The sequence below is a fragment of the Zeus faber genome, assembly GCF_960531495.2.
Source record: "Zeus faber genome assembly, chromosome: 5".
NCBI lineage: Eukaryota > Metazoa > Chordata > Actinopteri > Zeiformes > Zeidae > Zeus > Zeus faber.
Window position 1 is genome coordinate 17,823,125 of NC_137192.1, and position 61,440 is coordinate 17,884,564.

The following is a 61,440-nucleotide window of genomic DNA, read 5'->3' on the forward strand; positions in this document are numbered from 1 at the left end:
AGTTATAAGTGGAACATTCCATTTACAGCAGCCGACACCATTTGCCCTGAGATTACGCAACGTTATCGTACTCCACAACATTTCAGGAACCAAAATAAATGAAATTCACAAAATTCTCTATTTAGCTGTAAAAGATGCATTTGCAACTGATTGACTACGGTGGTTTTAATAAACTTACTCAAAACACACAAGAATAAACGTTTTTTGCGACATGCTTATTTCAAGGCATTTTTGAGTGTTTTTTTTTTTTTTTTTTCTATGTACACTTGGTAATCAGGTCGTCTTTAATTATTTTTGTTGAATCTTATGGATTGGGAACATTTCTAAGTGATTGTACAAGCATTTAAAAATAAACGTTTCCGTATACAACTGTCCTATTTAGGCGGGTGCTGAATGACGCCGCCACCGACAAAGTACTCGCCCCCGCGAAAGTAATTTTAAGGAAAACCCAGGCACTTTTTAACTTAATGGCATGTTTTGAGTCAAATGTCTGTCATCTGAGGCACTGGCTTGCCTTCACCCCATTATTACCCAACTAAAGCGCAGCTCTGATTGGTCAATTGGCTGACCTACAGTGCAATGCGTTGCCTGACCCTATTATCAAAATATACAAGAATACTTGCTCCATTCAATGACGGGTGTGCTACTAACCATGCCGGCTTTTATCTGCCCTCCTGCTCAAACTTTATAGGTTGGACCAGAGAAAAAAGAAAGCAGCCATTCATGTGTACACTGTGAACTGTAAGCTACTGTCTGTGTGTATGTGTGTGTGTGTGTGTGTGTGTGTGTGTGTGTGTGTGAGGGTGTTAATTTTAATACATGTGTGTGTGTGTGTGTGTGTGTGTGTGTGTGTGTGTGTGTGTGAGACTACACATGTGTACAGTGTATGCTTCTTGCAACCTGACACCAATTAATCTGAATGGCAGCCTTATAATCATTACCAAATGGGAGTGTGGTCGGTCTCAGCGCGGGCGGCTGCGATCGGATGAATGACGTTCTGTTTGAAGGCGGCGACGTCTCACCTTGTCATCACCGTGATTTGAGGCTTTGCTGAGATCCAGCGGAGTCTGAGGTTTCGAGTCAGAGTCGATGCCAACGTGACGCTAAGATCAAATCCACACGTTGTAAAACAAATTGGAAAGAGGAAGACAGAGAGATGGATAGACGGACAGAGATGGATAGATGGACAGAGAGATGGATGGATGGAATCAAAGATAATGGGCTTATTACTTTATCTATCTATCTATCTATCTATTCCCCTTCCTATCTCCAGTGCGCTGCCTCTGTTTCGACTTGAACCCTAGCAGCTCCAGCCACTGACCCTGTGCAGAGTTTATCACCACAGTGTGTCAGACGTGCCGAGGTCCATGGTCTGTTCCGAGGTCAGGACCCTGCCCAGCTGCTGGGCAGGGTCCTGGGTGCAAGGTGCACGGCCTCTTCGCTGGATCCTGAGGAGGAGGAACAAAAAGGAACTTGAAGTACAAGACAAGACGGCAGCTGCTGTTCTCCATCTCCACCTGAGCGTTAAACTGAACTAAAACAGGGGAATGGGGCGGGGTCCATTCCCCTGTTCCCCTGACCATATTAAATATGATGATAGTTTTTGACCAATACATCAATCTCGATATTTTGATGATATTTTGTGGGATGACTATTCGTGACTCTTTCACACTATATTTACATACAATTAATATTTGGGAAACTTTATTTGGACCAACTAGGTATAAGATCAGCTAGAACAGCTATGAAGTTTGGACAATTGCATTACTTTATGGTAATGTGGCCTAAAAGACAATCTTTAACTATATCATGATAGTATGATATAAACCAAAATCCCAGACGATATCAAGTCTCATGTCATGATATCAATATTATTTTGATACATCGTCAAGCCCTTTGTCAATATCTATTTTACTACAGCCTAAAGAACCAATAGTCTGCATCATAAAAACGTATTCTGATCCGATTGAAGTGACTGTGACTGTTCACGATGAGATAAAAAAAAAAAAATCATATTTAGTTCTTGTCATAGTTCATTCAAACTGTGCAGCTGTGTTTAGTCCACAGCGGACCATGTGAGTGACTGTATCACGTACGACTGTGCGCTCCCCGGCCGACAGTACCTTCTTTCTCTCACTCGTGTCTCCATCTCCAGAACGTTTGCCTCCATGAAGAGCTCCATTCATGGCCGTTCACCGGGCTGATTTACACCAGGAAACGTGCTCGGTCCACCTACAAGGCCCCGAGACACCACAATACGGTACCACCCCAGAAAATTGGACAAGCACAGCGTTTCAGTGTTTCTTGACAGGCTGTCGTGGGTATCGAACTCTAATTGATTTGATGCCAACAGTTAAAAAAACAAAAAAAAAATGCATTTAATGTAATTTAATATATAGAATGAACTCTCTTAAAGGCAATAATCAGCGTTTCAATCTTAATATCATTGAATGCGATTGGTTTTTATGCTTCATTTGTTCATGCAGCACATAATTATGTTTGACTTTTAAAAAATAATCATGAAAATGATTACAGCCTTAATATTGAGTGGCGCTGATCAAGGGTTTTGTGACCGGAGCGGGGAAACGTTGTATTCGCCCGAGGAGGAAAAACACAACTGACAACAAATACCCGACCAGCGTCTCTTCAAATCAAAGCTGGGGAATCACTACCAGATGAGGATTAGGCCGACACAGATCACAATGAGCGACTTCTCCTCACTTTGTTCTGGATGTTTGTTTGGCCTTTTTTTTTTTTAAATGAGCTGCCATCAGTTAACTTTTAAAACATCAACATACAGTATATATATATATATATATATATATATATATATATATATATATATATTTATATATATACTGTATATATGTTTGTGTCTTTGCAGGTTCACACACCAGTGTTCAATGTGAGACGGTTTTCAGTGAAAACTGGAGTATTTGTTCCGTCTCGGGGACATTTCCACTGTTTCGCTGCAGTAAAAATCCACTCCATCCATTTTTCACGGTTCCTCTCAGGAAATGTTAAACTTGCAAGAATTTCCAAGTGGAGGTGCTGTAGTAGACTTGCACCAAGCTGGCTTTGGCCAATCCGATTATTGTTTATCACAATCGCCGGATGCAAGGGTGGAAAGCAATTGAATAAAGCTAAAGTACTGAATTTACACACAATGTGGAGATATTTGCACTTTTATTGAGTATTTTGATTGATATGGTTACCCCACCGTACTAAAGCAAAGATCTGATGTTGTACGTTACTACATTTAGCTGTAACACCTCCAAATACTATTTTGACAAAACAACGTTTTCCATAGGAGTGATATAATCATAATATAATCAATACAAAGGGACAAAATCGGGATGAACAAAACTTGTATCTGAACAGACAGGTTCAAGCAAGCTTAATACCTTCATACCATATGTTGTGATGATTAAGTGCTTTAATATTTGAGCATTTGATATCAAGTACTGTGGTTATTGTACTTATTTACAATGTTGAACGGAGGACATCTAACTTTTACTTCTATTTTCTCGGGGTATTTACACTTCTTTCCACCACCCCGGGATTGGACGAGAGGTGTAATCAATTATTTTTTCGAAAATCACTCCAATCACACTGTCCCTCGAATGAGGAAGCAGGGCCGATAGAGGCAGGGGCAGGTGACACTGTTTTGTATTTTTTGTTTTTGTTTTTTTTTTTCAAATGGAGGCTGCGGTCAATCTGAGGAAGGCCATGCCGTGCGGGCGTGGCAGCCAAGGATTCACTCAGACAGAGACAACCATTTCAAGAGACCCTTCGCTCTGCGGAGGTCTGCATGGATCTGCGCCTCAGATTTGACGGTTTTAATTATTTGATAGAAACAATTAAAAGCTGCGACCGGATGAGATGGAGGGACTTTTCTGGGGAATCCAGGAATCCAGGCGGCCCCCGCTGAAAAGCAAGACCCGACCAAATCCCCACAGCCAGGCGCCTTTTCAGGGGCAGGACCATTGATCACACTGATAGACAAACCAGACACGGTCACAGAGTGTGTGAGAGTGCGAGAGAGAAAGAGAGAGAGAGAGAGAGAGAGAGAGAGAGAAAGAATCGGTGCTGGGGATCGAAAAGAAACACATCAGAAGAGGGGAATAGTCACTACTGTATGAAACGATAAAGTACACTTGATATTCACATTTCTCTCATTCCAGGAATATTTCCCCTTCCGTTTCCATCCCTCACGTGTGCGATGGCATCAATTACCTATAGATCCTATATTATTTACATACTGTATATGAAAGCTGTTATTGAGAGTGCAAACGTTTTAGGTATAATATTCCTGAGTTGAAAAAAAACCCCCAAAAAAACAGGAATGTTGAAATATCTGAAGCAGTTTAATAATGTGGGGACGTCAGCATTCACAAATGCACTTGAAGTTTCCACTTCTTCCCCCACCCTGCTCTCTCTCTCTCTCTCTCTCTCTCTCTCTCCCTCTCTCCCAGTGTCTGGAAGAGTAGCGGGAACACGTGCTCGGACCACTGAAACCAAGCTCTTCCAGATATTTTGGACTTTCGACAAATTCAGGGAGAACCCCCCCCCCCACCCCCCACCCCCACCGCCGCCCCCGCCCCCCCACCCCGCCCCCTTTCTCAGAGAAAAGAGATTTCCACAGATGCTGCCACATTCTACCGCTTCCACCCATTTTTTTCCTCTCACTTTCAAACTCTCTCGCTCTCTCTCTATCTGTCGCTCTCTCTCTCTCTCTCTCTCTCTCTCTCTCTCGCTCTCTTTTTTTTTTCAAATATCAGATGGTTGCGTCATCGTATCAACGGTCAATACCTTCCCATACAATTGACTCTTTGTCTTCCTTCTCTCTGAATTAGTCTTTGTCTTTTTTTTTTTTTTTACCTCAGACGTTTCATCGTCAGCCCCCGAGTGGCTCTCGCAGTTGAGTGCCAAATTGTCCCGTTTAGGGTTTTTTGGGAGAGACGGTCATTGAGCTACGTAAACATGATGGTGCTGTGTTGCTGACCGACGTGGCCCGAGCCGGACAGGCCGACTGACCGCGCTCACGCGGGTATATGCACATACTGTACCAGATGATCCATTATGGGCTGTCAAAGGGACAAACTGTCTATCCAGGGACCAGCTATGGCGCGATGGCATTGCTTTGTACATTTTGGATACTGTCATCTTCAAACAATATTGTAGTGGTGTAGTCATCTGAGTTGCTGCGGCGATACCTTAAAAGGACGACGAGTCGTTAAAACTGAATGGGACGAGACAGTCTTGAAAACTAAATTACGATGGATGGCGGGATTTTTACAATGGAATAATTTACAAAAAAAATTACAAAATTACAAAAATTACATTTTATTAAAGGAATTTTTATTTCAAAATTCAAATATTGCTTGTCCTTTGGTTTTTCTGCTACACTATGCAATATATTATTATTATTATTATTATTACACTTATTATTACACTGAATTGTATTTTTGATTTTAAATGTCAGAAAACGATATTCCGTTCCTAGGAATAGAGTAACATTTTGGGCGTGGTAGCACCATCATTTCATTTTAATCCAGAATAGCTATATCGGTTTGAGGCACAGTGGTCCCGTCATTTCTAGATAAAAAGATGTATAATTAAAGTGCAAACTAACATCAACATCCGCATCGTGGACGCCAGGACAACAATTTGTAAAATCCTTCTGCACACAAACGTGATCAGTGTTTCTGTTTCAATGGATTAGAATGAATAAACCGGGATACGTCTGATGGAGCTAGTTTGTTTAAGCTGTAAGCTCAATTGCACCGCAGCGTTCTGGGTCCTTATTCATGCCTGAGCCCCAATTCAACAAACAAGAGACACAAGTAGGAATTCATTGACAGAAATATACAGAGCAAGGCTTGATTTATAAATACGATAGTCAGTAGTGGAATACCACACAGACAACCTACGCTTCAAATGGAATTTGGAGGTCAATAACGTGCTTTGGTTGCCTTTTTTTTATTTCATTTTTTTTCGAGGGCCGCGGGATATAAAGGTAATAAAGTGAGAGAAATGTTGTTTAGGGAAGAAGTTAGTGACGTGTGCGGTGAGTAAACATTGGGCATTCCCCATTTGCCAGGCGCTGGAAACCAGGTTATTGGAAGTAATGTAATTATGATCATGCAGCATAAAGGTAAAGCTGGGACGGGACCGGGACGGGGCCGGGACAGTGGGCCCTTTCACATCCAACCCAACTTGTGATGTCATGGCTTTTGTTATTCCACGAGCATTTTCATATGGATTCAGTTAAAGCTCTCCCTGCTGTGTGCACCCCTCTCTCTGTCTCTCTCTCTCTCTCTCTCTCTCTCTCTCAAATCTTTCCCACTCTTCATTTCCCAATTTCAACTCCTCATTTTCCCCTCCCTCCTTCTTATATTTTTACGTCTTAAATCCGTTACCCGCCCACTTTACCTCCGTCACCCCTTCATTTTCTCGGCTTCCTATTGCCCCCCCCCTCTCTCTCTCCCCCTCTCTCCCTCTCTCCCCCTCTCTCCCTCTCTCCCACTCTCTCTCTCTTTGTCTCTCTCTCCCTCTCTCGCCCCCCTCTCCCCCTCTCTCACTCTCTCTCTCTGTCTCTCTCTCCATCGCTCTCCTCCTCTCCCCATCTCTCCCCCTCTCACCCCCCTCTCTCTCACCCCCTCTCCCACTCTCTCTCTCTCCCCCCCCTCTCCCACTCTCTCTCTCCCCCCATCTCTCTTTCTCTCTCTCTCTTTCTCCCTTGCTTTTCTCCCTGACTCTTTTTATTTTTTTGGCCAGTACCTCCGAATATCTGTCCAGAAAGAATTAAGTCTGAAATAACTTTTGAATCTAATTTGCGTAACAGTTTATCACGGTTATTTGTCCCTCCGACCCGACTGATGCACAGGTTGCAGGCTACTGCTAAGCGCTGCGAGAAAGCCAAACACTAAACCAAAGAGCGCTGTTCTAGTTCTACACATCACGTACACATATCGTCGCGTGAACGGAAAAAAATGGAAATTAAAAACAGACGGTTAAAGTTGTTGAAGTGAGAAACAATGATGCTCTTATTCGCAGACAGGCAGGAGTAATTACTTAACTCTGGGACTCAGATACAGTGATGACACGCGTTTAACGCCTAAGCGGGCCTGTTTATTTTCTTATCCGCGCTGGAGCACCAGGGACTCACCCTTCACCGCCCCCTCCCCCCCGCTGCTGCTCTGAGAGATATAAAAAAAATAAGAAGAGGTCGCTAACTTGACTGCCTGCACAGCCCTGATTTGGGCTTTATGGCGCCCGCCAGCAAAGACGCATCAATGCTCATACGTATACACGCGCACACACACGTGAACGGACATAATACTCAGACATGTGCATGTACACACACACGCACGAGGGTACAACTGCTAATACAGTACGGTGCAAATACGGTGCCCAAAAGCCGTCTTGCAAGTGCATCCGCACGCGCGCGCACAACTTCACACGACGAATCCGAAACGCCCATCGTTGCTGTGGAGAGCCGGTCCCACACCGGTGCCATTTCCTACGTCGTGGGCTTTCAAAGGAATCTCCTCAGACCTTCAGGGAAGGCGGCGGCTTCGGAGGAACGCATAGTCTACATGACATCTAAGAAAAAAAAAACCCGCACAGCCCTTCTTGTTCATATCTCAAACCCAGATGAGATTGACCTAAATTGTGCGCCGCCGTCTGGAAACGCAAACTCAACCGGTTTCCAAAACTGTTGACAAACGTTCGGCCTCCAAAACGCGCCGGCTGTCGTCGCCAAACGCAGAGCTCCGCCCGCGCGAACAAAATGACAAACCAGGGTTGTTTCCAAGCCGGTAGCCTATGAATAGATAATTGCCGGGTTTCTGATCCGGGGCCTTTGATCCAAGGGTTGCGCAGGGTTTACACACAGGCTGTAAGGACACCAGAGACAGTTCTGAATATTGCTATACTTAGTCAAACATGTGGTCTCACATCCAGTGCCAAACACGCAAAAATGCTGAAGGATTTCAGGAATAGAAGTTGTTGCTTCTACGTGCACACTAAGAGAATAAATGTGAGCAAAAGCCAAACGTGAGTATTCTGTACAACAGAGGGATCGGTTGCTTTACCAAGAAACGGAAGCAAGTAAAATGCAATGACTGGGCTGATTACTCTTCTGTCTATATCCAATGTACTCAACAATATTCTAAGTGAAAGGGCAGCTGGGAAAAATAAGTTGCTGGAAACGGAAATGTCCCATTCTGACACTTGCTTATGATTACTTTCAGGTGTCGGCAGCGTGTTTGCAGGTGTTCCCAACAGGACGAATCCTTCGCCTAAAACACAGTGTTTATTTATTTATTCACATAAAATGGCCCCCGTTAAATAAAATGCATTAAATTTACGGCTGGTTGAAATGGAATCATTTCTTATCATGGTAATCCGAGGGAATTGTATCTGGAAGCAAGAATGTTTTACAATATATGCCACTGTTTTTGAAAAGCAATGCTGAAAGATGCAAATGAGCTTCATCACATTGAACTATGTGAACTCTATTTATTTCAGACAAGACTAAATGATTAGTTATTTCACTGCAGAATGATCGACGGTGACATATTTTCCTATATCGCCCAGCCCTACTTGCAGGACAAATCCTCGATCTACCAACACATCCGGACGATCTGCTCCAGTGAGGGCCGAGCGGTAGAGAATAGAACTGAAGCTGCACACTCAGGAGGCACCAGCTGCTTCCGCGTCCAATAAAGCCAGAGGGTCAGAGTTCCAAGTTCACAGGCCACAACCTGCACAGGGGTACGGGAGATGGGGATGCAACGAAACTGTCTCTCTGCCGTGTATAAATAGCCTGAGTTGTGTTTGTGGCTCATCACGCCCTGTGCCGCTGTCATGAGGGCTGCACTGCCTGGCCACATCTCACCACCAGTAGCTTCCCAGTACTCCCAGTTTGGGCCTGGTAGGAGCTCTAATGGGGGTCATTGTGAACATGGCGGCTTATCTTCTGTTGTGCCCCCGTGGTGCCATTGATCAACATTCACCCATGTTATTTACATCATTAGCTTCCATGTTCAAACTCCTTGTCTATATCACTTCAGACTTCAATCTTTTTTTTTTTGTTATTTTTTTACTTGTCAACACATCTCCAAAGAAATAGAAAAGGATGAGGTTTGTAAAGTTCAGATTACCCAAGCATGAGTTGTCTGCCAGTTTATGTCAATGCATATTGTCGTCTATCGTGTATTAGTTGGACATTGGTTCACCATTGGAAATGGTGCAACACCTGCAACCACACGGAGTGAAATGAATGTGACTAAGACTACGAATGAATGTAAATACGACTTTGGGACTGCAATTGCTTAACTGACATAAAAAAAGATATGACTAATCCATCCAATCCTCAACCTTTTTGAAGAAATAATAGAGTGGAGAAATAAGAGTTGGTAGCAAGGATTTCGAAAGTACCCCGCCCTCGAAGAGTTTCACGCCCATCCAGGTGCCAGGAAGGCTTGAACGGCCACAATTGAACAATGTCTATTGGAAAAATGGACGAAAAAGGGCTTTTTTTACTTCTTCTACTTCTGCTTTTTTTACTTCTTGCAGCCCAATATATCCCCTCCCACTCCTGCACTCTTAATACTATATTGATTTTTAATACTGTAAAATGTTTGCACATATATTTCTGGACAATTTGTCTGGCAAAATTGTTTCTCTGACGTCATTTCAAGGTAGTCAGGGCCTCATTCGTTTGTTCAGGAACAAAAACAAGCATCTTAGTTCTGTTCAAATGGAATTTGTGTGTTTTCACCAGACCTATTTAAGCTATTATTTTCTTTTCGCATCCAATGATATTCCATCAGGAAAGAAAAGTGACCAAGTAAAGGCTTTCAAGATCAAGATTAAAAAAAAATACAGAAATACAGTGAGTGAGTGAATTAATAAACTGTTTTCTGCAGTGGAAAGGAATATGAACAAAGTAAATGTGATAATTATTTCATTGTAGAGCACCATGCAGCATCTTCACAAAACATTCCCATAATCTATAAGTATGTTTTAGGAATAAAATTAAAAAGATTAAACTTGTTTAAATTAGTCATCAAAGATATGCCTTACATGCAAAGATTAGTGATTTCAAGTGAAAATCCATCAGATTAGTGTTGGGTGTACTGCACTACACTACAGTCTTGATTCTTAAAAGGACAAATACTTTCCCCAAAGTTTGCCTTCTGCTGATCTATTGTTTTTTTTCCTTGGTCACTTGGGGTGACTTGGTTTTATCAGAGGCCCGATCAGTGCATTCTTTCCAGCTAAGGTGGCCCCCGCCACCAGCAATGCAAACCTCATATACTGTATAGGAGCACATGCATGACGGGAAAAGCCGTTTCTTATCAAGTGTCCGCTAAATTAATATGGGATGAATACCAATCAAATTAAGTCTAGTCAGTTTTGGAGACACAACAATTGCCCTGCAGTTTACTCCACTACATACAAGACCGTCATATTACATTAGTTTAAAAAAAGGAAATCAGGATGTACACCTATATTTGCATATATTTATGAATGACCGACTCAAAGTATACAATTTTATTTTAAATTCTACAATACTTGATATGACAGGTAATTTTGCCTTTGTTTTTAGTACTCACAGACTTCTAACTAAGTAGAAAAGTAAAAGTGTCCCCAGAGAAATTTTGTGTCAGTGTATTTACAATTTAACTCAAGTCAATGCTCTGCACTTGATACAATAAGGTTCTTAATACAATTATTTATAGTGAAATATTTCCAGATAAATAGTTGTGGGATGGGGAGGTTGTTTCACTTGTTGGGTACCCGCTCAACAGCAGCAGCACATGGGGGGGGAGGGAGGGGGGTTGGTCTGAACCTGGGGCAGACAGAATGGGAGGGAAAACGGGGCTCGGGTTTCAGCCTGACAGGGGGTGTGAAGGGGCTGGGCTGATATTTGGGAATATACGAAGATCCATTGAAGGTAACGGGGACATAAAACTACAGCGCCCGGACAGACGCGCTCGGTGCTGAGTTTGGTGTTGGGGTCTGGGTCTGCCCCATCGCGCCGGGAGGGTTGCGTGTTGAATCGGCTCTGTAACTGGGGAAACACACACTGAACACAGAGGGAAGAATAGACTACCTCCGTCCCTTCTTTTTCTCCCCCCAGAAGCCCTGCATGTCTAATATTTAGACATGTTCAGCTTTGTGGATTCCAGGACTGTACTGCTCCTCGCAGCGACCCAAGTCCTTCTGTTGGCCGTGGTGAGATGTCAGGACGACGACCGTAAGTGGAACTTTTTATTTGGGTTTTTTTAGACAACTTTGAAGAAGTATATTTGGGGGGAAACGTAATATAACCCTATAATATTAATAGTTGTTTATTATTTCGTGCTTAAATTGGCATGGTTATCCCTTCGTATCCCTCTACAGCTTTTACGCACAGAGTGTGAGTTGTTGGTTGGATGTCCAGTCACTTAGAATAGACAGTTATTGGTCGTTCCTGGAGATTCTTGGGGAGTCTCGTCTATAATGGTTTACTGGTGCCTTGAAGGGGTCGGGGAACTTCGGTTGCTCGGAGAGAAGTGGATATTATAGATGTCTTGGGGCGCGCGTAATAGTGATGGGAATCACCGTCGGATTCGTCTCGTCCGGCAATAATCACAGCAAATCGCCACAGTAGTTTTGTCGTCGTGGGATTTGATTTCAATGACAATCGGTAAGCACTTCAATTGGCTGTAGAATGTGATCATCATAAATAAATGGTAATGCTGATCCCACAGGACAGCATAGGATCAGCACTGACTCAGCCCCCCTCCCGTGGACACCTGTGGGTGCTGTGGAGCCTGTGCAGGCATTCCTGGAGATCCTTGACAGGCCCCCCCCCCCCCCTCTTTTTTTTTTTATCTCCACATCCACCTCGTTTGGGGGAGGAGGGATGGGGCTTGGATAGAGAAAGGTGGTCAGGCTCAAGGGCCTTTGGTTGAAAAGCGTTAACATTCCTTTGCTGTCAGAGGGCATCGAGGCGAATTCAGGCTTGTCGGACCATAATAATTAAGCGGACTTAAACAGACCCAAATTAAAATATATTTTTAAAATTCATATGAGGAATGAAAAATGAATTGCCCCTGTTTGTTGTGGTTGTACGTGATCACTCCTGTTATCTGCATGTGCACATTCATATCAAGCCTGTTACACAGCAGCAAGTCGGTATATTGAATTGAAATTCAATCGTTATTCATTTAAATGTAGTATCTGGAGAATGTAGGTATGCTAGACCAACGCCAGAAATATTGCTCCATATTATTTTAGGGTTCCATCTGCTAAAAGGATTATCCAGCTGTGACTGTCTGTAGAATGAGACAGAGGGTTACAGATTAAAAGGTAAAAAAAAAAAAGCACAAGGGAAATGAATAGAAGACTATAAGGTGGTATAGTGATTCTGAAGGGTGCATTCTTGTGTACACTAGGTCAGGCGTATCAAGAATCCGAATCAAAGAGAGAAACGGGTGGTGTATAGAAGAGGGAGCGGAATGGAAAAACTCAAAGTGAAAAGCCAAAGTGAAAAAAAGAAAACTCAATTGGAAGTCTCAGGTTACCCTTTTGCAAAGTTTTAGGCCCTTGGACATAAAGCAAGCCCTTCTTTCCTGAGAGTTAACTCCAGGCAGAAATATTTCTGGGACCAAGAGGCCAGAATGTCTGGCTGTGACACCAGCTTTGCAGGCTCAAGGGGCAGGACACAGCTACTGGCGTTGACCTGCTCGCAGAAGACGGCGGCCAATTCGTAAAATCTCCATTCAGAGGCCAGTGACTCACCATAAATGGAGGCTGAGGGGCCAAATGGTTTATACTCTACAGGTCATCGCAGACTCTGGCTGTGGCAGTTTTAGCTGCAAACCAGTGTTGATCTCAGTTCTCCAGGAGCACACCTGGGTTCACTTTACAGTGTTCATCCTTCATTTTCCTCCTCCACCAAACATCACGGCTGCCAAAATAAAGGGGAAAAACGAATAAAGCTTTAGGCTCAGTAAGGGAGTATACCATATCCCAGTAGTTATTAGAGGTTATGTTTGATCAGATTAGGTGATGCAGGTGCAGCCACTTGTCAATTAACCGTAGCCTATAAAAATTTCAAAAAGGAAAGGTACATGCACGGAAGCCGAGAATTCTCCATCCAACGTGTTTGTACTGGCAACTTAGGGAGCTGTGGATTCCGGTTTGGGGCTAAAAGTGCCATGTGTTTGCACAAGGCAGCAGTTTGTGAACTGCCCACTGTCCCTTTCCAGAAAGGTTTCATTCATTGGTGCCAAAAGGTCCACCGGGTTACCTAGACCTACGCAGGCCTCGAAAGCAAACATAACCACTGTACTTACACCTTCTCTTCCTCGGATGTCACCGGCTTTCTGTGCCTTCTGCACCCTGAAGACCCCTCCACTGGCACGTCAACAACTTCTCCTACTGAACGGACCACAGGATCCAATCGGAGTGCACGGCCTTCTCTCTCCGCGTGAATAAGATGGCGCACTGGAGAGGCACATTGGCTTATGTCCCGCAGGTTGTCCAATGAAGTTCACTGAGTAGGGTCATTCAGTAGCAGCCCGGAGGTTGGTGTAGCTATGTTGACAGCAAGGGCGTAACTTTGGGTTGAACTTTAGGGTGGTTGAGGTCTCCACCCTTATAGGGGGCAAAAAATTGTCTTCTAAGTAATTTTTTTCCCCCCAAAACGGCTGTTGAATGAGGGTTTGTCCTGAGTTTTAAGGGGAAAATATACACCAAAGCACCAACACCGACCGAGTCTCAAAATGACGCGGTGCATACTTGTGTTATAACCGCTAATATTTTTTCATTCATCGTGATATCATCATTTTGGACGGTTGTATAGGGCGGTTTCGGTTATTGTTGGGGTTACAACAGCCCCCGATCCAGGCAGACTCCGTTGGTTGACGCACCTCACCAACACCATGGTCCATTACGCCCCTCATAGTGCTGTCTGATAAAGAACATGCCAAAACCTCCTTTGAGGTCATGAATGCACAGTCTGTGTTGGCTGTGCAGTAATTTAGGGCGTCTTCACAGTGTAAACTGGGGCTATATTTACCTTGAAAGTGAAATTACACGTGGTCCAATACCCATGTGAAGTCGTCAGAAGTTGGTCTTGCATGGTGCCATTGTGCTTGACTACTGTGGAGCTTCTTTCTGCGACTTGCAGTGCCGCCCTGTGGCTGAATAGGTTATTGCACGTTCTTGTGCAAGTGTGATGCTCAGGGAGAGGACACAAAAGGACTATCCAAAGACAGCATCACAGATTTAAATACTTTTTTTTATTCCATCCCAGTAGTGAAGACATTAGAGGATTTAGTAAGAATGGTCATAACAGGGGATTACATATATTTTGGATTCTAGCTCACACTATATGAACCAAGACTTAAAGTAATATGAAACCAACCTGAGATTCTCACAAGTCCCAGACCAATCTGGGCCTGATCACAAGTGTTTCTGAGCATCTTGAATCAAACGACCCTTAAGACGAGCGATTTCCTCGTGATTCTTTTATGATCTTGAAAATTGTACTGGGAATTCAAAATCCCAGCGAGAGTCCTTTGGCGTGTACTAGGCATTAGTATTGGCATGAAATGGAAAGTAAGATATCATTTTATTTATTTTGTATAGAGGTTAGGCTGAAACCTTGGAAGCTTATTTTGGCCATATGCAAAATAGCTTCTAAGTAACCTCTCCGAACTGAAATGCCCTCACCGTAGATTCTGTTAACCCATGTTTTTGTTGTTTTGACACATGATTAGGATTCTTCAAATAACAATTGTTTATAGTATTATATGTTTGAAAGCATGAAACTATTTAGGTTGTTTTCCCTTAATGACCAATCACCAAACGGAATATTGTGAAAACTGTTTAAACCTGATGCACTGATCTTTTTTTTTTCCCTCCCACCATCTACCTGCTGTTCCTGTGCATGGTTTAACATGCACAGAGGATGAATTTAGCTGTGTTCAAGATGGACAGCGATATAGCGACAAGGACGTATGGAAACCAGAGCCTTGTCGTATCTGTGTGTGTGACACGGGAACTGTCCTCTGCGATGAGATAATCTGCGAGGAACTCAAAGACTGCCCCAAACCCGAAATCCCATTTGGAGAGTGTTGCCCCATCTGCGCAGTCGACCAGCCCCCACCCATTGGTCGTAATTTATTTATTTTCTCATCTCTCATAAATAAATTACCCTGCACAGTCATGTTGTTTCCTTTGGGGGGGGGGAAATATTGTGGAGAAACATCAGCATCAATCAAAGGATTTGCTTTTTTTCTCTTTGGGTTCAATTCGCTCTTGCTTTGGCTCGTTACCACCATGCTCGGCATACGTTGTAATCCTCTGATTGAATCCCGTTTTCCTAACCGCCCCCCAAAGAAACAAATGACGAAAAAGAAAACAATAACCGTGGCCCTTCTGATGAAATTTCAGTGAAATGCTACCTCAACGCTGTTTTTCCACTGCTGGCTCACCTTGGCCCCATCTTGTTTGAATACTCTCCCCTACCCTGAGTATTGTGAAACATGTGGGAGTCATTATGGAAATACCTCGCTCTAACAGACAGGGCCCGGCACAGTCTCTCGTTGTGGAATTCTGCTAATCAGATATTGGACAACAATAGGTGTCAGGGTCTACTGAAATCAGAGGTATTTGAACGAGCCCCCCTAAAACGTACCACTCCAGTGATTCGATAATGAGTTACCAAGGCCAACGGTGTTTCAAAAACACGGTTGGCCATGTGGTTGTTTGTTTTTTTTTCGTTTGTTTGTTTTTTTTGAGGAGCATCGGTGAAATCAGAAGTGCCACTGTTAACAAAACGTACACATGCTTTTTTACAACACATCCTCTCTGAAACAGTTTATTGATTCGAGGCAAGCACTTAAGCAGTCTGCTCAGAGCATATGATGTATCTCTATACATTCTTCTCTCTTCATGCATCTTTCAACTAAAGCCATTCAAGCTTCAACTGATCATTTTGTACAATTAGTTATAATTAATAACACAATTGTACTTGGAATGGAATACATCAGTACTTGCTTATGATAACTTAATGCAGCAGAAATAGGTGCACCACTTCCTTTCCTTGTTTTATCTGCTGCTGCTTTGCCCCTCTATGCTTTAAGACGATGCCAGCGCCCCCAGTCAACACTTTGATTCCAATGGGCTCTTTGGGTGCCTGTTATAAGATTTGGTGGTGGTCTTGAGAGTAGTTTGATTTAAGGCTGAATGATAGCTAGCGAAGAGGGCCAAATGAAAAACAGGAGGAGTAATGAACTATGTGAATGTTTACTAGATGATGTTATGCGGGATACAGTGGCTAACTATTGATTTCTTCCCCCTCCTAAACCCGTCCCTACCCCATAACAGGCACACCTGGAGCCAAGGTGAGACACTGTGTGTGTGTGTGTGTGTGTGTGTGTGCGTGCGTGCGTGCGTGCGTGCGTGCGTGCGTGCGTGTGTGTCTGTGCCTGTACCCCCGTGTGAAACGCACCTACAATTAAATCTGTCTGAGTTCCAGAGCCGTATCAGTTTAACGACGCAGGCCTGTAGTTTATGGATTTAGCTGCAACTTTGATGTCAAAGAACTTTGTCAGACAAATAATAGTTATTTCCCGCCTGACATTGCCTGATGTCTTATAGGATGTCATTGAGAATAGTCATTACTTTGAATCCTTTTCTGCTGAACCCGTTACCTGTGGTGAGTTGGTCATTTTCCGCAGGAAATATTTTTCCAAAACGCTTAATTATTGGGGTCATAAAGGTCATTAATAGGGTAAGACATGTGCATTAACCCATGGATAATGCATTAGATTCTCTATTTTAACTGTTGTCCGTATGCTCTATCTCACAAATAACAGGGTCAAAAAGGTGAACCCGGAGACATAACTGATGTAAGTAAACATCTTTTTTTTTAGGAGTGCAGGTGCCTTTATTCCCCCAGCTGGAGAAGTTTTTGCCATGTTCAAAGTCATTAGTCAGAGAATGGAAGAGAGGGGGGTAGTTAAGGAGCGAGAGATCCAAAGATTCGAATGCTGTAAATTCCATTACTTGTTTATTCCAACAAGCCATGGGGGGGGGGCGGGGGAGAAGAAGTGAGAATAAAGAGAGACAGACAGAGGTTCTGCAGCGGATTGGCCAAGGGCAAGCAGGGAGGACACTGTTAGCCCACTCTCAGCACAAAAGGGCTTCCATACAATCCCTCTATGAAGATACCCATTGGAACAGGGGAGAGAGAGGGAGAGAGAGAGAGAGAGAGAGAGAGAGAGAGAGAGAGAGAGAGAGAGAGAGAGAGAGGGAGAGAGAGAGGGAGAGCGAACTCCCAGCCACTGTCACGCTGCACATGGAAATACTTTACCCCTTTCAGGGAATTCAAGCCCTCAGCAGGATATAAGAAGGCATTGTTTATTGTGCATTTGTTATGATAATGCTTCGCCCGGAGAGATTAGCGATAAGTGAAATCTGCACTAATGGGGGCAAGTTTATGACGATTTCCCTCAGTAAAACAGCAGAAAGAAATACATTGATTACAAACCTCCCGCCTCTTAAGAATTTTAAAAGGCACGAAAACTTGACAATCATTCCAAAAGCATGTGCTGTATTAATCTTAATGTTCAATTTTCCAGTACTTATTTGATCTGATATCTGCCATGAAAAAAAAAATACCTTCTCCCCCCCCCCCCCCCCCCACCCCCAGGTGGTAGGACCAAGAGGACCATCTGGCCCAATGGTATGCACTGTTTATCACGTTTTCACATTTTAATAGTGTTCTGCCTGTAATGCACTGGGTGCAGAGAGAAAGTTGCCACAGAGTTGCTGTTAAATTTAGCCTTCACTGCATTTAGATGGTATCAGCATGTCCCTTTAATAACCAGAAGGAAGAGATAAAGTGCTGGCATATCAGTGCACGTTCGGTTAAAGCTGACCCCGCGGCATCCGGGTTCCCAGAGGAAACTGTACATCACGAGATAACGCACTGATCCTCTCGCCTCCTTCCAGGGCCCGCCGGGAGAGCAGGGAGCACGCGGCTCGAGGGGAGACAAAGGCGAGAAGGTGAGGACGCCGTGTAAACGCTCCGTCCCTCCGTCATTTCCCCCTGACTTACTCCCCCCTCGAAAAATGCTGCATTTGAGCGCACGCTTAGCTCCGGAAACGAAAGTCTTTTGGGGGGCAAGCGGAGTGGTAGCCATTCATTCATTCATTCATTCATTCATTCATTCATTCATTCATTCAATCGTTCGTTCATTCGTTCATTTGTATGTTCTTTCATTCACTCATTCATTCGGCGGCTCAGTGAAAGCAATCACGGTTGTTTAACAGGTCTCCTAATGTAAACCTCTGGCTCACAGAGAGGGCTCCGTCAATCACTTTTGGGAGATCAGTGTTTGATCCTCACATTAATGTAACAAAACTTGGTGATGCGATAATGGCCCGCGGGCCACGGGGTTATGGCTGGGGAGTTTTCTTGTTTATGCATTTTTTCGGTGCAAGGTTGATGGATCTTCTCCAGGTTGGAGCTGCTTTTAAAAGGTGTGATTTTAACGATTTATTTTATTTTTTATTTTTTTATTTTTTTTTTTACCATCGATGTTTACAGGCTGTTCCGAGGGGTGAGAGGGTTTTTCTTCGGGGGGTTTGTCTGTATGACTTATTGCTTTGGTGGAACAACATTTTGGAATGTGGCGACTTGTTATGGAAATTGTCATCGATCCACGACACGCGGGAGATCAGGATTTTTGAAATTTCCACACACAGAACATATTTGATGTTTAAACTCTTGCTTTATTACCTACAGTACGTTGTCGGTGTAAACTGCAGTGACACTGCAGAAATGTCAAAATAAACATTTTATTTCTGCTGAAGTATTACCCTCGCGCAGCAGATGCATCTCCTAAGTAGACAGCTTCATGTTTTCTTTGCCATCACATATCATCGTCAAACCCTGTTGGCGAAACAGAACACCCTTTTAGGAACCCGACACGTTCTTTGTTTAGTCTCCCCTCGCAGGGTAATTTGTGGTGACATGCACTACAGTCTGTCTGTATGGTATGACAAATCATATATACTACAGTATGTGACCAATAATATCTAGAGTTCTAGAATATATCTAGAATCTGATGTGTGGCAACACGACAACATTTGAAATAGCAACCATGATGGATTGGTGGTGTAAGCTCTTTCAATACAGACTGCCCACACTGTTTGCAGAAGGTCCATTTGGGCATTCTATTCACAGGATACACCACCAGCGGTTTGAATCATTTATTAAAGAAAGCCCTAAGGGCCACCAGACAAAGTATGAAGTGAGTTGAAATTGAATTGAATCATTTCAAAATACCTAAAATGCATTGCAATTGGAAGATTGTTAATCCAGAGTTTATCCAGAGTTTAAGTGTTCATATGAAGCATAATCTTATCTATAAGGACATTTATATCGCGAGCAAACAGAATTTTCATCATGACGACGACCTGAAGCTCACATATTTTAACAGGATATGTTTTTTGTTTTTATTTGAGGGTTTTTTGTCAAAATAATAATCATAATACTGTCATCATAATAGGATTTAAGTATATAGCATTGATTCATATGTTAATATGTGTATTTGGAAGAGATTGATTGCTTAGAATATCTTTTAAAAATGTTCAACCACATAACACTTTTGATTATTATCTTTGATTAATGAATCATTATGAATAATTATTATGAATAATAATAAAATCTGATTTGATTGGATTGTTGTGTTCGAGCACATTCTCTGGACTGCCTGTGCAAAGGAAGCATCCCCAACGCACCAGATCACAATATGTTTAAAAAAAACATAATAATGAATAAACACGCAGGTTTACAAGCACCAACTGCTAGTTTCCAATTACCACAAATGCTATCAAAGTCAGTGGGAAACGGTAGATGATAAATTGCTTGTTTTTCTCAACTTTAGTAATGTTTCACTGTCACTGTGTCATTGTGTCTGTAAGTGTAAAATAACATCAAATTATCATGATTTAGCCGTTTCTAACGTCCGTCACCATTATTATTGTCGTTTTTTTAAATCAAATTTACAAAAGCACGGCTCTTGCCTCCTATGTCTTTATCATGTCTATGATTGGATGCTGACATACGTAGATGTCATTTCATGATCGAAGGTTAAAAATGCAACGTTTTATAGGATGTAAAGGTTCAAGTGACCTGAAAATAGAATTACCACACAAACAGATCGTGTAGTTGTTTTATATTTGTCGAGTTGGTTATCAATGCACTTTCATTTACCTGTCCTCCACCTTCCTTGAAGACAGGCTTGCGAATTCAAATTAATCACCCTCACCTCTGTTTTTTTCTTCTCCCAGGGAAGCCCTGGGCCCCGTGGCAGAGACGGTGAACCTGGAACCCCCGGAAACCCCGGCCCCCCTGGGCCTCCAGGACCTAATGGGCCCCCTGGCCTTGGCGGAGTAAGTATCCCATGACATGCAGCGAGTGGGTGGCTGATTCTCACTATACACATGGGGGGGTTGACAGGTCGAACTCTGATTCCCAGGAAGGATAAGAATGGATCCACTTTGACTTTGTGAAAGCACATCGGGGAGAAAAGTTTGAAGCGAGAAGTTTTCAAAAGAAAAACAAAAGACGAGGGAAGCCACTGGTTTTGGGAAGGGCCAAGGAGACAACGGTGAAGGGATACGAAGAGAATAGATAGAATACTTTTCATTCTTTGTGGGAGAAGGGGGGAGGGGAGGAGAATAGACAGGAGCGAGCATGATAGACTTGGGGGGCGGCGGCAGGCGGGGGGGGGGGGGGGGTGTTTTGGGGACAAACAAGGAGATTCTTTGTGCGGCGGAGAGAAATGAAAAGAGTTCACAGGCCCTCCATTACCCCCCTCCCTGCCCTGGACAAGCATTTAATATGCAGTTGACAAACATCTAAAAACCTGATCCTCCTCTGCGCTGCCAAAAGGCAAAAAGGACGCCCTCCAAATGTGCAGAGGGAAGACAGGGCCTCTGGCTTCTGAGTTTTGTCTGTTCTCTCCGTGAGATTTAGTCTAAAATATTGTGACAAGGATCCATTGCGAGTACGGTGAGGTATTCCAAATGTGTGCATTTCATCAAGAAAAAAAATCCCTTCGATCTCAAGTTGCCAATTCATCCTTCTATTCTACATATCTCTATTTTCTATATATATTCTAGATACATATACAAAGCTTCATTCCATATGCCATTACAAAAAACTCTAAATGCCACAATAACCAAAATGACATTCCCTGAAATATCCTTATATTCTTCTTCTTTTGCTCCCATAGAACTTTGCTGCTCAGATGGCCGGTGGATTCGATGAGAAGGCCGGCGGCGCTCAGATGGGTGTGATGCAGGGACCGATGGTGAGGGTCCAGATGAGAGCCACTGCCAAATGCAATGTTGTTAGTAGAGTGCACTGCTGGATCCCAGAACTGGATCCCCACAGTAGTTAGATACGTGCACGAGCTGTCTCAAGCACACCTCTAAGGGATGTGATCTTCACCGAAAAGAAGACATTTTTCCCCGACGGATCAGAATCCTAGACCCAATAATGGTCAGGATGGGAGGAACAGAGGATTTCTGAAGATTTATTTATTTATTTTTTATCTCATCGCAATCTTCACAATATACTGCGTGTCATTTTATCAGCAGCTTCCAAAATGACCTTTTCTGACCCTCTTATTTGTTTATGAGGACGCTCAGAGCTCCACCCCCTGGTGTTCCAGAAGAGAAGCAGCTGCCCTTCGGGCCCTGAAAGAGATCTAAACACCTCCCATGGAGTATAAGGCTTTGGGGGTTTTTTTGTAAGTGAGGAAACAGACGTCGATCGTTATTATCTTTCAAACCCACAAAAGAAAAAAAATCCACTAGCTGGCACGACAGACTGCCGTAGTTGGAATGAGGAGTACACTTGGAGCTATTTTGGTTTTTGAAAGCCACAGCGCAGCTTGACGGCGGCTCGGCACCAGCTGAAGTCTGAGACACCAGGAGGGGGATGAGGTCGAGCGGAGCCCGACGGTGTGCGGCGAGAAGCCCCTGCAGCTTCGTCCTCAGACCCCGACGGACCCCGCTGTCTGTCCATTCATATTTCAGCGCGCACGCAATGAGAAGGCGCGCGGTGCGGCCAAATCGCCCTGACTGCGATCTCAGTGTCCAAGGCACGAGTCAGAGTCATTAACCACCCGATCCCCAAGCCGTATTCCAACGGCTACACACCGCACTCTGTGTGAGGGAACCCACAAGGCCCAACCATGCACACACACATCCACACACGCACACGCACATGTGCACACACACACACACACACACACACACACACGCGCGCGCGCGCACACACACACACACATACACACACACACACACACACACACGCACACACACACACACACATACCAAATAGGTCAAAAACAAATATATAAACAGGCCTAGGGATATAGAGCCCTATTGATATGTCCCTACCCAATGCATGAAGGCCCCTCACACTCCCTGAAAGGAGGACTTTCATTCCCCTTCTAGGAACCACTGTGCTTCACTTTGCTGTGTTTTCTCTGGCGACAGTCGCAAATTTTAATAAGTAGAATCAGAATATGCTGAAAGCCGGGTATATAAAAGAAAAGGCCAGTTTATCAAGGGATACACTTTTTTTTAATCCAGGAGACGAGCTCACACATAAGACCCATCCAAACTTTATTTTATAAAAAAAAAAATTCACGGGGGAACTGAGAAATTTGGTGAAGTTTTATTGGCATCATGTCCTGTGTGTGTGTGTGTGTGAGAGAGGGAGAGAGAGAAAGGGGCAGAGAGAGAGAGAGAGAGAGAGAGAGAGAGGGGATTTGGCTCATCACCTGCATAGAATGTGATTTTCTCTTGCTGCGTAATGATCCATGGAGTACGAGAAAAAAATGTACTTTGACATGTGAGTCCAACCAGAAGCTGTCACAGAGCAGCCTGGGATTCAAGTGAGAGGATTAAAAAGGGGGCGGGGGGAAAGAAAGCAGGAAAAAAAAAACGTAGGGTTGATTGTATTCAAGTAGAGTTTGTGTAGAAACTGTTTCTGTTCTGCATACGTGATGGTGCGATGACAAAATGCACCGGAGTCATGTCGAGCTGACGTACAGCGCTACCGCTGAACATGAAACTGCAAATATGCACAGCAGGTGTGAAAGAGATGGAGAGATGGAGAGAGAGAGAGAGAGAGAGAGAGAGAGTTGGAATGCCAATGAGGAATTCTAAACAATTTATGTATCTGACAGCGAAGCAATTTTCGTTGCTTTGGGGCAAAGTCAAAACCTTTTTACTGCTTCTGAAAAAAGGTTCAAATGCAGGGAAGTAATTTGTCTTTTTTTTTTCCGACAATAACCACACTCTGGAACTTGCAAATTGTAATATAATCATCACACCTAAAAGTACCTCTTATATGTCCATATGTGTGTACCTGTGTGTGTGTATACCTGTGTGTGCGCGTATGTGTGTGTGCGCGCATATGTGTGTGTGTGTGCGTGCGTGCGTGCGTGTAAATGTGTGCACGTTACAGTTCAGGTGGTGGAGAATGTTATGATTATTACCCTGATTTTTTGTCTCTCCTATTTACCCCGCCTCCTCACCCCACCAGGGCCCAATGGGACCTCGAGGACCACCTGGCCCCAGTGGATCACCTGTAAGTACCTCCCGCACTCCCCAAAACCACTCTCAGACCGGACACGCCGTGCACACAGCAGCTCATCAGATCCTCCCCCTCCAGTGATAGACACCGCAGCGAAACATCCAGCGACTAAAGCCCACTCGCCAAAGTCGCCCTGACGCGTAGTCATACGGCGAAGTCGCCCCTGAGCGCATATTTATTTCTTCAGGAAGGTGGTACGTAAAAAAAACAAAAAACGACCTTCATTTCTGGGCTGTAGGCTCCAGGGCTTTCCCCCCCTTCCACAACAACCCGGAGGCATGACATCTGACAACTTACCTTTCATGGGAGCGGGCGGAGCTGCCCCCGTCGTTTGCATTCCCCCCCCCCGCCATCCCCCACCAGAGCGCCGGGCTCGCAGGCTCCAGCTTAAGCTCTCTGCGGCCCGTTCAGCCTGCAGAGTAAAAGCTAATAAATTTCAGGCAGTGCCAGCTGACTTGCCTCAACTTGATGGCTCAATCGCACAAGAGCCCACTTTGCAGGAGGAAGCCAGCTCTTATGTTCATCTCGGAGCGGGTTCAATTTAAAGGGTTAAGGCATGGCAGGCTGCATTCTGGCTAGAATCTGCTTTACAACATAATATACAGAATATAAAAGAGTTAGTCAGGGTATAAATATGTTGTGTGCACCGAAAGCTGACGAACAGCAATAAAATGCATTGATTACATACAGTACAATAACTACATTTCAATTCACATAATATATATTTTTTCAAGGATTGTCAAATTGATTTCAGCTAGTAATGAGAAGACTTTCACTGACTGGCAACTGTACTCGCTATTGCATAAAATGTATTGGTTCTTCACCAACACCCTTTATACCGCAAAATGTGCCGGTCATTTTTGGTTATTTAAAGTTTAAAGTTTAAAGACACATTTTGCCCATTTTCATCAACCAGTGAAACATAGTCTGATGCGTCATATGCTCCTACAAGCCAGTATCCTCAAGCATCTCTATCTTCTATTTTCTAGGGCCCGCAGGGTTTCCAAGGTAACCCTGGAGAGCCTGGAGAGCCTGGACAATCTGTAAGTATTGTGGTGAAAAGTTCCTACGTCTGTGTGTGTGTGTGTGTGTGTGTGTGTGTGTGTGTGTGTGTGTGTGTGTGTGTGTGTGTGTGTGTGTGTGCGTGTGCGTGTTTGTGTGTTCAAAAAGGGATGGCGCAACACATTGTTTTTGTTATTGGAACACTGGTCTGAACGGAGTGTCTATTATTTCCAGCCTTGTCCTCTGCAGAGACAAACTCGGGTCTTTTTTTTATTTTTTATTTTTTTTAATATAATAAAGGATCTTGAAATCAAAGGAGCTTTTCTCCAGGATGATTTCGATTCCACCACAGTGTTCACCTCCCCTGGTCCTCCCTGGGCCTCCTTCCTCTCTCCTCCCCCCGTCGTTCCACTTCTCACCGCCCTTTATCCTCACCTACCCTGTCTGAACCACTCCCGGCCTCTCCGTCAATCGGACGGAGCAGGGTCTCCCTACCACTGTGCTAATCTCGCATGGAGTTCAAATATGCAGCCCGGCCGCCTCCGAGGTGCCATCTTGGTTTCCCTCCGGCCGTGAGACCGCTGGCTCCGATGCGTCGTTAGTTGTGATTAAAATCAAGCCCCGTGAGAGGAAGGCGGCCAGGCGGGGGGCGGGGTGACGGCCACCACCAGCGCTTGAGCGTCTGCTCCCTCCGGTGACCTTAGACGAATGGAGTCTTAATAAATGCTCGGATAATCTTTCGCTGCTTTAAATCACGGAAAACGAGCGTTAGGATTAAAGACCGGGTTCCCCAATTAAATAATTCAGTGATTAGTAATCCCACTGCCAGGCCTTCCGTTGCGTCTGGTTGGTGTGTGTGAGAGGAATAAGGATCGTAATGTGGTCCCATTTCAGAGTAATTCCCAGCTTTTCTGGTGGTAAATACTTTAATTGGGCGATTTTATGTATTTTTGTCAGACACGTGTAAGGAGACTATAATCTGAATTAACGACACATGTTCACATTATTTGGCAATATGAAATGACCAAACAAATTGATTTGGGGTTGTTCCGTATCAGTATTGTAGGAAATACTTACTCCCTGCCAACACGCGTGTCAATGAGAGTTACACTGTCTTCAATAATCCAAGTGGTAATTACAGTCATCTGCAGCCATCTTTCATGTACAGATCTCAGATGGTTCCTTCTGTCAGAATGTTTTCTGCCAGAAATGCTTGTTGAGTAAAGGGGACAGATGCATGGCGACCACATGCTGTAAATTGCTCCAGATAGTACATAAAGCATTATAGGCATAACCCTTTTTTTTTTTCCCCTGTTCCTTGTTTCTAACTATAGGGCCCCTTGGGTCCCCGTGGCCCCTCCGGACCTTCTGGAAAACCTGGAGATGATGTGAGTATTTCTGTTGCAAACACATCGATAAAAAAGGGAGCAAAAACACTTCTATGGTGTTGAGCACAGGGTAAAGTACCTATGACTCTCTCTGCGGTCCACTCTGTGCTGGGATGTATTCACCGAAGGGACGGTTGATGGAGATACGCTGCCTCCCTGCAGCAGAATTACAGCACAAACTGTCACTGAAAAAGAGCCCTCCAAGTTCAGATTCCATCTGAAGCATCACAGAGCAATGGCCTTCTATCACCCCACCCATAACAAAATGTATTTTTAGCAATACTAGAAATAATAATATATAACAATAATAATACAATAAAGTATCTATTGTCTCGGGAGTTATTTACTTGTTGCATCATCGTTTAACTGAATTATTAGCATTAGTTGGAGAATTAATGTAATCTGCACACCAAGCGAATTCACTTTCAAAACAAACTATGGAAATATAAAAATAAAAGCCAGCAAGAAACAATTTCGGCTGTGCAATTTGTGGATGAAACAAATCGCATTATATCACCCTATCCAGCATCTCGCATGATAATGGACTCATCTACATTGTACCTTAAAATAACCTTTCTTGAATTGCCTCTTACCTTATTGTGTTAAATTGGAACAATGGCTTCCGCCTAATTTGAATTGTAATAAACATGGTATAGCTAATGGACATTTTTGTATGTGACTCTTTAATTTGAATTGATTTGATATTTTCTCCTCTTTGATATAAAGCAGGAACAGTTTTTAAATTCAGTTCCTAAGGTTAGCCACACGATGGCAGCAGACTTGCTGTTACTTCATATCTCCACTAGGGGCACCATAAACCTAATTGATTGAACACTAGTTGGATTGTGGCCGACCAGTCAGCTTGATTAACTAATGTTCAATACTGTATTTGTTTTGTCATCTTTTTATGATTTACATTTACCAGTTTATTTTTAAAATGAATTATTCTACATGTTCTATTTTTTTCTTGTACTTTATTGTCTCTCTCTCATTTTGTTTTAGGGTGAGGCTGGCAAACCTGGTAAATCTGGTGAACGTGGACCACCTGGCCCTCAGGTGAGTTTTCTTATCCTTTGAATATAATAATTGCTCATTTATATCATAGTTCTCACAATATGTACATGCAAATATTGTGAGAATAAAGGCATTAAAGGAATAATTAATGATGGCGGTCGAAAATAATAAAGGCTCACTACAAGGATGGATCCACCCAAGGGCACAAATGACCCTTTTTCCTTAAATGTGTTTTAAAAATGCACCTCTTTAGGCAAAAAAAAAAAAAGTTCTAAGTTCTGGAGTATGTTTGGGCTAAGGACCAGGACAAAAAAATGTAATAATTCCATACTCTTTATCTTCACCCCCTCTCTCTGTCTCCCTCTCTCTGGTCAACCTGTCGTCTTTCCTTCTAATAAAAAGGGAGCTCGCGGCTTCCCGGGAACTCCCGGTCTGCCCGGCATCAAGGGACACAGAGTGAGTATCTCCATCGTCAACAGAGGACTGTTCTAATCTTCCCATGAAAAATATTTAGGTTTTGATTTCTTAACTCCTCGTCGCCCCCCCCCCCCCCCCTGTATCTTTTCTAGGGATATTCAGGTCTGGATGGCGCAAAGGGAGAGACTGGATCTGCCGGTTCCAAGGTGTGATTTTGCCGTTCCATTCCTGTCGCAGAACACATCTGTTGCCGTCCATTTCCTTTCTGTTCGTGGACTTCTGTGTTGCCGCTGAGCGAGATAGGATCCAGCGATGGATCAAGGCATAGCACTCCACTGTCAATTCTTGTGAATGACCCTTGAGTGGTCCAAGAGGACTAAACGTGTACGACGTGCATCTTTTTGTGACAGGGCGAGTCTGGATCTCCCGGTGAGAACGGCGCCCCCGGCCCGATGGTGAGTCCATCAACCATCAACACAATCCATCATCATCACGGCCACATTTCTTTTGTCACGGGTTTCATCTGGTGTGATATATACGTATAAAGTGTCCATTTTAACTTTTCCCTGTTCCTTCTGTGAAGGGACCTCGTGGTCTGCCCGGTGAGAGAGGTCGCCCCGGGCCCAGCGGTTCTGCCGTGAGTATCTACCTTTTGTTTTTCATCGTATAAAAACCTTTCTCAAAAAAATACTCATGTCATACTTTGAGTAGGGAGAATTTTGTTAAGAGCTATTCAGAATGGTTCAATGACAATTACTGTCGTGTTTCGTCAATTACATGAGGTGGTTGAGTTGAAAATGAGGCAGCAAAATCTGTGTCTCTTTATGAAATGTTTTATTTTTAATATTATTGTACAGATGACAATATAATCAATGAACTTCATCTCCGAAAGCCGCAACGTGCTCATTTGCAATATCTCTCACATCCAGGGTGCACGTGGAAACGATGGTCTGCCTGGTCCCGCCGGTCCCCCTGTAAGTATTATTTTCCTTCTCTCGTGTTTTGTGACTTTTCGATACACACAGATACACACACACCCACAGTCGGCCACGCCCACCCTGGCGGTTTTCCGCCCGCCCACCTTTTCCTTTCTTTTGCACACCTCCGTCTTCACGTTCCCCTCTCGCGCCAACTCTAACCTACAAACCTTTTTCCGAGTCAAATCCTGTTCCCGATCTCCCCCAGCATACGACCATCTCTTCCCGTCCGTCTTCCGTCAGTTTTCCCCCGTAGCCCAGCTATAAGCTTCCCTCGGCGTTTAAACTCGTTCTCACCAAGTGAACTTTCACAGTCCACCCCGGTGGAATTGAGTCTATTTGGTCTGATACACGTAGTTCCACCTGTAGTTTGTCTGATCAGTGGTTCTGTCCTGTCCCTCCCCCCAGGGCCCCGTTGGTCCATCTGGTGCTCCAGGCTTCCCTGGATCTCCTGGCTCAAAGGTAAGCTCCTTCCACGGCCAAACTATTTGCTGCTTATCCCGTCACAAAAAAAAAAAAAAAAAAAAAGGTGATAAACCTGACAAAGCGCCGCCGTTCTGTATATCTTATCCTGTGTGTGTATGCCTCGCCTCGGGTCAAGTCAGAAGGTTTAGAGCTTTTAGAGAAAGCATTTTGTGGGGACATGTCGAAATGCATTTTGAGAAACTGGAGACGGCTTCACACTGCACTGGAAAACGCTCTAAGCCCTCCGTCTGCGTGGAAAGTTGGAACGATGAAGGGTGAGGCGGGTTTTTCTAGTCCCTCTCTTCACCTCCGTTTGTTTTTTACTCTTTCGTTTGCCTCTCTCTCTCTCTCTCTCTCTCTCTCTCTTTCTGCCTCCACGTCTTCCCTCTTCTCTTCCCCCGCCGTGAGGGAGTTATTCCTCGCGCGTTTCGGTAAAAAAAAAGGCCCAGCTCGGTGCACCCGGGGGCCCCTTCGCGGGTGGTTTGACTCTCTTCTTCTTGCCCCCCTGACGTTAATGGGAATGATTTGGTAATTCAATCTGGAAATCCGTGGTTACAAAACCAGCCCCTTCGCTGGAATGTGACTTGAAGAAATCTCCGCAAACCAGGCCCTAGATGCGAAATCGCGTATAAAAGGGTATAATAGGTACGTGTGCCTGGTACATACTTACCTGAGTAGTGGACTCGAGGTGGACCCAAAATCCGACACAGCGTCAGGGTTGAAGCTCTTTACGAGCTTTTCAGACAAACAAAGACACGACCTGGGAAGAGGGGAGCGGTTGTGCTTGAGTAGGAAAACAGACCCGGACCTAACGTTGCGTACTTAGAGCATGGACACATAAGGCGAGGCTGCCAAAGGACCGGACTGGGGGCAGGGTGTGCAAACACGGTTGACGGTTGAGACAGGCCGGGAAGTGAGGGGACACCCTGGAGGGAGGGGAAGAGAGAGAGAGACAGAGAGAGAGAGAGAGAGAGAGAGAGAGAGAGACAGAGAGAGAGAGAGAGAGAGAGAGACAGCCGCACCCGCAGGCCTTGGTTTCACTCATCACAAGGTGGTGTTGTGAGGGCAGGTGAGGTGAGAGTGATGGTCCTACCCTTTGTTGCGCCGCCGCTCCAGTAACACAAGCGGGATGATGCCGTTATATGTCATGACTCGTGACAAATTAAACGCCGCTCCGACGAGAAAAAGGAATCCCATTCAGCAAAAAGGCTGAAAAGACTGCCATGTCATAGTGCGGCGCAACCGTTGGCTGGTGTCCATTTGGGGGCAGCAGCTCACACTCACTCTGTTGACTTGATTTGGATGCTCTGTCATTATATGTTTTTGTTTTTGGACCGACGCAATACGCGGCGTTAAAACGCACCCTCCCTTATGAATCCCATTTCTTAATTGAAAATACAACCCTGCATTTTGTTTTGTTTTTTGTTGTTTTTTTTTTTTTTGTTCGAATGACCCTCATCTGTAAGCGATTCGCGCTCGTTTTAGTTTTCCCGCTAAAATCTGCACTCTTAACTTTCATGATCAGACGCTTGCAACCTTATAACTGATCTGATGTCTCAAAGAATAGAGTTACACTTTGAACTTTGAATTAACAACAAGTTGGACACTGTAGAGTATTATTTTCGAATAAATGTACACTTCACTCCTCATTCTATGAATCTATATTAACTGTACTAGTGAACACAACTGATGAATTTCTAATACTTTGCAGAGATATGCACAGATGTACTTTCCAATGCACCGTCACCATGAATGTATACATGTTTTAAACAACATAAAGATGACTTCAATTTCAGAGGGGCCTAAATATTTACAGCTCTTGGCCGAGAATAAAGTTTTTTCTTATTTTACTTTTTGTCACGTATTTGTTGATCTGTTGAAGAGCCTGATTTTGTGCAAAGCTTGAAGCTTATTTTCAGCATCAGCGCAACTTAAATTCCTCTGGCTCCAAACCCTCACTTTCAGTTAACGCAGATTAATCTCTTCCATGCCATCGGGTTTTATTTCTGCTAATCCTTTTATTTTGTTCTACTCCAACAGAGCAGGCTTTTCTTCTTGTAAAACAGAACATATTTCTGGTTTTGAGGCTGTTCAAGTGTTTGGGCCCACTTTGAAACGATTCTAGGATTTTAAACAGTTTGGCCGTGCAGGCAGGTAGGCATAGACATCTCGTTCACATGTTGAGAGTCGTGATGACTGGTTGTTGGTTCAGGTTGGTTTTTGGATGAGGCGCAAACACTGATGTGTACATTGAGTGTAATGTGCATTATTTCTTGCGTTGTTTCCCAGGGAGAAGCTGGACCCACTGGCGCACGTGGACCTGAGGGGGCGCAGGGGCCCCGCGGAGAGTCCGGCACCCCTGGATCTTCTGGACCATCCGGCGCTTCTGTGAGTGAAGCTGTGGAGTGTTTATAGTTGTTTATATATTGGTCCTAGCAGTCACAGAGTTTTACAAGAACCTTACTGTTAGAGGCTATTTGTGCTCCATTGGAAAATAAAGATTGATTAACACAGATCAATGACTTTTGTCTCCTATTCTTTGCAGGGAAACCCTGGTACTGATGGTATCCCCGGAGCCAAGGGATCAGCTGTAAGTCCGCCGTTCTCTCTTCTACTACTAAAGTACAGGGGAATAGTTGGTAGATATCCGACTCTTCCGCTCAGTTGACCATACAATATACAGTCATTTCAGGGTAAGCAGGTCCACTGTTGTGAAAAAATAATCGCGTAGCGCTTACAATAATGGAACATTGATCTAAACGCTTGTCACAAACATGAGCTTGGCCCAAACACAAGAAAATCGTTTGTCACATTATACGAAGTCTCAAAAAGATCAATATTGAGTTATTATTATTATACCTCTCTAAAGAGGAGCCACCCATGTTCCACCCCCTACACACACACACACACACACACACACACACACACACACACACACACACACACACACACACACACTATCATTTATCTAAGAGTTCCCACTTTTAATTACTGAAAATGACTCCCTTATTGAAAAAGCATAGAAGTTTAATTGATGTACTCATACCTGTTATCCAATAGCTGCACTGATATTGTCCCAGCGTATCCTAATCTGCAACCACACTCAGTTTGACAGATCGAGGAATATGTTTTCTAGATGATGTTTGACCACATTATAGTTATTATAGTATAGGTATGTAGAATACAGACTAATAGACCGACCTGCTGCTGTCTTGCTCCGCAGGGCGCACCTGGTATTGCTGGAGCTCCTGGTTTCCCTGGACCCCGTGGACCTCCCGGACCCCAGGGGGCCACTGGTCCTCTTGGGCCCAAAGGAACATCTGTGAGTACTTTCTCCAACATAAAACATGAAGAACTGCACCAAACTAATGTTTACCAAACACCATGGGAGGAAAGTGTTGATGTAAATACCTCCATACCCTTCCTGTTTGGAGAGGGCTCGATATGATCAAATGCAATTGCCCGTGTCAGTCTTGAATCACAGAGAAATTGTGTTAAATCAGACCCACACACTCTTTCTTCTCTTTGCCTCCAGGGAGATCCAGGTATCCCAGGATTCAAAGGAGAAGCTGGACCCAAAGGAGAGTTTGTGAGTTGTGTTGTTGCTTGTTTTTTTTCTTGTGACAATAATTCAATATTCCAGGAGGAGGCGCCACTGAGTGCTTGCAAATTTTATTTTTCTCAGCTTTCTTTTTTTTCCTTTATTTGCATCTGTAATAATAACAATCATCGATGACACTCAAATAAAATAGAATGGAATTGCGAAAACTAAAAAAGTAAGGCACCACCCACCATTTTAAAACAATTTAAAAAAAAAAAAGTAAAATGTCAATGTGCAGCATTTATTTTTAACACCTTCAACACTCCGCCCCTTGAAAAGCCAATTACAAAAAATTCGGTGCATTTCCATGCATTTCACTCTTGCCTGAATGTGTTTTATTTAGGGACCAGTTGGTCCTCAAGGAGCCCCCGGACCAGCAGGAGAGGAGGGCAAGCGAGGACCCAGAGGAGAGTCTGGTGCTGCTGGACCTCTCGGACCCCATGGAGAAAGAGTGAGTAATCTATCTATCTATCTATCTATCTATCTATCTATCTATCTATCTATCTATCTATCTATCTATCTATCTATCTATCTATCTATCTATCTATCTATCTATCTATCTCTCTGTCTGTCTGTCTGTCTGTCTGTCTGACTGTCTGTCTGTCTGTCTGTCTGTCCGTCTATCTATCCTAACGCTGTCTCCGGTTTGCCTTTTGTTTAGGGCACTCCTGGTAACCGTGGTTTCCCTGGTCAGGATGGTCTGGCTGGTCCCAAGGTGAGTGTCACCGTGTTTATGCCGGTCTCTGTTTATGCCTGCCTGTTGTAGCAGTTAAATAGGAAATATAAAATTGGAAATAAGCGGGGGGAGGAAACAGATAAGAACACTGACTGAACCCGATTTGCCAGGAGTCATGGTTTTGTACATCTGCTGCTTGTTGTATCATGAAATTGCATCCTCAGCTCTGGACGGGTGCACGATTGTGCTGCAGCTTCCTGTTCCCCTTAGATAGTCATGGTTAGAAAATTACATTGTAATGAAAATGCCTCGTCATAACGGCGCGATTAAGCACCCCCGTAGTTGTGAAATGTGATGTAAATAGGCATCGTTTTTGCCAACTCCCTCGTGAACTCAGCCAATATATAAACCCTTAAACAGCAGCTGACAAATGACTAGATTCAAATTATTTTCTGCCATGATTAAACCTTAGGCCAGTGTAGGCCCTATCATTTATGTCGCTGCGACAGCATGCAGAGGTGCGGTACATTAACATGCAGTGCAGTTGATTCTCGTTGTGACAGCGACAAGAACCTTTATGTTGCCGAACGTTAAACGTTTTTGGATTGGTTGTCTTTGAAACCTGGCCGATTGCTGCGCTCGTCCTATTGAAAAAAAAACACACACACACACACACAGTTCCAAAATGTGTCTACAGTTGGCAAGGCTCACAAAAGAACAGAGCCTATATAGACTCCAACTCTTCCGGATCAATCTTCCTATTCTGTGCACTTAAGAATGACATAGTTGATCAGTTTCGTTTCAAAGGGAAGCCTCCAGAGCCCAACCGATAGTGGCAAATTCACACGACTCACTGTCTGCAGTTCCACCGTGTCGCCACGAGATGGCGGTGTAACAGCATACTTTTGATTTACGCGTACGTTATGTGCCATATGCACCAAAGGGATTTAACACGATCTACCTTATTCAGGTAGATTTACCAAATTAATAATAATTATATTGTAAAATAATCATCCCTCTTAGAAACTCAAATCAATTCCACTTTTGAATGAAATACATAATCAATGGACAATGTCATATCCCTCAGTGCAGTAGAAACAATAGGCAATAATAGATTCAAGATTCAGGAGGTTTATTCGTCACATACATATACATATGTTCATACATATGTGCAGCGAAATGTCCGGAGATTATGCACAATAGTTACTCAACCGAACATAACCTAATTCCTAACTGATTCCCAACTGATTCCTAAAACGTAATGCAGTTAGTGAATAGAATAATATAAATAAAATAAAATAAAAACAAAAATAAATTATAATAACATAATAATTCTAAAAATATATATAATAAAAAAATATATATATATAAAATATAAACATATAAAATATTTTATAAAATAAAAAGATATATAATATAACATAATAATTATAAAATATTGAAAAATATAAATGATAAAAATATTATATTGACTTGATTGATTATATTATATTGAGAAAAGTGTCAATATACAATAAACCAAAAAAATCAACAATTCACATTCTGACAAAAATAGAACATTGATTGCAAGATTGTATAAATAAAAGGAAAACTGTATACTGACATTAGTCCACAGAAGTGTCTCATCTAAAGTGCATGACTGAGTGAATGACCCCTGATTCTCTGCTCTCTTCACACAGGGAGCCCCCGGTGAGCGTGGTCCATCCGGCGCCGGCGGTCCCAAAGGTGCTAATGGTGACCCCGGTCGTCCTGGAGAGCCTGGTCTGCCTGGTGCCAGGGTCAGTTCCTTCACGATGACACGACAGAAACAACAGATATGGACAACGATCTTTTAATCCATACTGCAATTGGCGATAAAACATTTCAATAGCACACCAACATGTTATAATCAAAGTGTCTGGAGGTCCACAAAAAGCCTGAAAGTGTCCAAAATTCAGTTTTACAAATAATAGATGCTTAAATAGTCTTTAAGATTAATTTGATTCATTTCAAAGTAAACACAACATTGAGTTAATTTTTTGTTAAAAGTGTTAGCTGTCATAGTTACCTTCAGTGAGAAATCCAAGAAAATCCTTGTACTTACTCTTCTGATATTCTGTGTAAAAAAAAAAATATTTTATTTATTAGTTTTATTTATTTATTTATTTATGATTTATTAGTCCAGTACCTAATCACTGAGTTTGCTCTGACATACGGGAAACTGTTTTAATAACAGGTCATATAATCATCCAGTTCATAACCAACCTTGTTTCTACCTAATTCTTATTTCTGCCCGTTACCAAATCTATAGCACCTACCTTTACTGTAATTTTGTCATTTATTGAATGAGAGAGAGATTATTTGTCCCAAAATCAGTCTTAAATCCCATCAAAGTTTGTCTTAAAGTTAAAAAAAGTACCTGTATTTTACTCTCCTTTAACTTCCTGGAGACACCCTGCATCAGTAGGCAGTGGGTTGTAAATCTCATCCCGGGGGACTTTTTTATGTCTATAAAACATCTCAGTGCACTTATCATCATCGCAATTCATCCCACCTGAAACCTGCTGAACTGTCCAGAGGAGGTGTATGGATCCCTGAGCTGACTTTCACCTGGATTGATGTTTTCCTTCTGGCTCCTGCCGCACTGAAGCCTGACCCTAAAACCCTCTTCTCCTCCTCTCTTCTCCTCCTCTCCTCTCCTCCTCTCCACTCCTCTGCTCTTCCACCGCCTACCTGTACATATAGACAACACATGTCACTATTTGCTCAGCTGTGTGTCTGTTTAGTAGGTGGGAAAAACACTTCGGCCAAATTCGTGCAATCAATGACTCCTGTGTTAGTCACCAGCAGTTGCTTGGTGTCCTGGGGGCCTATTTTCTTTGTATCCCCTCCCTGAACAAGATGCAAGTGTTTTGTGTTTAGCAGCGAGAGGTCTGATGACTCACCTGCACCTCGTGTGCCTCCCTTCTCTGCTCGCAGGGTCTTACTGGTCGCCCTGGTGATGCTGGGCCACAAGGCAAAGTTGGACCCTCTGTAAGTACACGTTTGCATGCCTGAATACCCCATAATATGGCAGAAAGTCGGACCAACATAGTTGTAATGGGAGCATTTTGTGCAAAGTGTGCAAAGCTCAATTTTCTCCACTGTGTGTGTGTGTGTGTGTGTGTGTGTGTGAGCGCATTTAGCTTTTCTTACGCAAATAAAAAAAAAAGGCCTCTGAGGCTGCAGATGTGCTGTGAAACCCTTACAGGCTGAATCCCCCTTCGGTTGGTCAGGCCTCTTTTGTAAGGAAAATGGCACATCTTGGTTTTTCACTGCTGGAGAAAAGTGCTTGAAAAGGCTGGCGTAGCATTGCACTTTCTTCTTAAAATGACATAGGTCCTTTCAGGATTGCAGTTGCAAGTAAATTGTTGTTAAATTGCACATGGTTATACTTTGCTGGTTTTATAATTTTCTAAAGTTTTCTTACTTTGCTGAAAGGATGCATGAATGAATGGACATCCATGGGTAGGTGGATGGATGGATGGATGGGTGGATGGATGGATGGATGATGGATGGTAAGGAGCATGGATGGGTGGATGGATGGATGGATGGATGGATGATGGATGGGTGGATGGATGGATGGATGATGGATGGTAAGGAGCATGGATGGGTGGATGGATGGATGGATGGATGGATGATGGATGGGTGGATGGATGGATGGATGGATGGATGGGTGGATGGATGGATAGATGATGGATGGTAAGAAGCATGGGTGGATGGATGGATAGATGGATGAGTGGATGGCTGGATGGATGGATGGATGGGTGGATGGATGGAAAGATGATAGATGGTAAGAAGCATGGGTGGATGGATGGATAGATGGATGAGTGGATGGCTGGATGGATGGATGGATGGGTGGATGGATGGATAGGAGCATGGATGATGGATGGATGGATGGATGGATGGATGGATGGATAGGAGCATGAATGGGTGGATAGATGGTAAGGAGTATGGAAGGATGGATGGATGTACGGATGGGAGAATTGGATATTAGGTGTTCAACCTAACATTTGTGTACATAATAATTAAAACTACAGTGAACTACTGGAACAATTGACCACCAAGCAAATAGCATGTACTTCATCACTTCAACCACTCAAGTTGTTTTTTTAGGACAAAAATATACATATACTGTAAATGTGAAGTTATCATCATTAATATTAACCAATAATTACTTATAACCAATAATAACCCTTTGGATTCGGTACATATACAAAATTGCCGTTCCTCTTCCTGCCAGGGAGCCGCTGGTGAGGACGGTCGCCCTGGACCCCCTGGACCCCAGGGAGCCCGTGGACAGCCTGGTGTGATGGGATTCCCTGGACCCAAGGGAGCCACTGTGAGTAGTAGATTCGGAAAAAATATGGATTGGGAATCAAACTTGAAAATGTTCCTAGATGCAATGGGCCTCAAATTGTTTGAAAAATACTCAATTCATGGCACTTTTGATGCATTAAAAAATTCATGGCAACCGTTGCTCAAGATCAACCCATTATTGATATGGAACGATTTGACAGGTCGGTGACTTAATAAGAGGGGTGATGGCCGCACCATAACTCGCACATAACACGTGACATAATGTACGATTTGATATGTGCCTGTAGGTGCATGACGGAGCAAGAGATGGTCTCTAACTTGTTCTGTTCTGAACAGGGCGAGCCTGGAAAGCCTGGTGAGAAGGGACTGCTCGGCGCCCCCGGCCTGAGAGTAAGTTTTCCTATTTCTTCCTTTTGCCGTCATCCTCTGTGTCATTTGAACACGCTGTTATATTTTAAAAGATGGCATTGCAGTTAAGACGAAATTGCAGAGTGTATCCTCCATCACCTATGATGGAGTTTATATGAGCGCCATTCATTTCGATATTGCACATCTGCTGTAGTGATGTACTTTCATATCAGTGGTTGGATCTGCCTGGTGTAACCACTCGGGAAGGTTTAATTACAACTAGCATTGTTCTATCTAATGGGTTGCACGGCCTCTGCCCTAACTGTTAATATCACTTTATCCCCCTCTCTCTCTCTCTATCTCTCTCTCTCTCCCCCTCTCTTTCTCTCTCTCTCTCTCTCTCCTCCGCCTGCCCCTCAGGGTCTGCCCGGTAAGGATGGAGAGACCGGAGCGGCTGGACCTCCTGGCCCTGCCGTAAGTAGTTCTCGGTCACCAATCTCACTCCGGAGCTCCGACAACGATCTTATCCCACCCCGTCTCAATTTCCACTCAGAGACAACCTGCGGGTTCTTCGTTTTCCCAGGCCGCCCTGATGGCTGCAATGTTTGGGGAAAGAAAATAAATAACAAACAAAAAAACAGTGACACGAATGCCTGGTCATTGTAGCTTGTGTGTGGCTGACTCACAGACGTAATCTGGAGGCTGTGTCCCAGCATTGTCTGCGAGATTGGTTGACGTAAAAGTACACAATATGACCTAGAAACCTTTGTTTGGCATTTTCTTATAATACGTGACATTTACCAAAGCTGACTTCATCCCCGTTGCGGAGTAAAAGCTTGGGAATTAGGTTTGAAATGTAAGGGCTAATGATCCACATTCACTGATAATATATATATATATATATATCTATACATATTCTTTATACATATCCATACATACATAAACCTTGGATTAATCAATTCCCATTCAGTATAATGTCCTTTCAAACATTCTTCAATGACCTCACAGAATACTTTCTTTTATTTTACTTCCACTTATTTAGGGGTCTGCTGGAGAGAGAGGAGAGCAAGGACAGCCCGGTCCTTCTGGTTTCCAGGTAAGTCGGGGTCACGTTAATTAAAGTTTATCGGTGACTGGAAAATACAGTTAGTGTTGTACCTGTATTCACGGGTACTTCTGTTACTCTGCGCAATTATTTGAGCAAATGTTTTTTAATATAGTGCTCTAATAAAAATAATGATCTATCTTTCCTTGTAGGGTCTCCCTGGACCCCCTGGTCCCCCCGGTGAAGGAGGCAAGCCTGGAGATCAGGTAGGACCGACATTTGGTTGCAGATGAAGTCGGTGAAAAATATTTTGTAAAGAATGTTCAACTTCTTCCCCCAGACAGTACCTGCTGTCCTCAAGATTTCCCAAATGAGATTAGTTTAACGGAGGCTTCAGGCAGTCAGGCAGTCTCATAACTCACAGGTATAAGACGGGGGAAGAGGTTGGCATCTGCTGCTGAACATGATAGCACGCCTTACTTTGGAAACGTCTTTTAATCAGAAATGAGAGGACTGTCGAGCTGCCATCGGGTATGCTACACAAAGAATATAACGTTACTGATGTAATCAGTAATGCAGTACAATGAGAGCTAGGTTTCTCCCCAAGCGTTTCCTGTTTCACTTCATCGTTCAAATCCGAATCCAAAACCTGATTGATTTTTCTTCCCCCCTATCGACTCAAGATGCAAATTCGATCAATCCCTTTGATTGCAGTCTCTTACTAATTATTTCAAGCGCATCCCCTCGGAAGCTCTCGTGCCCAGGCAGAGAGCCACATGCCCTCTTAGCCTGATCATATCTGGCTGGTATCACAACCCCCAATACATCCTCTTCTCGTTTCTTCTTCCCTCCTGTTCAGGGCGTTCCAGGAGAGGGTGGAGCTGCCGGCGCTACCGGACCCAGGGTGAGTCCACCCCCACCGTCGTGCCCGGGTCGGCCATGATGGTCAAAGTGTATCGCTAACCGTGCGCCCTCCGTGCTCTGGCTGTGTCTCCGTGCAGGGCGAGCGTGGTTTCCCGGGAGAGAGAGGAGGCGCCGGGCCTCAGGGTCTGCAGGGGCCCCGCGGTCTGCCCGGAACCCCCGGAACCGACGGACCCAAGGTAAGCGCTCTGTTCCGACCTGTTACCGTATCAAGGAGAGGGTCCGAATTGGAACTTTTTAGAGTCAATTTAACAGTAAAGTCAAGGTAGGTCTTTGAGGCGTCTTCTTCTAACGGTACCTCTAGTGTCCGAGGACGTTATGACAATTCTTAGTTCAGGTGTAAATGTTGAGGTAAAGGTCCTTTTTTTGCGAAGTGTCACGGCAACAGAAAATGCCATTAGTGGTCCCATGTGGGTGATAAATACTGATCATGTTGTCAGTTACACATCATAAGACTGAAAAAAAAGAGAGTTACAGCTGTCAGAGATAATGTCAAAACAGTTTCTTCTTCCCATCCAAACATGATAAAACGTCGGTGAAGACAAGCAATTAAAGCAACTCTAGAACCTGGGGCGTCCTGGTGACTCAACCAGATAGGTCCTGCAGTCATTTGCTGTGTGTCTCTCTCCACAATTAATTTCAAATCCGCCCAAAAAAAATGTAAAAAAAGAAGTGAACCTGCCAGCCGACTAGAAGTTAGTGTTTTCGGAGACGGGTTTGTGGAGTGTCATCTATAATACCCACATGACATCCCAGGGTCAAGCTCATGTGCAATTCCCTGCTCCTTAATTATACTCTTTTATTCATGGTGTCATGAATAAAGAAGAAGATCTGGGTTTGAATCTCGAGTCCTGAACACCTGGAGTTTCCGCATTCGAACACCGAGGGCTCCGGTGTCCCACCTCCAAAGACACAGAGACCCCAAACTGCCTCTTGATATGAATGCTTTGTGAGCGCGTTTACAGTGTGTGTGTGTGTGTGTGTGTGTGTGTGTCTGCATGTGCGTGTGCATGTGACCTTGAAACGGGCCGGCGTCCTTTGTCTTTGCAGTAAGATTGGAAAGGCTCCAGCTGCCCTTGAACCTGAACCCTTTTTTTATCCTGATAAGTGGGTAAATAAAAGGCTACAGACGGAGCTGTTATTTGGGATGATACTGCTGCTGTGCAGGACAGTGTATCCAAAATCCTCCCCCCCCCGGCTATTACTGTGGGCTGCCTTAACTTCAGAACAAAATCAAAAATTATGCTGCCCCGCCCTCTGGGATATATAAGAGTACGAAATAATAATAATCCCAATGTCATTTTTAACAACGGCACAAGCATCTTTTTGATGCAAATTTTTGATGCGGTTCAACTTACATAATGGTGTGGAAACTACGACGTCCATAGTTACAGCGCAGAGCAGAGGAAGCGCTTATCTGCCCTCTCACCAGATGTTGAAACCAATATTTGCCGGAAGGTCACGCATGATGGGGAAGGTGAGGACAAGATTGTATCCCTGTGGTGATCGCTCATGACGATAGCACCGTGATGGCTGTGCTGCTGGGGACCAACATACTAGTATGTGTCGAATACGTAATAATCGCCTCGCATGGTGTTTGTAACCTGGATGCCTGAACCTGGAAGTCGTGAGGAACAGATTCCCGATTCCGGTGACACTCCCCGTTTAAAGAAAACTCGAAATCGACGAGAAAAAAAAGTGATGCGGCGACCGCGCGGTGTTCTCGGGTTGGAGGGGGATTTTTTTTTTTTTTTTTAAGGGAGATGCAAAATGGTTCTGCCGCGCTAGTCAAGCCTCCCATCGTCTCCGCCTCCAGCGGACGCGCAGCTCGGCGGTATCGACAGAGGAGAAGGAGATAGCGCTCGGCCGGCGCTGAAGGCTTAGGGACCGAGGGGGCCGCGCGCTGAGACACAGCGCAGCGGCTGATAACAGCACCGCGGTGTTCCTGGTGGGCAGGCTTATACAACCAAAGAGAACAAAGACAAAGTCTGCAGGTGTCTTCGTTGGTTTTTTTTTGTTTTGTTTTTTTTGTTCTATTTCAGTTTGAATCAGGCTGTCGTGGTGATAAAAAATAAGCCTCGTTTTTTAACGAAAGCGTCAATTCGAGAAATTGAAAGTGGACCTATTATGCTCCTTTTCACACAAGGTAATATAGGTCTCTGAGGTCCCCAAAACATGTTTTTTTTTTGCTGAAAATACCACTCAGATTATGCATTCGAGCCATTCCAACATGCCTCTAAATCCATTGTGTTCCTGACGCTCTGTTCCAGTGGGTGGAGCCACCCTGCTGAGGCCACGGGGTCTGTGACCCTTGAGCACGGCTTCCGGGTTTCGTTGTATTTGCTCCTTAACTTTGACTGATTTCACCTTATCAGTCCAAAATCTATTTCTGAACAAATCTGAGGCGAGAAATAATCAAACCAGTTGCTGAATCTTCGCTCATATTAGAGCTACAAAGCTTCGTTTAAAGTTTTTTCCCCACTTTCGTTGCCGTTCTCCAAGCTTGCGGGAGATGCGGGCACCCGCACTGCGACTTTTTTCTTTTCATGTAAACGTCAGAAAATAAAATAAAATACAATTAAATGAAATTAAATTAATTAAATTAATTCATCTACAATAAAAACACACTCTTTGTATTGGTTTTGTTTGGAAAAACATGCAGCGGATCATATGAAGCAGATGGCCACAGAAAGACATCCGTGACGAGCAGGCGTCAGCTCTTGCAGAGAGTCGAAAAAACCTTCAAAAACCGAGCGTTCAGAGCGGTCGGAAGCCACAGCGTTTTGCTCACAGCATCCGAAATTGTAACATAATATGGCAGAAAATAAGGAAAAGCATAATCCCCTTTAATTAACTCCAGAATTGGTTTCATATTAATTTTTTTTTTTTTACAGGTTGACAGAGTGATGATGCTGTTTATAGTGTTTTTATCAAGCTTTACATAACCTTAGGTTTCTACTTAGTCTACATTTATTCACGAAATGACCTCTTTAGTCAAAAAGGGAAAAATTTTGCCCCAAATTGATAGATTAAAAAACAATTAAATTAGGGCTTTGGGTGTTGGAAGCGCATGGCCCTTTTTTTATTAATTTGACATTTTCCGCGCCGGCTCCCTAAACCGGTGTGCGAGGGTTTCTTCTTGTCAGCGAATAGGTTGTCTTCTCACCCTGTGACAACACCATTCTTGTGTTATTGAGTCACGAGTAAATATAGCCACGTGAAGTGTTAACAAAAAGTCGAGCAGCACCGTTTCCAAGTAAACAGATCGCAGTGAGACATCTAATCTGCAGGGATGGGAATGAAGTTGTTTCGATATAAGAACCTTTTATCGGATCAATAAACATAATGGCTCCTCATCAGAAGCGCTGTCTCTCTGTCTCTCTCTCTCTCTCTCTCTCTCTCTCTCTCACTCCCTTACCCCACCTTCACTTCCATTCGCTCCGTGACAGGGAGCGATCGGGCCCGCAGGTACCCTCGGAGCCCAGGGACCCCCCGGCCTGCAAGGCATGCCTGGAGAGAGAGGAGCCTCGGGCATCCCAGGACCCAAGGGAGACAGAGTAAGCCCTGACAGCATCACCTGCGGAATATCTATTTGTTTAGTGTCAGTTTGCAGGTTTTTCCTCCACGGGAGCCTACTTGTCAGGGACTAAACAACATATTGGTTTTGTTTTCCTGTTGTTTCATCACTGTTTCCAACATTGTTTTTGCCTCCTATAGGGTGACAATGGAGAGAAAGGACCCGAGGGTGCTCCCGGTAAAGACGGATCTAGAGTGAGTAATCGGCAGCCACTTAAATAACGTTGATTAATCCCTTGGTCTGAGTTCCCCCTCTCCTCGGCCACCAATCAACAAGCTGTTCCCTATCATGGTTTTTCTCTTAAATCCAGATTTTCAAGACAGTTTTGTCTCAAAAGTCTCCTGTATTTCCACTTCCTCCTGTAGGGTCTCACTGGTCCCATCGGTCCTCCTGGTCCCGGTGGCCCTAATGGAGAGAAGGTGAGAATCTAATTGCTTCCTTTGCGGTGTTCCTAAACGACAGCGTTCTTGGGCGATATTGACAAAAACAAATATCACAATGTTTTTAGAGCAATACCTCAGTTTGTGGTGCTTCTCTCTCTCCTGTAGGGTGAATCTGGTCCTTCTGGACCTTCTGGAGCCCCTGGTACCCGTGGCGCGCCTGTAAGTATTTCTCACCAATTAAACAAACAGAGGTTGTTCAGTTACTCACTGAGATGGACGATGAGCATGTAAAAAAAAAAAAAATGTTTAGATTAAGTTGTTTTTTTTCTAAGTATGAAATATATTTTTATTGTCCTTTTCGTAATTCATGTTATTGCGTCCAGTCTGCATTGGGGCCCTGATCCATGTTCCTACTTTTCCCCCTCAGGGTGACCGTGGGGAGACTGGACCTAATGGACCTGCTGGATTTGCTGGACCACCTGTAAGTATGAGACGAGACATGTTTTTTACCCATAGATAATTGTTGTAGTGGAGCATCATCCAGAGACTGATTCAGACCTAACAAATGATGTTAAGTTTGAATATTATCCTTTAGATAGAATAGATACTTTTTGCTTGCAGCTATAAACATTTATATATATTTTTTCCAATATTTATAAAAAACTGCCTTTTGGGAATAGATAATAAGGAAGAGCCTTTTTTATTTCAGCATTCAAAAAAACATCATTCTTATTTCTTCTTTTTTTATTGTAGTGCTATGTAGCTGCTAATAGTAAATAAAATCTAGATTCTACCTCTGCCGCTGTGTCTTCTACATTATACAAGGAAATAACATTTTCATGAGATGAGTTACGACCTTGGAGACACACACCACAACCTTGTGTTGTAGTGTGTTTTTTCCTTATCCTACCTAAATAAGCATTATCTGAGACATTATGGGTGGTATTTCACAAACAGCAGGGAATCCATTTTCTCACAACGCGTTTTGTTTGGCACCTATTTTGCATCTCCAATCAGACCATCGCTCAACTGCAATTTCCGACTTCCCAGTCGTTCTGAGTTTTCTTCTTTATAACACAATATATAACTTATTCTCATCATTTATCGTATCATTAAGCTCTTTGAAAAGTGTTTATCTCTCTCAGTGTTATCCATTATGTCCCTGCCAAGGACTGAGAGCTGACATCAAATAAATGCTTTGGAGAAGCTGAATCCTCCCATATGGATGTTTGTCCTGTTTTTCAACCAGCTTTGTTCCACCCCAATTTTTTTTCCACGGTCGGGGAATATGATTAATTATTGAATTTATGTCAGCTTAAAAAATAACGAGGAATGATTTGTGTTTAGCTCTTCAAGCTCCTCGGACGAGTGTGACCCGAGTGTAACACTCTCATCTCAAAATCTAGAGTAGGACTGGTTCTGCATCGGCCCATTTTCAACTACACTTAATTTCCGCCTTAAGCACTATTTCGTGTTTAATTTCGTTACTGCATTGTAATTTATGTTACTGCATTGTAAATGTCAATGTTGATTGGAGTTAAAGGTGAAGGACCTCTCTCTGACGAGCCTCGATTCATTCATATTTTATGGCAACATCAACACGGTTGACCCTTGAATACTCCGATGCTCCCCTGTGAACTCCTGTAATGAGGGTGGACGGGTCTAGTGCGTAATGTTCGGGGCCTGATGTGCATTTTAACAGTGCTGTGCTGTCAACGCTGACAAGGGCACAGATTCTCAGACGTCAAAGAAGTCTTTTCACCCCTTTACTTCAGCCATCACAGTCAACTGCTCAATGGCAATTTTGCGAGCTTCTTCTTTTTTTTACGATCGTGGCTGTGTGACCTGTGTGCCAGTCTGTTTCATATTTGTTTTGTCTTGTTCTTCCAGGGTGCCGACGGTCAACCAGGAATGAAGGGAGAGCAGGGAGAGGGTGGACAGAAGGGCGATGCCGGAGCCCCCGGACCCCAGGGACCATCCGGAGCCCCCGGACCTTCGGTGGGTGTCACCAGATATTAATGAATGAACATATCGAGGAACGCGAGTCTGCGTATTTGAGGCATATAAAACATTCCGGACATTAAAATGTTCTGCTTTTTTTTCTCTACACATCGAAGCATGTTCGGTCACTAATGGAGAACAATGGATCACAGCTCATATCAATCATTATCGACTAATGGCCCAAATATATTCTTTTCAGTAAAAGTAACAGATGATCTGTGCTCTGTAGTGGTCGATAACTAAAGTTTAGGACCGACAATATATTTCAGCAGTGTCAAACTGATGAGGCCCGGACAATATAAAAACAGAAAAGAGATGGAGACAACCTGTGGAATCAATACTTTCCTTTACTATGTGAAGAGTGAAATAATAAAAATGTTGTTGGGTTGTGCCACAATTTGTTTGGAATCAGCTGATATCACCACAGTTGCTCAAACTTTGCTCTTTTGATTTGCAAAAGACTGAGCAAATTAGTCCACGTAACACTGACAATATTACTCTTTTCGAGCAACCTCCTTCTTCATCAAATACATTCCAGTGGAATTGCAGGAACTGCATTGCTCACAGAACTTTTTCAGCTTTTCTATCCATCATATATTTCAGCCATTTATTTATTTATTGATGTATTTACCTTCCATTTCAGGGTCCTACCGGTGTTTTTGGACCCAAAGGAGCTCGTGGTGCGCAGGGACCTCCGGTGAGTTTTGCCCCTGGCACATTGATTATACAAAATGAAATCATCAAACTCTTGTGGGATTATATTTCTTCAGACACCATGTGTCGAATATTATTATTGAGGATCAATGATGCTGTTTATTGTTTTCATTATTTGACCTTCCCTCTTCTCCACAGGGTGCCACTGGTTTCCCTGGAGCGGCTGGCAGAGTCGGACCCCCTGGCCCCAACGTAAATTCATTCCCATCCCTCTAATCTTCCTGCCAATCACGAATAATATTGGTTTTGTCATATATTTTTAAGACGCACATAATTGCAACTTCCATGCATCTCTCAGGGAAATCCTGGAGCCTCTGGCCCCGCCGGACCTCCCGGAAAAGATGGCCCCAAGGGTGTGAGGGGAGACGGTGGACCCACCGGCCGACAGGGTGATGCTGGGCTCCGTGGTCCCGCTGGCACCCCTGGAGAGAAGGGAGACCCCGGCGAGGACGGTCCCCCTGTTAGTCCACTTTTTATATTAGCAACTTTTCTCCATGTTTTTCCTGCATAGACGCACACACATAGAAACACAGAAACGCGGACAGAAGAACATACAAACATACATATTTCTTACAGCCAAACACTCCGCGGTGGCTTTAAAATTGTCTGTTTTGCCTTAAGCTGTCCATCAGTGTCTGGAATGAAATTGTTATTGCATAGAAAATATCTATATATAACTCTGCTGTTATACCACATGGCAGAATGTTCTCCCTTTCAAATATAAAGACATACATCCAGCTGAGGGCTGTGACAGCTGTGACACCTGAAGTCCTGTGATCAGATTACCATCAGAGTGGCATTTCTAATTGAACTAAGGCTCCTTTCTTGGGGGATGTAATTTAAAGAAAAGCCTGACCCCCTTACAGCATCCAACACTATTTGATGTGCGACATAAAGACACGTCCCTAACCTACAGCATTTAATCAAACACAGAAAACTATACTCCAACTCCAACTCACCCATGTGTGTGACCATCACTAAAGAAAATAAATATGTGAATTAGTTTACTTTCGTTGTACTTGTACAATGACAATGAAGATATTCGATTCTACTCTATTCTATTCTATTCTATCTTTAAACCTTTGTCAGCCCAACGAGGCAATTTCATCAGCGATGGGCAGCAGCCGTGTGCTCTCTGTTAATACTCATAGCTGTCAATGTCCATAATGGGCTGTAATAGCAGAGCGGGGAATATCACAGCACCGGCCGTGGCCACTGACAGACAGCCTGGCGATGGGGAGCAGAAGCTTTTCAACCTGCTGTCTTTCTCAACATTAGACACACACACATAGCTGACATTATACACACACGGAAGGGCAATGACAAACCATTGACAAGCTTTATCTCAGAAGAGTGGGCACTCATATTAAAAGATAGCAGCCGTGTTGAGATCCTTTCTATTGACTATTGACTGTGGCTCGGAAATGTTGAAACACAGATAAGGACATTGTATTCTTCTATTTGGACAATTGTGTCTCTCAGGTACTACACACAGTATAGTCAGGTACTTGGAGGAAATACATTATTATTATTATTATTATTATTATTATTATTATTATTATTATTATTATATGTAGAATTATTACTGAATAATAATAATAGTAAAATAACAATTTCATATTTAATGGCAATATAATAATAATAATAATAATAATAATAATAATAATAATAATAATAATAATAATAATAATAATAATAATCGTATAAGTAATAGAATAGTTAAAAGAAAAAGTTACATCAGCCTGATACTAATCTGTATTTCTGTCTTTCCTTTCCTTCCCAGGGTCCCGATGGTCCCTCAGGTCCTCAGGGTCTGGCTGGACAGCGTGGTATCGTGGGTCTTCCTGGACAGCGTGGCGAGAGAGGTTTCCCTGGTCTGCCTGGACCATCTGTAAGTACTTTCATGTTCGCGCTGCAAAAATGACATGAAAAGCACTTAAAAATGACTCCCACTCAGGGGTTCTGAATTTGTTGACAGCTTTCATCAGTCGGAGGAGTGTCTTTTTTTTTGTTGTTTTTTTTTTCATCCAAATTTTCCATAGTCTATGGTTGGCCATCAAAAATGCCGAGACACAACAATCGCAGTTATTTGGTTGGTGTTTTTTTGGCAATTCTGCTAAATAGATTTTGATAAATAATAAATTAAGTAATTGATATTGAAGTCAGAGTCCAATTGTCTCAGAGATTTTAGGATTTTAGGATTATATGATGATTTTAGATTAATGTGAATTGGAAATAAATCCCACATTTTCTATTCAGGTTTTCCTTTTTTGGCAATCGCAATCTCCGTACTCAGACAGAACATGGCTGATGATACTGTATTCACAGAGATGTCTAAATAATCTGTGCAATTTCACTAGAATGTGCAGCAGAACTTTTAATTTTGTCGATCTTGGCATGATCTCGACAAAAAAATCAAGAAACTGTCATTTCAAATTCACAAAACTAAAACAAACGTAATTCATATCAAATTAGCAATAAGATATCACTGTAATATTGAATTTTAAGCCTCAGGCCTGTTCCCATCCCAGCTAACCAACAGCACCATCATCTCTTTAGGGTGAGCCTGGTAAGCAGGGAGCTCCTGGAGGTGCTGGCGACCGTGGACCCCCTGGACCCGTCGGACCCCCTGGACTGAGTGGACCTTCTGGAGAGCCCGGCAGAGAGGTCAGGAAACAGCAGATACAGTATAAGATGGCTACTTGTTTGTTATTTTGAAAACCTGGCAAAGAAAAGTTGATTTAAGTTTCACCCTGATCTTGAACAAAAAACCCTTAATACACTCACTCCATACTCTACCAACTAGAAAGGCGCGATGTTGTTGCTGATGCTCTGTCTAAGTTTTATCATGCATTTCATATTATTGCTTTATAAATTGGACAGGACTTTGTTTGTGCTTGTGAAGGATTCAGTGATCTAGAATATTACTTTCTCGGCAGAAGCAGAAACTATTATCACAACAATATTGTTCTGTCATTCGATAGGGTAACCCCGGATCCGATGGACCCCCCGGCAGAGATGGCTCTGCTGGAATTAAGGTGAGCCCTCCCCATTATGTTTGTTCACAACCCATGTATGTTTCTAAAAGCTCAAGTGGAAGTCTGAGCAGTGGATACCAGAGACATCACACTGGGCCAACAGCGGCATCTGAAGTGTTAATGGACTATTGCATCCATTTTCTTTTTGTGGATTATTTCTCATCATCCAGAAGGATCTAGGATCTTGTCTATGTCTTCATTTCAGTATATGATCAAAACAGTGCAGATAGAAATTATAATCCTATATCAGACTCTTGTCTTGTCAAAGTTGTACCTCAACTGCCACGGCTGACGCCTTGTGATGTGCTCTCTCTTTCTCCTCTTTAGGGTGACCGTGGCAACACTGGCCCCGCTGGAGCACCGGGAGCCCCAGGCTCTACTGGAGCACCCGGTCCAGTTGGCCCCACTGGCAAACAGGGAGACAGAGGAGAGGCTGTAAGTAATAACTGAAGCAGAGGTGAAATACATAATTTTTTTAGTCACCACCTGTCATGTCGTGCCATGTTTTGATTAATAGGCTGTCAAAAAGGATTTTTGAAGTCATTGTTATTGCATTTGTGTCAATGGATGGGGATAATATTTTGTGTTGTCAAGATTGTGGGAAGGCTCGTCCTGCCTGAACCCGATAAATAAAATATTTCAAATTATTTCAGAGAAAGCATTAGGATAAGGTTATAGAGATATCATATGTGAATGAGTAAAAAATATTTACTAAGTGAATAATATTTTATAAGATTAAAAATAGTTTTAATCTGTTTCTTCATAAAGTTAGACAAGTGCGATTGTATTAAAGGAAAGGAATGAAGAAATATAATGCAATTAAATTAAATATTATTTCACTAAATAGCTAATTGTTATGACACCGGAGCAACATATCAGAAGATATCAGTGTGTTTATCATATACCTCATAACTTTATGTCTTCCTTCTAACCCTGCGTTATTAGGGCGCCCAAGGACCTGCCGGACCTGCAGGACCCGCTGGAGCCAGAGGAATGGCTGTATGTGTCAGAATACAAACATACAGAGCACACACGCACACAAACATAAATAACACATCCTCAGTCCAACTCACCCTCACAAATATATAAAGCCTCATCTGCAAATATAACCTTGTAAATTAAATCATAGATCTATCAGCCACTGCGTCTGTCACTCTGTCAGCCACTTTCACATTTTGAGGATAAACAACTCTTTTTACGCTACATTTCTAAACCAAAATAAACCGCCAGTGACATTCAGACTTACTGACAAAGACGACATGCACCTCTCCTCAGGGACCCCAAGGACCTCGTGGCGACAAGGGTGAGGCTGGCGAGTCTGGAGAGAGAGGACAGAAGGGACACAGAGGCTTCACCGGTCTGCAGGGTCTGCCTGGACCCCCAGTAAGTCATTTTCAAAATGTCCTATATTCACCACAGTCATTGACGTTTCTATTAATTTTATACAAGCTCGTCACTAGTCACTAGAAATTGTGGGAATTGAATTGAGACATATTTAAGCTATAACAAGAATAGTAGCAAGGTCATGAAACAAGTTATTCATTTTGTGTAATCATGATCATATTTCATTCTTTTGCTTATTCTAGGAATAGATGTAGTCCAGTACACAACTTAGTTCAGGATTTTCTTTCTGCCCTTTTGTTTTTAAAAAAGGCAAAGAAATAAACATAAGCCAATAAAATAGCAAACAAAAAGAAACCAAGGCAAACGTATCATTCTTTTCTTCATAGGGTCAAGCTGGAGACCAGGGTGCTACTGGACCTTCTGGACCTTCTGGAGCCAGAGTAAGTACAAACCTGTTGGAGTAGTTGGCTGATCTGCGGCCTGTTCAGCTCATATCATTATATCTGATCTAACCAATGATTCCCAGAACATTTATTCTCTTATCTGATTTGGCTTTTTTTTCCAGCTTAGGTTTCTTTGGAGGCTGGTCTAAATCTTTTCTTTTTTTTCTGTGTTGTTATATAGGGACCACCTGGACCTATTGGCCCCGCTGGAAAGGATGGCAGCAACGGTCTGCCAGGACCCATCGGACCCCCTGGACCTCGTGGTCGCTCTGGAGACTCTGGGCCAGCTGTGAGTGTCCAACAGACCTTTACCTTCCACCAACTTTGGGAGGAAGGTCATTTAGAAATTATATAAGGCTCAAAATAGAATAGTTCTTTTTTTTTTTTTTTTTTTTTTTCAAAATAGATTTATTTTACACCTGGGATCCACTATTCAGCCAATTTGCATCCATACAGGTTGCATAATCTACAGTATATTCTTAACTATTTTCTAAATGTCCTTTAAAAAATATACCTTGACTGATAGAAGGATACGGTTCTATTAACTCAACATGGCCTAGCAAATGGCGCCCTGTGACTTTGTGATCCTAATTTTCTCAGGGACCCCCTGGAAACTCCGGACCCCCCGGTCCCCCTGGTCCCCCCGGCCCCGGCATCGACATGTCCGCCTTCGCCGGCCTGTCTCAGACCGAGAAGTCCCCGGATCCGATGAGGTACATGAGGGCCGACCAGGCTTCTGGAAACCTCCGCCAGCACGACGCCGAGGTGGACGCCACGCTCAAGTCCCTCAACAACCAGATCGAGAACATCCGCAGCCCCGAGGGATCCAAGAAGAACCCAGCCCGCACCTGCAGAGACCTGAAGCTGTGCCACCCCGACTGGAAGAGCGGTGAGTGACGGGAGGGGGAATTGGATGAAATTGGGGAAGGGGAGACTGACGTGAAGTTTTAAAGGTGTGTGAGGCAGTTAAAATTTGGGGAAGTATGGATTCCTATTACGTATACAGCGAGTTCACTAATGTGTGCAATGTGGTTGTAAGAATATCATTTCAGAATGACAGAATTATAAGTTCACGCTCTAAATTCTTATTCTTATTCATATTCTTCTCAAGTGTTTTCTCTGAGTCTTGCTTTTAACTCGTATTCCTCATTCCTCATTCCTTATTCATGTATTCTTGTATTGTTAATCCATCTGACTCAACCGGAAAGCACTTTGAGTCACCTCCTGTTGTTTGTGAATACAAATGTATTTTGTTATATAAATAAAAAAGTGACTCGACCTGACTAAATATCATTGATCATTAAGCCAGAAATCTGTTTGAATGTGTAACTAGAGAATTTTAGCAGCGTCTGAAAACAAAATGACAGCGTTGTGCATACAGACCGAAAAGTGTAAATCATGGTGACAGATAATCATTTGGTTATTTTTTTTTTCCCTCCTCTTGTCCGTAGGAGAGTACTGGATCGACCCCAACCAGGGCTGCACCATCGACGCCATCAAAGTTTTCTGCAACATGGAGACAGGGGAGTCCTGCGTCTACTCCAAACCCTCCAGCATCCCACGCAAGAACTGGTGGTCCAGCAAGAGCAAGGACCGCAAGCACGTCTGGTTCGGAGAGACCATGAACGGAGGATTCCACGTAAGTCCCAGGAAAACGCTCGCTGTGCCGTTGGGATGGGATTTCCTTTCTTTGTTGTCTTAGCGGAAGTATAGGAGCGAAATTCTTACCATGAAATCACTGTGGCCCAGATATTAATATATCTTGTTCATCTAAGGGATCATTATTATGAGTAAAGATTATATTATGAATAACACCTACAGTAATAAATCAATAAATAGGTAAACAGGTGCAAGTCATATTTTATTGTTTTTTTTAATTCTCCTCTTAGATAGATAGATACTAGATATGTGGATGGTAGAATAGATACTTTATTCATCGCTGGAGGGAAATTGGGGTGTTACAGCAGATCACATCACATCAGATCAAAAACAAAAAAAAAAAGAATAGGCAATATAAAAAAAGGCAATATTCAATAAACCTAAAAAATAAGCAATGAAAATAGATCAATATAAATAATTCAACAATAAACAAAAAAAAGCAATATACAGTAAACTATACAAATTAACAATAAAAATGTATCCAAAAATAAACAATGGGCAAGAAAAGTAATCCTAAAATAAACAATAAACAAGAAAAATGTGTGAATCTACCATTTTGTCTCCAATCCTTCCCCCTCTTCTCCCACAGTTCAGCTACGGTGACGACAGCCTGGCGCCCAACACGGCCGCCATCCAGATGACCTTCCTGCGGCTGCTGTCCACCGAGGCGTCCCAGAACCTCACCTACCACTGCAAGAACAGCGTGGCCTACATGGACGGCTCCATGGGCAACCTGAAGAAGGCCGTGCTGCTGCAGGGCTCCAACGACGTGGAAATCAGGGCCGAGGGCAACAGCCGCTTCACCTACAGCGTCATGGAGGATGGCTGCACGGTGAGGGCGCCATTTATACTTGCACCATCATTCTGTATTCTGTGACACGTCAGTATTCCCACAGCGCCCCGCAGGAAAATGCTCCCTACTTAATCGGTAAATGACAAGCGATAGCGACGACGTGCGAACGCGGTTCGATATCAGACGGCGAATGACTTCTAAAGTTGCTGGGAAACAAAGCGGAAGAGCCTCGCAGCTCTGCCGCTTAACGGAGGAACTAGAAGGACCGACGGTTCTCACAAGTTTCTCTCAGATGAAGGCGTCTCGTCTTGTCTGCCAGCCTCCCTGCCAGATAAAGACAGGTCTTTAAAACCGGAGGCTAAAGAGACGAGGCGGATAATTGACTAAATAACCCCCTGTATGGACGCACGCCGCCCAGCTGAGAAGCCGGGCAATTCGAAATCACTGATTTCAGCCATCTTGTGGTGCGCTTCAAATCTCACCGGAAATAATTGAAACGCTGTGGATTACTCCACGAAAAAGGACCCAGAAATTACCTTAAAATCAGCGTGCTGCAAATCAATCACAATCACGTTCTTTGACCGCCAGTGTCCAGGTTTGCCCTTGGCTGAACTGAAGCCGTTCCCTCTCAACCCCTGGATCAATTTAAAAGATTCCGACGCCAATCGATATGGGTGATAAGCAATGATCAAAAGAAATGAGGATTTTCCTTTAATTACAAAAGCACAAAAATCCCAAGTTGCAAAAGGGAAAAGGTCAAAATGTGTTTTCTCTTCTCTCCGACCCTACTGATCTGCATAGATTTCACTATGTAGCGAGAGAGGTGTAACGAATGTGTGAACCATTGAGAAAACACAGCCTCCATCACACCCATCATCATATTATTCATATTAAATTCTCTCTCTTCTCTGCTCCCGCGCTCCACAGAAACACACAGGGAACTGGGGCAAGACGGTGATTGAGTACAGGTCGCAGAAGACCTCCCGTCTGCCCATCGTGGACATTGCCCCCATGGACATCGGTGGAGCAGACCAGGAGTTCGGAGTCGACGTCGGAGCCGTCTGCTTCTTGTAAAAACTACGAGGAGGGTGAAAAGCGGGAAAAAAAAAAAAGGAGAAGCGGAATTTTGAAACAACAACACCAACAAAAAAACGCGTGAGAACACACTTCAAAGAGAGGGAGAGAGAAAGGAGAAGAAGAAAAAGAAAGAAAGATCAAGACACTTTTCTTTTTAAACGGGACTCTTTTTTTTTTTTTTTTTTTTTCCTCTAAGTAAAAAGTGCTTTTTCAAGTCGTACTACGTAGGATATCTGCACTGAACGGCACCAGCAATCGACATGCGTGATTCATTCGTCCAGCAATCGCCTCCAGTCAAATCAACTCTGATGGACACCCAGTGCCCCTACACCTCTCACCCCAACCCCCCACCCCCCCGACCCCACCCAAGAAGGAGGAAGCCCGAGGAGAACGAGGGAATGCGCCGGGGAACGAGAGAGCTAGAAAGCTGTCTGTGTTATTTATTTATTGTTTAGGTTTGTTAGGACTGAGTGTGCCCCAAAGTAAAAAAAAAAAAAAAAAAAAAAAAAGCCCACTCCCAGCAGCAACATATACGAAAAAACGGCCCTTATCCTCCCGCCTCCTCTCTCTTCCCTTCCTCGTCTCTTCCACCCCGCCCCAGCTCTCTCTCCTCTACCATATCCACTAAAGCATACATATCGTCTCAAAACCAAAAAAAACTAGCTTTAGTTAGTAAGTGCAGGTGCTCCTATTTCTACCACCACAGTGTGTATCGGAAAGTTACTGGTTATTATAATAAAGTCAATGGTGCTATTGTTGTAAAACAGTCTGTATTTTTTAACAACCAGATACTGATATGTAGTAACGTGTATATATGTGTATATATATGTATATGTGTGTGTATACATATATATACAGTTTCTCAGCGACAAGATTTAACCCTGGGATTCTATATTTCAGTGAGATAAATGTCCCTGAGCCGCCATCTTGCCCCTATTTGTTCAAAAACCAAAAAAAACACAACTAGACGTATCTAATTTGGAAATGGAATTTCGCATTTGTTTATTTCCATCTTAATAATTTTTTTTTGTTTTATTTTGATATTTTGATAAAACTACCTCACACCAAAAGAATAAGGGCTACAGAAAGCAATAAAAACAATAATTCCCAGCCCCCTGAATATGTCCACGTTTTACGTAATATCAATGGGACCCGTGTTGTGAGATACATGGTGATGAGAGCCCCCTCTACTATGACCTTTGACCCCCATTCCCTTTCCATTTCCTCCCACCCGACCCCTCACACGGGAAGTGCCCTCTGCCTTGACACACACACACACACGTACACACACACACGCACACACACAAACACACACACTCCATTGTGACGCGATCTAGGGCACCTCTGATTGGCCAGGGCAGAGGGCGCACGCCGTGTGAGGGTTGTGTATATTTTTATTATTAATAATAGTAATATTATTATTAATAATAGCATTATTATTATTATGATGATGATGATCATGACTTTGTTTTTGTTACGTTTTGATTAATGTAAATTGGAAATAAAAGACAAAAACAAGTGACAGACTGAAGTTGCTTTTCCGTCCTTTTATTTGTTTACCCCGATTTTTTTTTTCCCAGCAATGCTTTCACATTTTCAGAAATATCCTTAAGAAAATCTGGGGTAGAGTTTTTTTTTGCTTTTGTTTTTGTTTATTGATCCTCCCCTATCATTTACTTGTGTTTTTATGTGGCAGTATGATCCCTAAAAGATGTCCCAGCTAACTTTCATCTGCACTCTGCTTCCATTATGTGCTTTTTGGGCTGGTTGGCATAGCTCTGGTGGGAGAGAGGGAGCGGAGCACTCAGGCGAAGGAGGAGGAGAGATGGAGAAAGACGGGGCCATTTGCTTTGCTATTGATAGAGACCCAAAAAAAAAAAAAAAAAACCTTGGAGGTGGCCGGTTGAAGGGAGGTTCAAATCTCATACGTTATTATTTTGTGTCAAATAGTTTCTTCAATTATTTAACTTCGCTCCCGAGGGAGAGCCGACCATGATCAACGCATGCTGTGATTTGATTGTCATCCTGTACTTTTTATTTTCCTCCTATTCCATTTTTATTTTTCTTTCCTTCCATTAACCTGTCAGCTTAGCAATAAAAGGTAAAAATATATCTACAAGCAAAAACACAGCCATGTTTGTTTGAATTTTTAATATATATTCCGTTGTTTTACCTGATATCGTCGCTCATTTATTATTTAAACTATTTCCAAACCCTTTGTTGTAATTCTTGATAAAAAAAAAACAATACTTGGTATACAAAACAGGAGAGAAAAAGAAGCATTAAGACAGTGAAGCCTAACCAATAAAAAATACATATATATTTTAAAAAAAGAAGACAAAGACCTCATGATTTAGTTGTTGTGTGTTTTGGTAAGTGGGATGATTCTGGACCTCGTAGCGTGATGATCACCTCTATAACCGGATGAACCGTTATGAACCGATATGCTTTTCAAGAAATTATTCCACGAAATAAATGTCTTATTTATACGACTACTAACAATTTATGGTTTTACAGCACGGCATTTACAGACTACGGGTGCACAGCTACACCGAGGATGCTTTGTGAGTTTATGAACAGCTAATGAACAGTTTACAAACAGTTTATGATCAGTTTATGAACATTTTATGAACAGTTTATGAACAGTTTACGAACAGTTTATGGACAGTTTACGGACAGCTTATGAACAGTTTACGAAAAGTTTACAAACAGTTTACAAACAGTTTACAAACAATTTATGAACAGTTTATGAACAGTTTACGAACAGTTTATGAACAGTTTATGAACAGCTGACAAACAGTTTATAAACAGTTTACGGACAATTTATGAACAGTTTACGAACAGTTTACGAACAATTTATGAACAGTTTATGAACAGTTTACAAACAGTTTATGAACAGCTGACGAACAGTTTATGAACAGTTTATGAACAATTTATGACCAGTTTACGAACAGTTTATGTACAGTTTACGAACAGTTTACAGTTATGAACAGTTTATGAACAGTTTATAAACAGCTGACGAACAGTTTATGAACAGTTTACATACAGTTTATGAACAGTTTACGAACAGTTTACGAACAGTTTGCGAACAGTTATGTCAAGTCACAGGACAATATCCACCTTCACGCCAACATCACGGCTCACTCTTGTTTTGTGTTTGTTTTGTTCTAACTTACAGTACAACTATCCAAGCAATTTTTTTTCTTACAATATTTTTCTATTACATTCATGCTCTAATTCACGCTACACCAGTCTGTGAGCAACCAGAGCCTTACAGTGCGTGTTATTATAAGAACAAAACTCACAGAAACACGTGGACAACATGGACATGTACATTAACCTAACGCACCCTTTTAAATGTTTCCATGGAACACATTTACCAACCAAATACGCAGATGAGGAAAATAACAAATACAGATTGTTTAACGTGAAATTGAAAACTGATTTATTTTTCCCCCTTTGTAACAACAGGAGTGGACTTATTCAGATGTAATATAATTATATCGTATAGCAGTGTCCGTCTGGAGTAACATTCTCGAGGCATTTCCAAAAGGAAAGGGTTCCTTTTTGGCTAAATTAAGCTAGTTTGCTGTTATTTAAGTAGATATTCGTTTCATATAATAAACTTTCTAATTTGAGCCACTGAGCTAAACGCCCAATGTGCAAGGTACAAAATATTACCAATGACTTCTAACATTACAAGTAATAAATCCGCTAACTGAGAGAATCATCCCTTGCTTCAATTTCAGCTTAGATTCAGCTTTCAAGTGGTTTGGTCCGCTATTTCCTTTCCTTTTACATATTTCGAAAAAGGATTTGGGAAACAAAATATGTGGCAGTCAAAATTTGTACGCAGCAGTCGGTGCGGAGATGTCTGAAAAGCGACACCCGGGAGATTAATTAAAATCCTGACTAACCGCGATCCTCTCAGGCTAAGACATTATTAATTTTACCTTCGGCAATGAGCATCTCAATAATTGGACCGTTTCTCATTTTGGTCTTAATTCCCTGCTGCCGGAGAACCCCAACACCGTATGAACATCAAACTGCGTGTAAACCTTCTCCGCGCAGCTGAATGCAGCAGCATAATTCGAAAATACTTAAACTCCTCGAGTGGCTTTCTGAGAAAAACAGAAGAGTGGCTTGGAGACCTTGACGTATCTAGCCTCAGTAGAAAATGCATGATAAGAGAGGCGGAGGAAATTACTGTACTTACTAAGAACACACACACAGGGGCATTTGAAGTGTATACACACACACACACACACACACACACAAGCATGCAAGCACGCACACACACAACACTATTGTACTGATTAGTGCATTGGAAGTGGTCATTGATGGTCCGTGGGTCAGACAACAATAATTACGCCTTAATGGATTAAAAGACGCACCATGAACCATAATAAAGAATAATGGGAGGAGTGGGAACGGGCCCAAGAAGGAGGGATGAAATGAATGACCTGCTCTCCTTTATTTTCCTCTACATCCTTCCTCCTTCTCCATGAAGGGTTTCGTCTACAAAATAAAGAAGATTCTTATTTTAATCGGTAAAGAAGACATTCAGTATTTCAGGAGAAATAGGAAAACCGACGGGCACAGTAGTTATTACGATCAGAACATTGCGGTCACAAAGTTGTGGATGGTTCAAAGGTGAAGCGGGTCAGTGGCTCCCGGTTGCGAGTTTAAAAATAGTGTTTTGGAAAACAGTTTTAACCTGCGCATAACAAAATGGATCCCTCATACTGTTGGGGTATTCCAAATGCAACCAGTTCAGAAACCAGTACTCAACGTGTCCGCCTCTGTGGGAGTCTTGCGTGGACTGGGCAGACTCTTGAGGTACTCCAGGTGCCTCCGGGCCTCGGCCTGGTTCTGCCTCACGTAGTACACCACGTACACGATCACCATGAAGAACCACACGAACATGGTCACCAGCATGGCCACGTCGGTGGTCTTCCTCTGGAGGCTGCAGAAATTCACCCCCGAGTCCAGGAGCTTGACCAGTGGCTGGCCGGCGTGCTCGCCCAGAGAACCCGGGTCCTCCCACCGCCCCCCTTCTCCGGCCCCCCGCATGGAGCTCTCGCACACGATGCTGTTCACCGTCTCGGGCTCCAGGTTCAGCGTCTCCATCAGCTCCTGCAGAGCGCAGTCACAGTGCCAGGGGTTGTGGTAGAGGCGCGTCTTGGCCCACGTGATGCCAAAGTCCTCCCTGCTGGCCTGCCTCAGCTGGTTGTGAGAGAGGTCCAGCAGGCGCAACTCGGGCCCCAGGTGCCGCAGGGCCCCCGAGGAGAGCGAGTCGATGCGGTTGTGGGAAAGGTACAGGTCCCGCAGGTGGACCAGGTCACTGAAGGCCGTCTCGGGGATGGTGCGGATGAAGTTGCGCTCAAGGTGGAGCACCACGGTGTCCGTGGGGATGCCCTCGGGGATCTCCCGCAGCTCGGCATCCGAGCACATGACGGTGGCCGTGTCCCCGGCGCAGTGGCAGCTCTCTGGGCACTGGGGACGCACCGGCAGCCACAGCGTCCACAGCCACAGCACGGTGCACAGCCAGGAAGAAAGACGCACTGTGATCCCTGTGCTTCGCCTCCCACCGCCGCTGCCGCGTCTCTCCTCATACCAGCCAGTCCACATCGCCTCACCATAGCCCCCCAACGCACACCAGGCCCCTGTCACACACACACACACACAAACACACACACACACACACACACACACACACACACACACACAGACACACACACAGATGCAGACAGACCCAGTCTCCTCAGCAACACCTGTCAGATTAGGAAAACAAGGTCAGGAGAGGGAAAGCAGACTCCTTCTCCCCCGTGTTTATCTGATGAACTTTCTGTAGTGGAGACATCCGCTGCAGTTCTCTGTTGTGGAGGGCACATCAGCAGATCAGCACCTACAGTGTCGACCTAACACAATAATACATTCAGAAGAGGAACCTTCCAGTGGTTCACATTGCACAGGAAATATGAAGGTATGTATCAAGGGCTGTTTCCTAAGAACGCAGTTTGAAACAGATTGCTTTTCAACACAATGTCCCCATTAAAATAACACCTCCGGTTTCAATTAAATCAGAAAAAATGAAAAAAAAACTCGACAGACAGCAAGTTAATTAAACTGATCACAGCACACAGTCTACAATGTTGATCATCTTAAAAATGACAGTCCGGACATGATCATTGCTACGCCTCCTTCACTCCTGGATCAACCCCCCTCGCTTCAGCTCATCTTTTAGAGAATTTGAAAAGTGTGACATTCCCATAACTGTATTTGTGGGCGGAGGATAAATTGGGCAAGTAGGCTACATACAGAAGTGACTGATGGAAGAAACCGTACGATCGATATCCAAAGTGGTGTCTGCAAGACTATTACAGACGAGAACATCAATCTTGCCCATGTCCTGATCTGACAATCGAGGACAAATGGCTTAAAAACAAAAAGCACAGGGACAGACTGCATCAGGTGGAAAATATTCTGTCTTCTCCAAAATGTGCATCATCCCAAAGGTT

General features: G+C 43.4%; 2 protein-coding genes across 3 annotated transcripts; one reads left to right on the forward strand and one right to left on the reverse strand.

Annotated features, from left to right (window-relative positions):
- The first annotated feature begins 10,990 nt into the window (after positions 1-10,990).
- col2a1b (collagen, type II, alpha 1b) lies at positions 10,991-56,450 on the forward strand. 2 transcript variants are annotated; one of them, XM_080000824.1, is made up of 54 exons: positions 10,991-11,272; positions 14,975-15,181; positions 16,399-16,415; positions 16,890-16,922; positions 17,726-17,758; positions 18,028-18,081; positions 20,374-20,475; positions 21,321-21,398; positions 23,648-23,692; positions 24,688-24,741; positions 26,035-26,088; positions 27,091-27,144; positions 27,505-27,558; positions 27,672-27,725; positions 27,930-27,974; positions 28,103-28,156; positions 28,449-28,493; positions 28,905-28,958; positions 31,251-31,349; positions 31,507-31,551; positions 32,185-32,283; positions 32,497-32,550; positions 32,906-33,013; positions 33,224-33,277; positions 34,918-35,016; positions 36,197-36,250; positions 37,500-37,598; positions 37,913-37,966; positions 38,345-38,398; positions 38,967-39,020; positions 39,182-39,235; positions 39,829-39,873; positions 39,971-40,069; positions 43,340-43,447; positions 43,608-43,661; positions 43,833-43,886; positions 44,016-44,069; positions 44,278-44,331; positions 45,741-45,848; positions 46,495-46,548; positions 46,704-46,757; positions 46,864-47,025; positions 48,349-48,456; positions 49,125-49,232; positions 49,550-49,603; positions 49,931-50,038; positions 50,549-50,602; positions 50,879-50,986; positions 51,334-51,387; positions 51,572-51,679; positions 51,991-52,279; positions 52,842-53,029; positions 53,639-53,881; positions 54,770-56,450. In XM_080000824.1, exons 1-54 carry the CDS (start codon positions 11,182-11,184, stop codon positions 54,914-54,916), a joined length of 4,470 nt encoding a protein of 1,489 aa, XP_079856950.1. In that variant the 5' UTR covers positions 10,991-11,181; the 3' UTR covers positions 54,917-56,450. The 2 variants fall into 2 exon arrangements, with proteins under 2 accessions (XP_079856950.1, XP_079856951.1); XM_080000825.1 differs by lacking the exon at positions 14,975-15,181.
- Positions 56,451-59,692: 3,242 nt separating this feature from the next.
- On the reverse strand, positions 59,693-60,550 carry LOC307230578 (leucine-rich repeat-containing protein 3-like; the record flags this gene model as incomplete). Its single annotated transcript, XM_080001014.1, has 1 exon — positions 59,693-60,550. The coding sequence occupies one exon, from the start codon at positions 60,548-60,550 to the stop codon at positions 59,693-59,695; it is 858 nt and encodes a 285-aa protein (XP_079857140.1).
- Between the last annotated feature and the right edge of the window lie 890 nt (positions 60,551-61,440).

Coding starts and splice junctions, on each gene's coding strand:
- col2a1b (XM_080000824.1), top strand. CDS start 11,182: ATGTTCAGCTTTGTGGATTCCAGGACTGTACTGCTCCTCGCAGCGACC. Junction 36,251..37,499: donor AAGGCAAAGTTGGACCCTCT/GTAAGTACACGT, acceptor TCTTCCTGCCAG/GGAGCCGCTGGTGAGGACGG. Junction 50,039..50,548: donor AGGGAGACAGAGGAGAGGCT/GTAAGTAATAAC, acceptor CTGCGTTATTAG/GGCGCCCAAGGACCTGCCGG.